This window comes from Trichosurus vulpecula, chromosome 7, assembly GCF_011100635.1.
Source record: "Trichosurus vulpecula isolate mTriVul1 chromosome 7, mTriVul1.pri, whole genome shotgun sequence".
NCBI classification, from domain to species: domain Eukaryota; kingdom Metazoa; phylum Chordata; class Mammalia; order Diprotodontia; family Phalangeridae; genus Trichosurus; species Trichosurus vulpecula.
Genome location: NC_050579.1, coordinates 5954106 through 6026194, shown reverse-complemented (window position 1 = coordinate 6026194; position 72089 = coordinate 5954106). Strand labels below are relative to the sequence as shown.

General features: G+C 39.7%; 1 non-coding gene and 1 pseudogene across 1 annotated transcript; both read left to right on the top strand.

Annotated features, from left to right (window-relative positions):
- Positions 1–22118: 22118 nt before the first annotated feature.
- LOC118858908 lies at positions 22119–22220 on the top strand. Its single transcript, XR_005011023.1, has one exon. It is a non-coding gene; the product is annotated as a U6 spliceosomal RNA (small nuclear RNA).
- A 16883-nt stretch (positions 22221–39103) lies between these two features.
- LOC118858154 lies at positions 39104–39940 on the top strand (annotated as a pseudogene).
- The last annotated feature ends 32149 nt before the right edge of the window (positions 39941–72089 follow it).

Below are 72089 nucleotides of genomic sequence, written 5' to 3'. Positions count from 1 at the left end.
CTCTCTAACCTCCCTGTCTCTGGGATTCTGTCTCTGCTTCTTTCTCTGTCTCATTCTGTCTGTCTCTGTCTCTGTGTGTGTGTGTGTTTATCTCTGTCTCTATCTCTCTGTGGCTCTCCCTATCTGTCTCTCTCTCTCTCTCTCTCTCTCTCTCTCTCTCTCTCTCCCTCTCTCTCTCTCTCTCTCTCTCTCTCTCTCTCTCTCTCTGTCTCTCTCTCTCTCTCTGTCTCTCTCTCTCTCTCTGTCTCTCTCTCTCTCTCTTCTCTCTCTCCTCTCTTTCTCTCTCTCTCTGTCTCTGTCTCTCTCTCTCTGTCTCTCTCACTCTCTGTCTCTCTCTCTCTCTCTCTCTCTCTCTCTCTGTCTCTCTCTCTCTGTCTCTCTCTCTCTGTCTCTCTCTCTCTCTCTCTCTCTCTCTCTCCCTCTCTCTCTCTCTCTCTCTCCCTCTCCCCCTGTCTCTTTCTCTGTCCCTCCCTTCCTCCTCTTCCCCCCTACTCCTCCCCTCTCTTTCCCTCTCTCTTAATTGAATCCCTCAAAATCTTCTTTTCCTAAAATCCCTTCCAGCCAAGTTCTTTAGCTGGAACTCCTCAAAATCCCAGCAGCTTTTTTCACCCTTATTGTTTCCTTTATGATGCAATAGCTCAAATTCATCACCCCATAAAACCTCCCAGCAGCAAGGAGGAGGGTCTAGATGCTTCAGTGGAGGGTGTCAACTGCCCTCAGTGGCAATTGGAGAAGTCCTCTGCCGTGTGCCTGCTAGGGGGCTCAGTGAGAGGCCCAAGGGTGCTGTGGGGAGGTAAGCAGGCCCCCTCCTACTGTGCCTGGCTGCAGATCTGGAGACATCCCATAGGCAGGGCATGTTGGATTTTTACTTCAAGACACCAAGAGGGGTTCAAGGAAGTCATCACAGAGAAGTACATTCCTCAAATGTCAGAGCTCTCCATCCATGATGGGGGATTATGTCCCAATCCTGGGCTTTTCAGGAAAATACCTGATCTCCTTAGAGCTTCCCTCCTCCCTGACAGCTCCTTAGTGCTTCTGACACAGGCCTGTGTGCAAGGAGAGGCTTCAGAATTCTCAAGCAAAAAGAAAATCTCAAAGGAGGAGCCCTTGATCTAGGCTCCCTCCCCCTCACCAGCCCAACTGCCCTTCCTACCATTTCTGAAAAGAGCAAACTCTGCATGATTTTAGACTTGAAGAGAACCCTGGAAAATCAGGGCCAGAAGGGACACTAGGACACAAAACACGAGGTCAAAGCTTGGAGGGAGCCCAGAAAATGGAAGTGCTCAGAGACCCGAGAACCACGAATGTCAGAGAAGGAAGGATGTAGAGCAAAGGGTGGTAGGACATGGAATGTCAAAGGTAGGAAAGTCCTGAGGGTAAAGTGAGTTAGGACTAAGAGGAGCTGAGATCAGAGAATGTCAGAGCTGGAAGGAACCTTAGAACAGAGAATGTCAGATGTACACAGGAACCTGAGAACCAAGAATGCTAGAACAGAGAATGTCAAAAGTAGGGAAAGACCATGAGATAGAGACTGTTGGAACTGAGAGGAGCTTACATCAGAGACTCTCAGAGCCAAGAAGGGACCATAGAACAGAAAATATTAGAATTCAGAATGTCAAAGAAAAGCAGTACCTTAAATTGAAAATGCTAGAAATGGGAAGAGCTTAGATGAGAGAAGGACAGAGCTGGAAGAAATGTTAGAACAGACTTTCAGAGCAGAGAAGAACTTTAGAGATCACCTAGGCCAGGCCTTTGATCTAAATTTTCCTTCTTGGCTGATGCCACAAACATTAAAAAAACTATTGTTGGGGTGCAAAACCTTTCAATTAATACTAATAAATAATGAATTGGCATCTCCTTTAGAAGGTAACCAACCTTTCTCTAGGGGAGTGGGGAATCCTGGAAATAGCTCTCCCTGCATAGGGAAGAAACCAGAACTTGAATCATCTGACGTTAAGTGTAGAACAATGGGAAGTCATTTCAATTACTCCTTTGAAGAATAAGGATACATCACAGGGGCTGTTGGGAGACTCAAAAACAAAAGTGCTTGTGAAACCTTGGGGGGAGGGCTGCCAAAATGGCAGCCATCATCAGAGAGGGGATTTTTAGGAAAGGGAACTTGGTTTCATGTCCATAGTCCTAGACCATGACTCAGATAAGACTCAAGTTCCAGTCCTGCTCTGATACTGACTGGGCCATCCTGGGCAGGTCCCAGTATAGGTGACCTTTAAGATAGAAACAGTCACATATGTAGAGGGATGGTAGTGACATATATGCTTCACATTTCATTAATCCAGAGTTAATCCAATAGATTGGCATGTGGCTAATCTCTCAGATGATGGTAAATGACAACTTATTGTGGAAGGAAAACTGGTACCTTGTGATTTAGTCTTCAGATCTATCAGAGACCACATAGATGCTATAGATGGGGATAAAGTAGAGACAGAGATATATAAGTATAGAGACACCTTCACAAATGTACCCCCCCCTCTCTCTCTCTCTTCCTCTGTATGTATATACACACACATACATATATACATACATATATATATATATATATATATGCATACACACATACATATTTACAGCTAGATGGCCCAGTGAATAAAAGCATTGGGCTTGGAGAGAGGAAGACCTGAGTTCAAATCCTGGCTCTCACATATACTACTTGTGGGACTATGGGTAAGTCACTGAACCTCTCTCAGTTTCATTTCCCTTATCTATAAGATGTTTCATAACATCATTTATTTCCCAGGGTTATTTTGGGATGAAATGAGATAATACTTACTAATCACTTTGCAAACTTTGAAGCACTATATAAATGCTAACTAGACATACATGTTATAGAATGTATATATTAAATACACATTATATAAAATATATGTGATTATATGTGTATAGATGATTGATAGATTAGATAAATAGATAGATAGATAGATAGATGCAAACATGATAGATAAATAGACACATAGATGATAGATGGATAGATGGATGGATGGATGGATGGATAGATAGATAGGTAGATAGATAGATAGATAGGTAGATAGATAGATAGATAGATAGATAGATGCAAAGATGATAGATAAATAGATGATAGATGGATAGATAGATGGATGAATAGATAGATAGAGAGATAGATAGATAGATACAAAATGTCCTTACAAGCACTGCTTCTGGAAGAGAAATTCAGAATGTAGAGTTATCCCTGGCTAATTAAAACACTCCCTCTTCATTTCCTAATGCTCAGAACCAAAGACAAAATCCCCCAGTCTAGATGAAGCAAGGGTTCAGAGTTAGGTAACAGTCTATGATTCAAGAAATAAAAGAACAGTCACTTAGTTTTTGGTACAGCCTGTACAAACATTTTCGTAAAATAATTCAGTCCCTTTTCTGTCATATCTTTTAAGGATTCTCTTTTCCACCTGATCAAATTGGACTCATGAGATGCTTCCACTAACAGAAATAACCAAAGACTGTTCCTTCTCCTAGTTTAAACATTACCCTAGACACTTCAAGGAGGGATTCTTCATGGGATGGTCAATATTGTCCCATTATAAACTGGGTAAGCTTTTGATAAGAATTATGGAAAAAGAATATGGTATAAGGCACTGTTTCAGAAGTCATCAAGAGAGATTGATAATCATTCAAAAGAAGCCAAGGTTTTCAGGCTAAGGTATTCTCTTAATAGAGGTATGTATAGGTATTATAGTTATGGATATTAGCCTTAATAGGGGCAGATAGGTGGTACAGTATATAAAGCACTGACCCTGGAGTCAGGAAGACTCATCTTTATGAGTTCAAGTCTAGCCTCAGACACTTCCTAGCTGTGTGACCCTGTGCAAGTCACTTAACCCTATTTGCTTCAGTTTCCTCATCTGTAAAATGAGTTGGAGACAGAAATGGCAAACCATTCCAGAATATTTTCCAAAAATTCCCAAATGCGGTTATGAAGAGTCAGACAAGACTGAAAAGTGACTCAACAACAACATTATCCTAATATTATTTTATAATATGAAGCCCAAAAAGGCAATGAATGTTGGCAGCATAATATATTTTCTTGCTGCCCATTTTGCCATGTTGTTGGGCATGGGTGTGGCTGACCATTATTTGCCAGGTCTAGAGGCTACAGATGGTCCAGTAATTCTAGTACACTTCTTGCCTTGGTATGCAAAGTTTATCTGACCCTTTAAATTATTTCCAGAATAAGTAACTGTGGTCTGTGAGCACCCTGGTACATTTGAAGATGCTGGAGCCTGAAGAATTGTGGATTCTTACGTTCTGTGTGTATGTGTGTGTGTGTGTGTGTGTGTGCTAGTGCATATATACATGTATGTACCCCATTATAAATGGACGGGTCCAGCCAAAATGGCGGCTGGAAATCAGGGACTGGCCTAAAACTCTCCCCCAGGACCCTACAAACACCTATAAAAATGGCCCTGAACAAATTCTAGAACTGCAGAACCCATGAAATAGCAGAGGGAAGCAGGGCTCCAGTCAAGGACAGCCTGGATGATAGCTGGGTAAGGTCTATCGTGCACGGAGCTGGGAGGGGAGCAGAGCAGAGCCCAGTATGGGCTGTGCCCGGACCAAGCAAACCAGGAGCCAGGCAGAACAGGCCCTAGCACCCTGAATCGGTGAGCTGTAGCAGTTACCAGACTTCTCAACCGACAAACACCAAAGACAACAAAGAAGGTTAGTGGGGAAAAAACTGTAGGGATAGAGTGAAAGGAGTTTGCAGTTTGGCCACAGCCCGGGGGGCAGGGGAGGTGATGCAGCTACAGAACTACAGCTGCAGTTGCTTCTAGCCCCAGGCCCACCTGGTGGGAGGAATTAAGTGGCAGATCAGAACGGGAGTGCAGAGCCTGCTCAGATCTGAGTCATGGTCCAGGGTGGCTGTTCTTGTGTGAGGAGGAGCACTGGGGTGGCAGAGCTTGCTGTGTAGAAATAGCCCTGAAAACAACAGCGCAACCCCTCAAGCTTGGGACAAAGTACTTTATACTCTACAAGCAGTCATACCCCAATGAAAAACTCAAGGGTCAAGTAAGTTGACTGGGAACATGGCCAGGCAGTGAAAATGGACTCAGATTCAGACTTAGACTTTGGAATCTTTCTTTGGTGACAAAGAAGACCAAAATATACAGCCAGAAGAAGTCAACAAAGTCAAAGAGCCTACATTAAAGCCTCCAAGAAAAACATGAATTGGTCCCAGGCCATGGAAGAGCTCAAAAAGGATTTGGAAAAGCAAGTTAGGGAAGTAGAGGAAAAATTGGGAAGAGAAATGAAAGTGATATGGGAAAACATGAAAAACAAGTCAATGACAGGCTAAAGGAGACCCAAGAAATACTGAAGAAAATAACACCTTAAAAAATAGACTAACTCAAATGGCAAAAGAGCTCCAAAAAGCCAATGAGGAGAAGAATGCCTTGAAAGGCAGAATTAGCCAAATGGAAAAAGAGGTTCAAAAGACCACTGAAGAAAATACTAGCTTAAAAATGAAATTGGAGCAGTTAGAAGCTAGTGGCTTTATGAGAAATCAAGATATTATAAAACAGAACCAAAGGAATGAAAAAATGAAAGACAATGTGAAATACCTCATTGGAAAAAACTGACCTGGAAAATGGATCCAGGAGAAATAATTTAAAAACTATTGGACTACCTGAAAGCTGTGATCAAAAAAAAAAAAAAAAACCTAGATAGCATCTTTCAAGAAATTATCAAGGAGAACTGCCCCAATATTCTAGATCCAGAGGGTAAAATAGAAATTGAAAGAATCCACAGATCACCTCCTGAAAAAGATCCCCAAAAGAAAACTCCTAGGAATATTGTTGCCAAATTCTAGAGCTCCCAGATCAAGGAGAAAATACTGCAAGCAGCCAGAAAGAAACAACTTGAGTATTATGGAAACACAATCAGGATAACACAAGATATAGCAGCTTCTACATTAAGGGATCAAAGGGCTTGGAATATGATATTCCGGAGGTAAATTGAGCTAGGATTAAAACCAAGAATCACCTACCCACCAAAACTGAGTATCATGCTCCAAAGCAAAATACAAATTTTCAATAAAATAGAGGACTTTCAAGCTTTCTCAGTGAAAAGACCAGAGCTGAATAGAAAATTTGACTTTCAAACACAAAAATCAAGAGAAGCATGAAAAGGCAAACAAGAAAGAGAAATCATAAGGGATTTACTAAAGTTGAACTATTTTGTTTACATTCCTACTTGGAAAGATCATTTGTATAATTCATGAGACCTCAGTATTAGGGTAGCTGAAGGGTATATATATATATATATATATATATATATATATATATATACACACACAGAGACAGAGAGAGACAGAGAGAGAGAGAGACAGAGAGAGGCAGAAAGACAGAGAGAAAGACAGAGACAGAGACAGAGAGACAGAGAGACAGAGACAGAGAGGCAGTGTGTTGGTAAGCAAAATGGACTCCTTAGCACTTAGTTCAACAAGTGCCCTTGAAGAGTTTGGTTTTTGTTTGCTTTGAGTAATTCAATGTATTTCATTGAGTCTTACTGAGTGCTAAGTCCCAGGCCCAAACCCCTGTTAGGTGTAAAACCTATGTGGGTGTGGATTGGCAACTAAGGTGGGGCCCAAGGTGGAGCTACCTCCAGGGAGGGCCTAGTTTACATGTCTGGGACAGCAGAGACTTTTAGACCACCAATTCTAGGTCATGTGGGTGAGTCGCATGTGTGACTCACCCCTGACGCTGAAAAAGATATAAAACCAAGGGTTTGCCTCCTCTTCCTTGGAGCTCATTCCCGCAGCATTGGTGGCATGCATGACTGTGGGCCAGCCCTTGTTCTGAGCTCCCGGGCTGAACCTAGATGTTGGTAACTATGAATCTGTATTTGGTGTGTCAGTTGATGTTTGTAATTTGTTTGTAATTTGCTCTGAAGTTCAGTGTGCTGGTCTCTTCCCCTGAACTAAGTGAATGATATTTGTATGCTGAATTAAAGTAAGCTTGTCAACCCCTTCACCTTGCGTTCCTTAGTTAAGCAGATCAAAAGAACCTGTGCTGTGGGCAGCTTTCTGGGTGCTGGCTGTGGGTGGATCTCACAACCCCACAGAAGCTGCTAGCTGGATTGTTTAAACAGACAGAGACAGCGGGCACAGGGTGAGTTGAAGATGAAGGGATGATATCTAAAGAAATAAAATCAAATTAATGGATGAGAGAAGAATATATTAAGAGAGCAAGAAAGGGAGAGATAGAATGGGGTAAATTATCTCGCATTAAAGTGGCAAGAAAAAGCAGTTCTGTAGGAAGGGAAGATGGGGCAGATGAGGGGGAATGAGTGAATCTTGCTCTCATTGGACTTGACCTGAGAAGCGAATAACATACACACTCCATTGAGTATCTTACCCTACAGGAAAAAAGGAGGAAGGAGATAAAAAAAGGGGGGATGATAGAAGCGAGGGCAGGTAGGGGGAGGAGGTAATCAAAAGCAAACACTTTTGAAAAGGGACAGGGTCAAGGGAGAAAATTGAACAAAGGAGTATAAGATAGGAAGGAGCAAAATATAGTTAGTATTTCATAACATGAGTATTGTGGAAGGGTTTTACATAATGATACACATGTGGCCTATGTTGAGTTGCTTGACTTCTTAGGGAGGGTGGGTGGGGAGGGAAGGGGAAGTGAATTTGGAACTCAAAGTTTTAAAAGCAGATGTTCAAAAAAAAGTTTTTGCATGCAACTAGGAAATAAGATATATAGGCAATGGGGCATAGAAATCTATCTTGCCCTACAAGAAAATAAGGGAAAAGGGGATGGGGGAGAATGGGGTGACAGAAGGGAAGGCTGACTTGGGAACAGGGCAATCAGAATATATGCCATCTTGGAGATTGGGGGGAGGATAGAAATGGGGAGAAAATTTGTAATTCAAACTCTTGTGAAAATCAATGCTGAAAACTAAAATATTAAATAAAAAAATTTAAAAAAGAAATGGCCAGGGCCTACTAACGTGAAAGTGTTCCATACAGCCCTGGTAGTGGTGGATTTTTGTGCTTATTCATCCACTTTCTCAACTGGTCCTCTTTAAAACCAACAGAGGTGTTCAGAAAATAGCCAGGTGGTATTAGGTATAGATTTTGTGGCTGTAGAGCAGAGGAAAACAATCAGCCCAGAGCTCACGACCTCAGTCTCATTAGCATCATCTACTAGCCAACCAAGCTAATGAGCCACAGACCTGGGGGGCGGGGGCAGGGGTGGGGGCAGGGCTGAGCTTCCCTTGCCTTATTTAACAATATGATGTTGATTGAAAATGTGGAAGGAGATGGAAGGAGATACAGATGAGGCAGCAGTACCAACCTCTGGCCTGCAAAGTGCCTTTTTTTAGAACTCTGTAAACTGAATTCGGGAAGGCTTTTCAGGTGTGGCTGGAAATACATGGCTCTGGACATCCTTCTAACCCTTAAAGACTAATTTTGTGATTAATCCTTCTTTATCTCAGTTCTTGCAGAACAGAAGGAGAGAAGAAGGGAGAACAACTTCTAAACCTGAAATTAAAAGGGTGGAAGAAGTACCCCAGTACTTCCAGCACCCCCTTCATGCCTGGATTCCCCAGGGCCTGCTGGGCTACCCAGAGAGAATCATTCCATCACTTCTAGAGCTATCCTATTGCCTGGATGGTAAATAGGAGTCTGTTATGTAGGTATGCTTTAACTGTATGCAGTAGGGTGGCCCCAAAGGTGCTGCCAAGGTGAGGCAGCATGGGAAGGACTAAGGATACTGGAGATCTATGGCAGAATGACTAATTCAGGTTCAATGTGACCTTGTCCCCTTTGATGTGGCCAAACATGGCAAAATCAGAGTTAGCCAGTGGCAAAAATGGGAGTGAGCAAGGAAGGCTCATCTCAAGCTCTTACCATCCATACAATGCCAGGTCAGGCACTTAACTTCTCACAGCCTCAGTTTCTTTCTCTCTAAAATGCTGATGAAAGTGGCACTCACTTCCTAGGGTTGCTGTGATCACCAAATTCTGCAACCTATAGAAAGCTCTTTGAAAACCTTAAAGTGCTCTATAAATGCAAGTTTTTATGATTAAGTATACAAAGATGGAGGCAGCATACCATCTTCCATCCCATTTCAATCCATGCTTTACAAATGGATACAACGGCCTCTCTCAACGTAAGCCAAATCTGCAGGGATGACTTACTTGTCCAATGGCCACGTTTTCAGAATTTTCCTCTATGTTCACACAACTCTGAGACCCAGGAAAGAAGCCCAAAGTGCTTTCAAGAAACCTTAAGTCCACAAACTAAAGCTCGAGCATTTTGTTCATCAGAGAGCTCCCTAGGCTTCACTCAGATCCTATTTACACTTAGACTAGACTCAATTCTAATAAATAGGTTATCTGCTTTTACAATTCATAGGAGATTAGCAACAGCTGCATCAGAGAAAATTAATTAGTGAATCAGGAAGAGCTGCCTACTCAGCAGACCTTAAAAGGAGTGATTTCACCCTCTGGCACTCTTTCTCTCTTGAAATATATGATGCAGAATACTCTTTTATGACTTTCTATAAGAGCAGGCTGAGGGGAATCCCCCACCCTTGACAGTTAAGCCAGATTCAGATACATGTGGTGTGCACTCAAGTTGGGATCTCAAAACCTTAGCTGCATTCTCTGCTTTTTTTTTTTTTTGGTCTGGGCATAGGTGATTTAATAGCAATCCTGTGGTGGATATTTCCATCCTTCCAGGCATGCTTACGAGTTTAAGAATTTGGGAGCTGCTGAGTCCCTGAGACAGTGAAAAATAGACAGATCCAATAGATAAATTGAGATATCAACAGATATTGATAAATATATTCATAGATAGATATTAACATAGATACATATCTATAGGGGCAAGGATATCTATGGAGATATATGTATCTATAAATAGATATCTACAGAAAGATATAGTGCTGTCCTTCATTCTCAAAGAGGGCAAAAATGAAATCACAATGTTGGGATCAAGGTGTAGAATGTCTGACTGTGGCTGATATGACCTATATGAGCTCTGAAGGCTCTACCACAGGTCAGACACAAATAGTCAACATGAACATATGGACAGAGAAATAGAGATAGAGGTCTATATAAAGATATAGAGATATATACAGATAGATAATTATAGATAGCTGATGGAGATATTGATAGATATTAATAGAGATATCTATAGAGGTGTAGATATTTATAGAGACATAGCTATCTATGGATACGTACAGAAAGATAGATACAGATAGGTGTCTGTAAAGAAATAGATATGATGGCTATCTATAAAGAGATAGATAAATGTAGATAGATACCTACAGAGATATAGATTTAGATATAGAGAAATATAGAGACAAATGTAAATATAGATATAGCTATCTATAGATAGATTATATCTATAGAGAGATAAAGATACAGAGCTCCATAGACATTTACAGAAAGATAGATATCTACAGAAAGATATCAGTAGAGATAGTTATCAATATCTCTAGATAGATTATAGATAAATGCTAAATAGAGCTATTGATAATTAGATTTATAGATAGATATTAATATATATATGGCTATAGAGACATAGCTATTGAGAGAGAGAGAGAGAGAGAGAGAGAGAGAGAGAGGGAGAGGGAGAGAGAGAGGGAGATCTATAGAGAGAAATTTGGGGATGGATAGAGAGGTAGATACAAATATAGCTATATCTATATACAGATAAAGATACAGATAGAAATCCACAGATAGACATCTATAGAGAGATGGAGATAGATTTCTACTGAGAGAGATTTAGATATAGAGAGATAGATATAAATAGAGATACAGAGATAGATATAAATATAGATACCAATATCTATGGACAGATAAAGAAACAAATAGAGATGTATAGATAGATAGATATGTATAGAGGGATGGCAATAGATAGATAGATAGGGGATAGATACATAGATAGATAGACAGACAGACAGATAGACAGACAAGATATCTACTTGTTTTCCCTGATTGGGTGAGATGAACAGTCCCATTCCTCCCCTTTCCTTCCCTAGTGTATCCTTCCACCACCACCACCACCACCACCACCACCACCACAACCACCACCACCACCACCACCATCACTACCTTTCCTCTCTCCTTTTAAGATAATCAAAAGAAAACAAAAATCACTCCCAGGTCATTGTTTTACTTACTCTATGACATTCACTGTCATCGGAATTTTGAGAGGATGCATGTATCACTCTCCCCATTAGAATGCAAACATTTCTTCCTTATTTTTTTCTGATTGTTCGGTTGTTTACCTTTTTTTGTTTTTCTTTACTCCTGTTTGTAACCCCAACTTTCTACTAAACTCTGTTTTGTCCATCCAGAATGCTTAGAAGTCCTCTACTTCATTAAAGATCCATTCCTACCTACCCCCCACCAATGCCCCTAATTATATTCAGTTTTGCTCGATAATTTACTCTTCATTGTAAACCTATATCTTTTCCATTTGGAAATCTGTTTTGAGCTTTCTGATCCTTTATTTTGGTAGCTCTAAATCTTTTGTGATTCTGACTGTGTTTCCACAGAACTTAAGTTCTTTTTTTGCTGACTGTTTGCAGGATTTTTTTTTCTTTGACCTGAATGCTCTGCATTTCAGCTGTGATGTTCGAAGGAGTTTTCATGTTGACATTCCTTTCAGTAAGTGACTTGTGGATTCTTTCTATTTTCAATTTGATTTCTGGTTCTAAGAGATCTGAACAGTTTTCTTTGATGATTTATTGAAATATTATATTCAGTCACTTTTTTAATCATGTTATTCAGGTAGTCTAGGTATTCTTAAACTATCTCTCTTTGATCTGTTTTCCAGGTTCGTTGTTTCTTACATGAGAAACTTTGCATGTTATTATTTTTCCAATTTTTGTATTTATTTTACTATCTCTCATTATCTCAAGGAATCATTAAATTCTATTTGGACTAGTCTCGTTTTCAAGGAGTTTGTATTTGCTTTATGTGCTGTACATTTTGTGCCAAAATGTTAATTCTCTTTCCAATTCTTTTTCTTCATTGTTCTTGTTTATTTTTCAATTTTTCCTCCGTTGCTCTAATTGCAGTTTGAAATATCATTTTAAACTATTTTTCAGACTCTTGCATCATTTCTTCTTGTGATTCTTGTTAGCCTTATGACCAAACTATTTTTTTTTCTTTGAGGTTTTGCTTGTAGCTATTTTAACATCATTTTCCTCTTCTGGGTTTGCACTGGGCATCCCTGGCCTCATAATAGGCTTTTATTTATAATTTTTGTTGTTTAGTCATTCTTCCAGTGATCTGCCTTGTACTAACCAGCATTGCTGGCTTAGCTGGAAATCTTCAGAGAGATCTGTGATCCTGGTCAGACCTCTAGGCACTGAATCACTACTGAGTCCCTCGACCATGGGCTGAATCCATGATCAGTTCCAGATGTCACCAACTGCTACCCTGGCTCAGAGCTTCAGAAAATTGGTCTATGATCCAAGCCCAGGCTTTTTACACAGCTCCTGTGCTGGTCACTTGGCTGCAAATCAAATCTGTGATCTTGGACTGGAAAGATGATGCATTCTGCTTTAGTCCTCAATTTCCTCTCCAGTGTTCTTAGATTATTTTTGTAGTTGGGTGGCGGTGGGGAGTTTGGGGGGGTTGAGGTGGGGATGGTACTAGCTTGTGTAATGGTATTTCTGCCTTGTTTAGTGGGATTTCTTTAGCTTGGCTGGTTTCCTGCTTACAACTAAATTCAACTCTCCTTCTATCATACATACTTGTTGTTCAGTCATTTCAGTTATATCTGACTCTTCATGACCTCATTTGGCTTTTGCCAAGTTCTTCTCCAGCTCATTTTATAGATGAGGAAACTGAGGCAAAAAGGGGTTAAGCAATCAATGTCACACAGCTAGTAAGTGTCTGAGGCTGGATTTGAACTCAGGTCTTCCTGACTCTGGGCCTGGCCTGCTGTCTACTTACTACCTAACTGCCCAGAAAGAGCTGTCAAGAAAACCCTGGAGATAAATATGTGCAACCTAATTTTTTTCTGCATGAAAAGGCTGTTCCTCATTTATTCTGAGCATAAGGTTTGGGCAATTATTCTGAATACAACATCCAATTGACTGACCATCTGCTCTCTCTTCCGATGACCCCTGTGGTCAAAGCCCTAACAGCATTTTAGGGCTAAAAATGATGGCCATTGACTGACATTCCTCAGCTGACTCTCCAGCTCTGTAATACTGAGGTCCTTCCCTCTAGAAGGAAGTGTGAATGTCTGAATGCTTTCTTTAGAAAACTGACCAAGCCGTGCTGAATCAGCTGAGTCTGGTATGTGTCATAGATTAATATTCCCAGGAACTTGACAATAAGGATACAACCAGCTTCCTTCGATCATGAATGAACAAGTAAGAAATAATTTCTTCAGCACCAACTATATGTCAGGTACATTCAAGGTGCTAGGGAAACATAAGCAGGCAGAAGAAAGGATGCTTCTCTGACCATTGCCAATAGTTTGTAAGCAATATTGCCAGGCCAGAGTATCATTTCCATCATTAAAGGTGGTGTAAGCAAGAAGGGCACGTAGTGGGTATTTAAAAGGCTTCTAGGAGCAGGCAGAGCTCATCAGTCAAATTAAAATCACTACAGTATGTTTACAAGTTTGGAACCTGCTAGTAAAACACTTGAGGATAAATTTATTTTATAGTTTTTTTCCCCTCCAGGAGATTTTGTTAAAAGGCTGCCTAAATAAATGATTTACAAGAGTAGTAAAACATTAAGGGAAATGCTCACATGGAAATTCAGAGCATCAAAAATCCAGTAATTTATAGTTGGGAGCAAATATAAATAGTTTATGGCCCTTTTAAAATTCAGCTGGGTGTGCCAGGCTTCCTTTTATCTCTAAAGTCTAGCAGGCATTGTTCTCTTCCCCCTTGGGGATTGATAATTATCTCCCCAAGAAACTTTCAAATAAAGGAATCATCAGTGAGAGAAGATAAGCTCTGTGAAAGCAGGGAATGTTTCATTCTTTGTTTTGGTATCCAGAATACCTATCATGTACCTAGCACATAGTAGGTATTTAATAAATGCTTGTCGATTGCACGTATTAGCAAAAATTAATGTCATATATGTAAGTCTGCTTCACTTCATATAATAGGAAGGTCACCCCCAAAAAAGTTCTGTTCAAACTGTCCCTGATTCTGCATAACAGTATTTCAAAAGAGCCTTGTCATCAGTCATAGGCACTGCATTTGGAGCCTGGCTCTGCAACCCACTATGTGACCTTAAGCAAGTCGGAACCTCTCTGGCCCTAAGGTTTCTCATGTGTAAAATGAGCTGGTTGGGTCCAATGGCTTTGAAGTCCTTTCCAGCTTTATAGGTAGGATCTTATTGTCCTAAGTTCCCCTTCAGCTAGAAATTTATTATTGCATGGGAAAGGTGCCTTTAGTTTGCTGCCTTTTCATATTACACAGTTCGGTGCTGAAAAGGTAGGAAAATATTTTTGGATAAACAAAATCAATCAGTGGGTAAAGTATGTAATACATTGTCTTCTGTGCAGGTGACTGGTTGGATATTCTAAAGGAGTAGGAGGAAAAATAAGTGTTTTCTGTCATTGTTCAGTGGTTTCAGTCATGTCCAGCTCTCCATGGCCCCATTTTGGGGTTCTCTTGGCAAAGATACTGGAGTGCTTTGCTTTTACAAATGAGGAACTCAGGTAAACAGGATTTGATGGTTTGCCTAGGATTACACAGCTAGTGAGTGTCTGAGGCCAGATTCAAACTCACAAAAATGAGTTTTCCTGCCTCCAGGCCTGGTGCTCTATCTACCATGCCACTTACCTGCCTAGCTATTTAATAAAAAGTGTTAAATGTGTGGATAAAGAAATCACTTTCAGATGGGATTTGAATAGTTTAGGACAGAAAATGAATTATGGCACAAATATAAAAAATATACCTTCCAAGGGTATAGAGTGGTAACATATTTGTATAGGGATAGTTTGATGATGTAAAAGGAGTAAAGAACTTTTATTATTTCAAAGCATGCTATTTTGAAGAAACAGTTTCGAAAGCACACATTGAGAAAGAAGACCACTGTGAAACCTTAGAGTTATGGGTACATGGTCCCTCAACTCATCTACAGGTAACTGTTTTGAGATTAAGAGCATGAAACTCAAAAAATAGAAAATGGAAAAAATGGAAAAGTCGTATAACTTGCTTGCAAATGAGAGTTAATTAAATAACTGTACTTCACAGAGGAAACTTAGTAAGTTGTTTCCCGACAATCAAAAGGTGAGTCATTGGTTTGGAGAGTCTGATTTCAACCACTGAAATAGACTAGAGAGGCTGAGGCAGGAGTTGTCAAGAAGTGGCTGGAGAAGAAGACTTAGATAGTTTAAAAGTCACTTTCTTGGAGCTTCTGGAGAAACCAACAGCAGGAACAGTTAGCTGACAAGGCAGCTTCAATTGCTTATTTCTCACACAATACGCATTATAATATCATTATATGAATATTGTTGTTTATTTCTAAATTTATTTTCACCTGCTAACACCTCTCCACATTTCAGCTTTACACCTATATGTCATTGTGGTCACTATGAGAGGGCCAATCTTGGCAATGCCAATTGTGTGCCCTTCACTTCCCCTCTGAGCCTCAGAGTGCTTCTTATCAATAAGATGGGAGCTCAGGATGGAGTGATCTCAAAAGTGCTTCTATGCTCTCACTCCTGTGGCTCTGTGATCAGACATAAAATCTGGAAATGGGACTAGCTGACTTCTCTGATGCTTTCCAGTACTGAAAGTCATGTCCCCTTAAAATAAGCCAGGGAAGATCTATTGACCTAAGTATGTCCATGAGCAGCAGACAAAGTCAGGGGACCTGGGTTGGAGTTTCAGCTCTCTCACTATCTGGGACATTTTGAATATTTCCCAAAAGAGATACAAACTGTCATATGAACTCTAAAGTCCCATCAAACTGGAGAATTATATTTAGAGAAATGCAACTTCTCTTGCTTCTATGGATTTGCAAAGGTTCCCCATTCCCTCCTCCCCCCAAAATGTTCCTAGAATGCCTGCAGTTATGTCTTTCTTCAGTTCTCAACACAGATCCCACTTCCTCTATGAATCTTTCCTGAATCCCATGAGCTAAGAGTGTTCTCTCCCTCCCTCTCCAAGGTTACCTTGGACTCTATTTGCACATTGGAGAATCTGTTGGTAGCAGAATATTAAGCTCCTTAGGACTGCTTCATTCTTTTTGTCTGTATATCCACATCACCTGTGACAGCACCTTTTACAAAAATACTAAATAAATTCATGTTGAGTTGAACCAAATAAAGAAGCTTTTTGTAATGGCACATTTGCTCTAATTTGTGTGTGTGTGTGTGTTTAGATATTCGCATCTTTAAAAATGTCTTCTTATTATGAATTTAATCATCAACAAACACATAAATGAAAAACATTAAAAAAGAAGATTGAATATGAATCCATGCATTTCTGTTACATGTTCTTTGGTAGGGATTGTTTTGATTGTATATTAAATTAGGAAAATACTAATGAAATTTCAATTTGTTTTATCTTTTAAATTTCTGTTTCTCCCTTGTCCTTTTCATTCATTCTTTATTTTTCTTCCGTTCTTTTCTTTTCTTCCTTCCTTCCCTTCTCCCTTCATCCCCTCCTCCCCTCCTCCCTTCATCCCTCCCTTCCTCCTTCCCTCCCTCCCTTCCTTCCTTCCTCTTCCTTCCTTCCTTTCTTTCTTTCTTTCTCTTTCTTTCTTTCTTTCTTTTTTTCTTTCTTTCTTTCTTTCTTTCCAACTTGCTCACTTCTCCAAAACAGCCCCTCTTTATGACAAATGATTTTTGGCAAAAAAAAAGTATTGGCCACATCTGAAAATATATGCCTCATTCTGCATATTTCTTTTCAAAGAGGGGAAACCATCAGTCTTCTGAGTTCATAATTGGTCATTGACTGTGATGAGAGGCAATCATTTTGAGCCCACATAGTCTGGGTCCAATCTGAAGACATGGCTAGACAGTCACTTTCTTTCTTTGGATCATTGCCTTTGCTCTGGAGTTTTATTCTGGAGAAATCTCCAAAATAATTCAATAAACATTTATTAAACACCTACTAAATATGCCTGGCACTATGCTAGAAGGTATGGATACAATACAACAGCAAAACAGTCCCTGCCCTCACTCTAAGTGAAGGAGACAGTATGCGTGTATGTTGGTATATACCAGACACATATAAAACTTCTATAAGATACTGTTGAGGGGAAGCTTGTGTTGCTTGAGCTGATTCTTGAAGGCAAACACCCATCCCAAGAGGAAGAAGTGAGAAGGGACTTATGGATATATAGTTCATGTCTAGATTTCTCTAATTGTGAGTGACAGAGACCCTAAGTTCCACACAGTCACCTAGTGTGCTAGATACACTTTGGGTAGGAGAGAATTTTTATTCCATCCTGTTGAGGACAGGAACTGTTTTAATTATGGGAATGTATCCCCAGTACCTGGCTCAGTGCCAGGTACATAGTGGACAATTAATAATTACTTATTGATTAGTTGATACAATACTATGTTAATGTAAGGGATAGTGAGGATGATTGTATGAGTTATGGATATTGCATTCAGAAAGAATGACAGAGAGAGAGGGCAGGAAAGGTAAAGAAAGAGAGAGGGGAGGAGGGAGGGAGGAAGAGGGAGAGGGGACAGAAGGAAAGGGGGAGAGAGAGAGAGAGAGAGAGAGAGAGAGAGAGAGAGAGAGAGAGAGAGAGAGAGAGAGAGTGAGGGAGAGGAGAGGAGAGAAGAGGAGAGGAGAGGAGAGGAGAGGAGAGGAGAGGAGAGAAGAGGAGAGGAGAGGAGAGACAGAGACAGAAAGACAAGATCTGTGATTTCAGGGAACTCTCAAGTGAGGGAAATCCCTTTACTGGTGCAGGTTGGCCCTTGCTATGTGATTTATAATTTTAGAGAGTTTCCTTCCTTGGTGACTTCAGGGTGACACAGCCACTATTGTTAGGCCTAAGACTTGAACCCAGGTCTTCCTGGCTTGGAGGCCAGCTCTTTATGCCCTACAGCACACTGTCATATCTATGGCTAGATTTACCTCTACATCCACATCCATAAATGTGCACAATTCATAAGCATGGAGACATTGATGCTATGACAGGTTGGAAAAGTATTCAATGTCAGAAGATCTGAGCAATTCTTTCCCTTTCCAAAACTCAGTTTCTTCATCTGTAAACTCAAGTTAATGATATCTTCGCTGCTAACCTCAAAAGGTCCCTTCAATTAGCCCATGAAATGAGATCTGGCACATTGTGAGCCTTAAAACCCTGTTATCAGTGCCAGCTGGGCTGAGGTCTGCATTCCCCATTGCATCACTGTACTCTGACTTGGCACAATATTGATGTTAGATAGAATTTATGGAATCAAGTAGCCTAGTTGGGGGAGGAGGGGCAGAAGAAAAGAAGAATGAGGAGGGTTGCACTGGTAAAGTGCTAACATCTTGTCCTCCAGCCTTCCTTTGAAGGTGGGGAGGGCAGCATGCCTTCTAGCCTTCACTAAGCAGTGGGGGTGGGCAGATGTGAAGTCAGATCCTAGGAAGATCTCATTAACTCCAACAAACCAAGAGCCATCATGAAAAGATGCTGCTGCCTCTTCCCAAATGAGAAGTCAAGCCAAACTGAAAGGAGCAGTTCCTCTGGTCTCCCTTTGGCATCCCATTGACTTCTTGCTCCTTCATTAGCCTTCCTTGGACTTTCTTCAACAAGTACACTTGCCTGTCTCTGAGAGAGCTTCTGTGACATGAACAAAATCATGGGAACTGGAGAGCTAGAATGAAAGGACCTTAGACGTGATTTAATCCAACATCAAATGGTAGATGAGAAAGTTAAGTGTATCACACAGAGGTGATGCCACTTTCCTAAAACAGAATAGCTAGTTGGTGGTCCAGCTACAACTTGAACCCAAGTGTTAGGATTCAAAGTCCAGCACTTTAACTTTTGACCTGAAAAGACATTAGAAATAATAAGGCACAGAATCATACAAGTTGAGACTTGGAGCTGAAAGCAACTTTCTTTTTTCCCCCACTTGAAAGTATTTTATTTTTTCCAATTATATGTAAAGATAGTTTTCAACATTCACTTTTATAAGATTTTGAATTCCAAGTATTTTTCTCCCTCATAACCTCGCTCCCTTTCCCCCAAGACTGAAAGTGACTTTCAACACCCTAATTTACAGATGAGGAAACTGAGGGCAAAAGGAAGATTTGCTACAGTCACGCAGGTTCTAAGTTGGAACTATGGGGCATGAGCAAAAACCAGATCAAAGATTTAGAGATGGAAGAGACCTCAAAGGTCCTCAATTCAAAATCCCTCATTTTACAGATAAATGAGCTGAAGCACATAGAAATGAAGTGGCTTCCCTGAGCCATACAGCTAGTAAATGTCCAAGGTGGGATTTGAAGCCAAGTCCTTCTGACCCTGTGTCTGGGGCCCTATCCATTATCGAATGCTGTCTCACACTCCACATATGTTGTTCTCTTTACTCTGTCACCTGCTTCATCGACAGCAAAGAGGCATAAAGAAAAAAGAATGGTTTTAGAGAGAGATTAGGGGAAGGAGAGGGAGGGGAGGATGGAGAGGAGTGAAAGAGAAAGAACTGCAACTTAAATACTTTATCCACTCATATGAAGTATTGCTATAGAATCTTGGTTCAGCATCGCCGTAACTTCTAAATCACTTGGTATTTTCATTTGCAGTAATGGACGCCAATATCCCTCTCTCAAGCAAGCCTAATATACCTGCAGAGTAACAAATAGAGAAAATCCCAAACCAGAGCATATTTTTACAAGATGTAGAGGGAAAAATCACACATATCCCCTGAAATGACTTTGATAGTTGTAATACACTAGTCCTCAGCTAATTCAAAGCTTGTCAACTGCCCTGTGGACCAAACAACAGCTAAGCATACATTTCAAATGCATATTTCTTAAGATAAATATAGAGCATTTTCCAATTGAGTTTCCCTTTCAGCACAATCCTTTGATTCTGAAGCAGTGGGAGTTACATACAATTTCACTGTTATGCAAACACCCTCATCGTGTGTCTGATAGTAAGGAGAAAAAATGCAAGTGAGGCAATGAAGTTTCCGTGATCTAACTTCAGCTCTGACCTTAAAGGACAAACACTGGTATATTCAAGAGCTAGAAAATGAACAAAGGGGTAAAGGAAAGTTAGGAATGGAATGCCACCATGCAGACCTGCAGAGAGGTAGCAGAGCATGGAGCTGGAGCTAGAAGAGACAGTAAAGGTCATCTGATCAAATTCACTCCTTTGATAGATGAGGATCTGAATCAGTTATATACTGGACAAACACTCCTGGGTTTGCTCCTCCCATTCTTACTTCCCTATCTGGATGAAAAGTGGACTGGATTTTAATAGCAATGAGAAGTCTCAGAGGGTGGGGGTCTCATGGGAAGAACAATTCAGATCCAAGCCAGCTTAGTTTTTGAGGTAGTTTAGCATTACCCCTGAGGTGGGGCAGGGGGCAGTATGAATGAATGCTCCACAAAGTCATCTTGAGGTGACCTATCCCTGGTCCTGCTCAGACCATCTCCCTGGGCAGACAGGGCTTTTGGTGCAGAGATTTGCACATGTAAATGATTCCACATAGGCATGTTTATTTCCCTCAGATCACAATAATGGGGAAGTGATTCATGTTCACAGCCACAGGAGGAAGACGTGCTCAGCATTGATCTCCACAATGTCCTGTATTTTATTTCCAGCTCTGGGAAACTAGGTTGATATTGCATGGTTCTTAACACTAAAACAGAATACTGCCCTACTCAAGGATCTATAAAGAGGAAACTGCATCATTTCATTGAATAAATCCACTGGTTACATTGTGTTAAATCCACCAGATTTGGATACATTGTATTAAAGAGACCATTACATACATTTCTTTTCTCAACGGATGCCACTGTGTACACTGTCGTTATCTGTTCTATTATACACGTTGAATTACTTTGCTTAAGCAAAATGCGCTCCTTAGCACTTAGTTCAACAAATGCCCTTGAAGAGTTTGGTTTGTTTCCTTTGAGTAATTCATTGTATTTCATTGAGCCTTACTAGGTGCTAAGCCCCAGGCCCAAAACCCTATTAGGTGGGGAACCTATGTGGGTATGGATTGGTGAGTGGGGTGGGGCCCAAGGTGGGGCTGGCTAAGGGGAGTTGATAACTCCAGATGATCTATTTTCTCTGTATCTACCAGGCTCCAGATAACAGTTTAGGGCATATCATCCTGCTGCCTGCACTCTGGCCATCATCCTCATGCCCAGCCCCTTCCCCCAACTGCCACCTGGGTTCCTGATCCTCCTTTACCGAGCTCTGCTGTGGGAAGGCATGCCGAATCTTACCTTGCAGACTGGCCTCTGCTCCTCTTCCTGCCCTTAGCCATTTCCAAAGAGTACCTCCCTTTCTGCAGAGTTATCCTCCATTTGAATGTAAGCTCCTTGAGGGCAAAAAGTACAGTTATTCCCTGTATGTGTAGCTGCAGCCCTTAGCACTGTGTCTGGCACACAGGAAATGCTTCATACATTGGCTGTCTCCCAAACACCTTAGTGCACTTTTAAGTTTTAATAACTTCAGAAGTATAAATGTTACAAATAAACTCAAAAAATATTTGAAAGCTTAATTAGTGAAAATTTTAAAACATTGCTGTTTCTCATTAAAATTCCACATAACCACAGCCTCGTGCTGCACATCATTCCAGCTAATTTTTTAACTTTGAAAATATTTCTATCAGCTACTGGTGAGTGACTGAAGAGATTGTATTTGAAATCTTAGCCTGCAGACCATTTCATGAGCAACATTGCGCTGCATCATAACAATTTTCACATGACCCCACAAGAAAAAGTCTGAGATGGATCAGGGGTCAGAGGTGGCCAAGCAACAGGCCCCACTGTGCTAACCCACCAGGATGAGGATGGCAATCCTGACCAGAACTCGACACATGCAGGGAATAGCACAGGGCCCTTGAGGGATAAGATTTTAACTACATTATTAAACATTCCCAAAAGTAGTATAAAAATTCATCAAATGTTCAAATGATGTTTCTGTAAGTTTGTTCTTTTATATTTCTCATATTATTAAAGACTCGGCAGCAAATATACTAAAAAATTGGAATGATATAGAGAAGATTAGCATGCCCCTTGCACAACGATGACATGCAAATTCTTGAAGCGTTCCATATTTTATGAAGTGTGAATGCAGATTGAGGCACACTGTTTGCTCTCCTTTTTTCCCTTTTTTTCTCTTTTATTTGTTTTTTTTTTATTTTGTTTCTTCTTTCTCCTGATTTATTCCATTGGTCATAATTCTTCTTTACAACTTGACTATTGGATAAATAAGTTCAATGCGAAGTTATATGTAGAAGATATATCGGATTCCTTGCCATCTTGGGAAGGGAGGAGGGGGGAAGAAAATCTGGAACTGAAAATTACATGGAACAGAGCATTGCAAACTAAAAATAAAAAATCTTAATTACAATAAAAAAGATTAAAAGTACATTAAGACTTAGGAGACAGGATGGCAGCTGGAAAGCAGGGACTTGCCTAGGGCTCTCCCTCAGGTCCCTCCAGAAACCTATAAAAATGGCTCTGAACAAATTCTAGAGCTGAAGAACCCATGAAATAGCAGAGAGAAGCAGGGCTCCAGCCCAGGACAGCCTGGTCTATCGCGCACGGAGCTGGGAGCGGAGCAGAGCCCAGCATGGGCTATGCCCAGACAAACCAGACTGGGAGCTGGGCAGAACAGGCCCTAGCACCCTGAATCAGTGAGCTGTGGCAGTTACCAGACTTCTCAACTGACAAACACCAAAGACAAGAGAGACGGATAGTGGGAAAAGCTGAGGGGACAGAGTAAAAGGAGTTCACGGTCTGGCCACTGCCCCGGAGGTGGAGGAGGTGGTGCAGCTCTGAGGACAGAACTACAGGTGCAGTTGCTTCCAGCCCCAGGCCCACCTGGTGGGAGGAATTAAGTGGCAGATCAGAAGGGGAGTGCAGAAACTGCTTAAGATCTGAATCACTGTCCAGGTTGGTGGCTCTTGTGTGAGGAGGAGCACCGGTGTGGCAGAGTTCTGAAACCAACAGCACAACCCCTCAAGCTTGGGACAAAGTACTCTCTACTCTACAAGCAGTATCCCTATGAAAAACTCAAGGGTCAAGTAGTTCACTGGAAACATGGCCAGGCAGCAAAAACGGACTCAGATTCAGACTCAGACATTGGAATCTTTCTTTGGTGACAAAGAAGACCAAAATATACAGCCAGAAGAAGTCAGCAAAGTTAAAAAGCCTACACCAAAAGCCTCCAAGAAAAACATGAACAGGCCTCAGGCCATGGAAGAGCTCGAAAAGGGTTTGGAAAAGCAAGTTAGAGAAGTAGAGGAAAAATTGGGAAGAGAAATGAAAGTGATATGGGAAAACCATGAAAAAAAAGTCAATGACTTGCTAAAAGAGACCCAAAAAATACTGAAGAAAATAATACCTTAAAAAATAGACTAACTCAAATGGCAAAAGAGCTCCCAAAGGACAATGAGGAGAAGAATGCCTTGAAAGGCAGGATTAATGAAATGGAAAAAGAGGTCCAAAAGACCACTGAAGAAAATACTGCCTTAAAATTAGACTGGAGCAAGTGGAAACTAGTGACTTTATGAGAAATCAAGATATTATAAAACAGAACCAAAGGAACAAAAAAATGGAAGACAATGTGAAATATCTCATTGGAAAAACCACTGACCTGGAAAATGGATCCAGTAGAGATAATTTAAAAATTATTGGGATACCTAAAAGCCATGATCAAAAAAAAAGAGGCTGGATATCATCTTTCAAGAAATTATCAAGGAGAACTGTCCTGATATTCTAGATCCAGAAGGTAAAATAGAAATTGAAAGAATCCACAGATCACCTCCTGAAAAAGATCCCCAAAACAAAACTCCTAGGAATATTGTCACCAAATTCCAGAGCTCCCAGATCAAGGAGAAAATACTGCAAGAAGGCAGAAAGAAATAATTTGAGTATTGTGGAAACACACAATCAGAATAACATAACACAAGATCTAGCACCTTCTACATTAAGGGACTGAAGGGCTTGGAATATGATATTCCAGAAGTCAATGGAGCTAGGATTGAAATCAAGAATCACCTACGCAGCAAAACAGAGTATCATGCTCCAAGGCAAAATATGGATTTTCAACAAAATAGAGGACTTTTAAGCTTTCTCAGTGAAAAGACCAGAGCTGAATAGAAAGATTGACTTTCAAACACAAGAATCAAGAGAAGCATGAAAAGGTAATCAAGAAAGAGAAATCACAAGGGACCTACTAAAGTTGAACTGTTTTGTTTACATTCCAACATGGAAAGATGATGTGTATAATTCATGAGACCTCAGTATTAGGGTAGCTGAAGGGAATATACATATATACATGCATATATATATATATATATATATATATATATAGACAGAGGGTACAGGGTGAGTTGAATATGAAGGGATGATATCTTAACAAATAAAATCAAATTAAAGGATGAGAGAGGAATATATTGAGAGAGGGAGAAAGGGAGAGATAGAATGGGGTAAATTATCTCACATAAAAATGGCAAGAAAAAGCAGTTCCATTGGGAGGGAAGAGGGGGAAAGTGAGGGGGAATGAGTGAATCTTGCTCTCATTGGATTTGACCTGAGGAAGGAATAACATGCACACTCAATTGGTTATCTTACCCAACAGGAAAGTAGGCAGAAGGAGATAAAAAAGGGGGGACAGTAGAAGGGAGGGTAGATGGGGGAGGAGGTAATCAAAAGCAAACACCTTTGAAAAGGGACAGGGTCAAGGGAGAAAACTGGATAAAGAGGGATAGCATAGGAAGGATCAAAATATATTTAGTCTTTCACATCATGAGTATTGTGGAAGGTTTTTGCATAATGATACATATGCGGCCTATGTTGAATTGCTTGCCTTCTTAGGGAGGGTAGGTGGGGAGGGAAGAGGGAAGAGAATTTGGAACTCAAAGCTTTATAAACAGATGTTAAAATAAAAAAGTTTTTGCATGCAACTAGGAAATAAGATATACAGGCAATGGGGCATAAAAATGTATCTTGTCCTACAAGAAAGTAAGGGAGAAGGGGATGGGGGCAGGGAGTGGGGTGACAGAAGGGAGGGTTGACTGGGGAAAGGGGCAATCAGAATATATGCCATCTTGGAGTGGTGGGGGAGGGTAGAAATGGGGAGAAAATTTGTAATTCAAACTCTTGTGAAAATTAATGCTGAAAAATAAAAAAAATATTAAATAAATAAATAATGATTTTTAAAAATGACTTGGCAGACTGAAAACTCACATTTTATCTCTGTATCTCTGTCTCTGTCTGTGTCTCTCTCATATATATATATATATATATATATATATATATATATATATATATATATATATATATATATATAAACTCACTTTAGTAGTAACGTAAGTAAATTGTTTTTCTGCTTGCTCTAGAACCCTAGTCTCTTGACTTAATACACTGTTTTGGAACTGGGACCCTAAGACTATGGCTTTGTTTACCGATTAGATGAACAGAACAAATGCACATGATTCACTCCACCTGGCAGGCCCTGTGCCCTCTAACTATCCTTTCACTGTGCCCCTCTTTCCTTCTGAACATCCAGTTAGCCAGCTTCCCTGGCAGTTTTCTGTATCTTTTTTCTCAGAACAGTTCTGAGAATACTATTACCACAATCATAGCTTCTGGAAAAGGCAGGCTAATTTACTCCCCTGGGGCTCCTCTCACCATCATTTGACTTCTCTAACTCTTCAAAACACCGTTCCCTGGCTATCATTCCCTTACCTGTGCAATCCTCTCCTCCCCTCCCACTAGAATATAAGACCCTAGAGAACAGGGACTACCTTTTGTATTTGTATAAATACTTGAGTGTTTGGCACATGATAAGCTCTTACTAAACAATCTCATGCACTCGTGTGCTTTTGGGATTGGACACACAAACACATACATAAGAAAATAAACCTCACATAGTCATTTATTTTTTCATTTTTATTTATTTAGTCTTTAATTTTTTGAAACAAAACAAGCCTTTCCATAACATAGTATAATAAAAAAGATTGAGCAGAAATTGCAAATCTATTATGTACAACTTGCTATTCTTTTTAAATATATAATAAAGTTATCATATATATTTCTTTTTTCCCTCCATCCCCCATAGCTACCTTTGCATACAAATATGGACACAAATAGCTGTGTGTATATACATACATATATACATGCATACATACATGTAAAATCATTCTATATATACTTCTATTTAGCAGTTCTTTCTCTGGAAGCAGATAGCATCTTTCATATGTCTTTTGTAATTAATTTGGGTATTTACAATAGTTGCCATCTCATTATCTGCATAATAATGTGACCAAGATGTTACAAACATTTGTGTAGCACAAATGTGGAGTTGTTGGAAAATCATAATCTCTTGGCATGCACATTACTAGTAATCTTGAAACCATAATAGACCATCCTTAATGTTTTCAAAAAAGAAACCATATACTACTTCTCCTTGAAGCATTAAGGCTATTTTCCAATTTGAATGTATCCTTTACCTAGGTTACTCTTCTTTCTCTGGTAGATGTTCAAATTAACTGGTTGGCAACCGTGGTCAGTCATTCAATAGAGATTTTGTGCAAATGTAGCTGCTGTGCCAATGCTAGAAGAGAAGAAAGTCATTCCTGAAGAAATTCTTTCCTTATAAAACATTTATATATATATATATATACTGATTAAAATGAAGCAATTTATACAATTGAAATTTAAGTACATTTAACATTTAATACAGCACACATCATTTGCCAGAAGAAAAGTTAATGTTTTCAGATCAAATTAGCCACTCATTTTTATTTATTAGTTAGGTAACTAAAAACTCTTTTAAAAATGAATTTCCATTTTTCAGCCAGAAAGCTTATGAAATCTTCCTTCCATTTTCACATCTGTGTGAGCATACATTTTGAATATATTTTGTTTTAAATCAAAATATGGAAATAAACTCAATGAAGAACCACTTTTAAGACTATTTTCAGGTTTTGAGACAAATATTGCAAAATATTTTAACGAAAAAAGTCCAGCATTGAAAGCAAGTTTTCATATTATTATGCTATAATATATATTTTCAACTTGTAACTTAAGCTATTAAAATGTTATTTGTATTAAACAATTTATAAGATAAATTTAATAGAATGTCTTCTAAATAATGTCAAACATGAGCTCTTGTTGGATTACTTCTTTAAATTTCTACATAGTTTTGCACATAAAATATCCTTAATTATCTTCTAGTTAAAATTTTATAGCTATATATTTTAGAATTTTCATAATCATAAGTGAAATGCAATTTTATTTTTTTGTAATTCTAGAATTCAATTTAAATTTGGAGCTTTGGAAGGCAAATTTTTTTGTAATTGTTGTAAGAACTTATTGGACAAATTTAAAATATTAGGAATAGTAATTTAAAATCCCCTGGGGACTCACAAACATTTTGATTTTTGTTGTTCTTGAAAGGCATTCAACGAACAACACTCATTGTGCACCCCTGCACTGCACTGAGCCCAGCTGCTTCTCAACCCCTCTGCTGGCAACAGTGCCCTTGAAATGCCCTGACAGCAAATTTCACCTTTTCTTAGTACTTCTCCTGAAGCATCCAACACTGTTCGCCACCTTCCCTTAGTTCCAGTGACACAGCATTTTCCTGTTTCCCCTCCTGCCTCTTTCTCCCCTTGTTTTCTTCCTAGCTTCTTTTCATCACTCCAGTCCATTAATGCTTGTCTTCTGCCAGAGTCTGTCCTTGTATCTCTTGCTTTGATTTATGTACTCTCTCCTTTAATAATTAATCTTCTCCAATCCTGTGACTTCAACTCTAACCTCTACGTAAATAACTTTCAATTCACTCTCCCTCCCCTGACTTCTCTCTATAGTTCCAACCTCAAGTTTTCAACTGACTATCTGGTACCTCTCCTTAACTCATGACCACCCACCTTGGCTATTGGAAAAGGGGACAATCATTCTCTCATTTTTAAGTTTCTCCTCACTCTGACCCTTTTCTATAATAACGTCAGATAATTTTCTTCCTAGTCTGTCTAGCATTCAAGGATCTCGACAATCTCTACAAATTTAGTTCACACTAAAATTATTCACATTTCTGATACTCTGTAATTTAGCCGTGTTGAACCACTGGTGCTCTGCATCTTCCTTTTGCCCTTTTGTTTCCGTGATTTTGCTCACTGTATGCCAAATGTTTTTCTTCACCATCAATATCTCCACCATCTCTGCCAACTAACTATCCTTCAGTATTTGATTCAAATTCCATCTTTTCCTGGAAGCCCTCCTTGATACCCTAGCCAGAAGGTATCTACTTTTCTGTGAAAACTCATCATACTTTTTTATGTTCCTCTTATGAACTTGTCATCTCATTATGTATTTATAATACCCATTCCCCTTCCCCAGGCTTACTCATCCAATGTGCACAGGCACTGGCAAGTTGAGTCTCCAGAGAGGTTGTTGCTACTACTTTAAATTATCTCAGGGGAACCCTGTAGGTACTGTGGGCACTTCTTGAGGACTGTTAGTGGCAGACACGGTAGCAATTTGCTTTAGTGGAGGGGCCTCCTCACTGGAAGCTTCTTATACCAAGAAACCAAAGATCCAGTCTAGAGAGATAGATGGATAGATAGGAAGATGGAAATAGAGTTAGAGATGATAGAGCTAGAGATGTGTGCTTACATATACATATGTGCATATGGGTGTATACATGTATATAAGTGTGTTTTATATATACATTTGTGTGTGTATATGTGCTGAGCTCTGAGAGTATATCCACACACATACTCTCCATGGCTTCTTTATTGTTTGTTTCTGTGTTCTCAGAATTCAGCACAGTATCTGACACATAGTAAGCCTTGATAAGTGTTTGTTGAATTAATGAATGAATGAACATTGGAATGGAACTGCTTTACATATACATGTACATGTAAATATATATATATATGTATATATATATATGCACACACAAACATTTTATCTCCCCAAGTACCTAGCACATTTTTCTATGCATAATAGGCTCTCTGAAATATTTGATCTAATTGAATTGAGAGTAAGAGGACAGAAGGAGGTATGTTTGGCTATGTGGATCAGTGAATAAAGTGCTGCATCTGGAGTCAGGAAGACCTAAGTGCCTTAGACACTAAATAGCTCTGTGACACCAGGCAAGTCACTTAATCTCTGTTTGCCTTAATCTACTGAAGCAGGAAATAGCAAACCATCTTTGCCAAGAAAACCCCGTGGACAGTTTGGTCCATGAGGTCATGAAGAGTCAGATATGACTGAATGACTCAATAACAGCACAGGGTTGTAATGGTAGAATAGTGCTAGACTATAAAAGACTATGGATTCCAAGCTAGAATACCATGGGTTCTTTGTTCCCTCTAAGCAATGAGGAGCCCCTGCAGCCTTTTAGGAAGGGAAATTCAATGAGGAAAATGGATAGAAAATGTAATGTTGATTTTTACCACAAAACAGAAACTGTCCAAAGACTAAATCATGTATTATGCATAGATCACATATTATCTTTTCCCTGGTTCCTCACAATAGTTGCAGAGCATCTCCTAGCTACATGAGCAGAATAGAAGACAGGCTTTAGCAATAGCAGCCAAATCTTTTCTCCTACCTGCCTCTACCCTAGCAGACATTAGCATTTTCCCTTACTCTGGAAGGCTAGTGCTGTCTTTCCCCCATCCTTGTCTCTCATGGTTCAGTTCTTTCAGGTACATAGACGATCTCCCTCAGACCAGTGCTCAAGGGCCAAAGAAAGCGACCTTCCTACCACTGCTGAGATAATAAGTAGCCAGATCAGGATATGAACCTTAGTCCTCTGACTCTTAATCCAGTTTTTAAATAATATTCCATGCTGCCTATTTTCATTCATTGGAGTTAAAATAAAAAGCTATTGGGGACTCTTGATCTATTGTGATGGCCCCTCCACCACTTCCCTCAAGCTGTATTCCTGGATTTGATTCCACCATCGTCATGCTTCCCCAAAAGCTTAATCACTAGGAAACTCATCATCTCTCACAGATTTCATCAGCTTTGATTGATATTTCATCACTTCCCTCAGTAGCCTTCGATCCTCAGTTTGGAGGGCTGGAGGTTAGAGCAAAAATTTGTCCCAAGGTCCCCATTTAAAGAGGGTTCAGAGGACCCACAGCCCAACCAGTTCCCATCAACTGAAAGTCTAGATTTGCTCCATCATTATCATGCCCTCATACTGGGTACACCCTGCGCCATGCACTTTTAAACTTCCTTTTTTGTATTATCTTCTCCCACAGATTGCAAGGTCCTTGAGGGTAGGATTCATCTTTCTTTTTCCAATTTGGATCCACATAGTTTAGCACAGTGCCTGGCACATAGTAGAACCTTAAATAAATGTTTATTGAATTAAATAGTCTAGAGATAGGTGCACAAATACACTGGAAGATAACTTGGGACAGAATATTGAACATAAGAAGGCTGGAGTTCCTTAGGATATCCATCTATCATAGGTCCACAGACATGACTACACATTCACATACCAGCTTTTGGGGATGAGGAACTGTGGGATGGCATATAGATCATCAGGGTTAAAGCTGTCCTTGATCCTGGTAAATAACCATAATCTAACTGGTTTGGGATGGAGGAGGATGACAGTAAATGAAGACATAAACATGTCTCTAGCTCATTAACATATTGCTTTTGGACTGTCATGTATCTGTATTCTCTCAATCCCCTTCCTTCTACTATCCATGATGGCCTCAATAGGCATCCTAGACCAGTAGTTAGAATTCTGGACCTAGAGTCAGGAGATCTAACATTCATGGGAATTCTGTAAATGGACCCCGGAAGACATGGGTTTGAATCTTGCCTCAGATACATTTGGCATTACCCAGGGCAATTAATTTTTCTGTGTCTGAGTTTCTCCTTCCATAAAACCTAGATAATGACAGCAGTTTTCTTGTGAGGATCCAGTGAGATCATATATGTAAAATCCTTTGCAGTCCTTACAGTGCTGTATAAATGTGAGCTCCCTGCCAGGTCCTTCCAAAAACCTATAAAAATAGCTCTGAACAAATTCTAGAGCTGCAGACCCCATGGAATAGCAAAGGGAAGCAGGGCTCCAGCCCAGGACAGCCTGGATAGGTGCTGGGTAGAGTCTATCATGCGCGGAGCTGGGAGTGGAGTGGAGCAGAGCCCAGCGTGGCTGCGCCCGGATAAACCAGACTGAGAGCCTGGTGGAACAGGCCCTAGCACCCTGAATCAGTAAGCTGTAGCAGTTACCAGACTTCTCAGCCCACAAACACCAAAGACAACAGAGAATGTTGGTGGGAAAACCTGAGGGGACAGAGTAAAAGGAGTTCATGGCTCAGCCATGGCCCCGGGGGCAGCAGAGGTGGTGCAGCTCTGAGGACAGAACTACAGGTGCAGTTGCTTCCAGCCCCAGGCCCACCTGGTGGGAGGAATTAAGTGGCAGATCAGAACGGGACAGCAGAAACTGCTTAAGATCTCAGTCACTGTCTGGGTTGGCGGTTCTTGGGGGAGGAGAAGTGCTGGTGTGGCAGAGCTTGCAGTGTAGAAATAGCTCGGAAAACAACAGCACAACCCCTCAAGCTCGGGACAAAGTACACTCTACTCTACAAGCAGTCATATCCCTATGAAAAACTCAAGGGTCAAGTAGTTGGCTGGAAACATAGCCAGGCAGCAAAAACGGACTCAGATTCAGACTCAGATGTTGGAATCTTTCTTTGGTGACAAAGAAGACCAAAACATATGGCCAGAAGAAGTCAACAAAGTCAAAGACCCTACATCAAAAGCCTCTGAGAAAAACATGAACTGGCCTCAGGCCATGGAAGAGCTCAAAAAAGATTTGGAAAAGCAAGTCAGAGAAGTAGAGGAAAAATTGGGAATAGAAGTGAAAGTGATGCAAGAAAACCATGAAAAACAAGTTAATGACTTGCTAAAGGAGATCCAAAAAATACTGAAGAAAATAACACCTTTAAAAATAGACTAACTCAAATGGCAGAAGAGCTCCAAAAAGACGATGAGGAGAAGAATGCCTTGAAAGGCAGAATTAGCCAAATAGAAAAGGAGGTCCAAAAGACCACTGAAGAAAATACTACCTTAAAAATTAGATTGGAGCAAGTAGAAGCTAGTGACTTTATGAGAAATCAAGATATTATAAAACAGAACCAAAGGAATGAAAAAATAGAAGACAATGTGAACTATCTCATTGGAAAAACCACTGACCTGGAAAATAGATCCAGGAGAGATAATTTAAAAATTATTGGACTACCTGTAAGCCATGATCAAAAAAGAGGCTAGATATCATCTTTCAAGAAATTATCAGGTGTGCAGCCAAGATGGCCACATGGAAACAGCATCTTATCGGAGCTCTCTCACAACTTCTGTCAGATTCCTATTAAAAAGTGAATTTGAGCAGATTTGAGAGAGTTAGAAACTGTGAGCAGTCTGAGTGGGGCAAATTTCCCAGCTAGGAGAGTCTGAAAGGGCGAAGGCATGAATCTGTAGGCTTGGAGAATGCTGGCATGCGGAGCTGCTCCAGACCAAAGCAGAAGCAGCTGGCCAGGAAGTGGGAGACAGACTGGGAGAAAGGCAGGTGCCCAAAACCGGCGGAGATCGCTAGGCCTCCCAACACAGGACAGCAGTCTGTGGAAGGGACGAGAGGCAGCACAACACCACCGGCCAAGAGACATCAACTCCTGAGGCTTGCACCCCAAAGGTATGAAACTCGGCTTTTTGAACTTCTGGGAGACATAATGGCCAAGTAAACGGCTCTAATCCCTCCCCTCCCCACCCAGAGAATTCCTCAGGAAAAAAAAAAAAACGCTGGAATAGAGAAGACAGAAGTGGGGCTTCAGTGGCCGAGTAGTGGGAGTACCTGAGTCCCAGAGGGACAGAGCCAGCAGGGGTCAACACCAGGAGCCCAGACGTACTCTTGCTTGCCCAGGGGAAGTGCCAGATACCCAGCTCAAACAACAAAGAGCTGAGACCATTGTGAAGAGCAACAGTCCTGGAGAACAACCCCAGGGGAAGAGGAGATTTCGGGCAGCCAGACCCCCTCACCCACACCTCAGGAACTGAAGGTTATAAATCAAGAAGCCAACAACTAGACTCACAATCCCCAGAATAAGAAAGCTGGGACAGAAAGCCGTGAGCCCCAAAAGCAGAAACTTATTTTAAAGCCAGGAAAAGGCTAATCAACATGAAGAACACAAAAAAACCGAGGACCACTGATTCTTTTCATGGAGACAGGCATGATCAAAATACCAATTGGAAGAGGATAACAATGACACTATACCCACATCTGATACCTCAAAAGGTAGTGTGAACTGGTCTCAAGCCCAAAAAGCATTACTGGAAGAGCTAAAGGAGGATTTTAAAAACCAAATTAGGGAGGTAAAAGAAAAAATGGAAAAAAATGGAAAAAAATGCACTGATGAAATCAAGTCCCTAAAGAAGAAGATTGGCGAAATAGCTATGGAGATTCGGAATCTAAATAGAGAAAATGACACCCTGAGAGGTAAAATCAACCAATTGGAAAAGGAGACTCAAAAGCAAAATGAAGACAGTAACTCATTAAAAACTAGAGTTGAGCAAGTGGAAGCTAATGACTATAAGGCATCAAGAAGTAGTAAAACAAAATGTAAAGAATGAAAAAATAGAAAAAAATGTGAAATATCTGATTAGGAAAACAACTGACCTGGAAAATAGATCCAGGACAGACAATTTTAGAGTTATTGGTCTACCAGAAATCCACGATGAAAAAAAGAGCCTTGAGAGTATCTTCGAAGAAATTATCAAAGATAACTGCCTAGAGGTCCTAGAACCAGAGGTCAAAATAGTCATTGAAAGAATTCACTGATCAGCCCATCAAATAGATCCCAAGCTGAAAACACCAAGAAATATTATAGCCAAATTTCAGAATTACAAAGTCAAGGAGAAAATACTGCAAGCAGCCAAAGAGAAACAATTCAAATATCATGGAAGTACGGTCAGGATGACATGGATCTTTCGGTTTCCACTTTAAAAGACAGGAGAAACTGGAATATGATATTCTGAAGGGCAAAGGAGCTGGCACTACAACCAAGGATCAACTACCCAGCAAAATTAAGCATAATTTTTCAGGGAAGGAGATAGACGTTGAACGAAATAAGGGAATTCCAGACATTCCTGATGAAAAGGCCAGAACTCAATGGAAAATTTGATCTCCAAATACAAAACTCAAGAGAGACATAAAAAAATACACAGGGGGAAAAACCCCCACAAACCTTATTAATCAATAAACACAAATTATTTGCATCCTTATATAGAATTATATAGTCTTACGTATGTTTTATGTGTATACATATATATGTCAATCTTGAGAATAGTACACCTATTATGACAATTGAAAGGGATACACATAGACTATGAATGTCTGTAAAAATAATGGATATAAGGATAAAAAACATAATTAAGAGATGTAAAGTGGGGACTTTGAGAGAAAAGGTAAGGAGGTAGTAGAAAAGGCACAATGAACAAATGAAAAGGCACAAAAACACATTTTATTAGAGGGAAAGAAGGGAGGGAGAAGAGCAGTATTTGACCTTTACTGTCATCTGATCTGGTTTAAGAAGGGAATAACATACCATGATAAGTATAGAAACCTAACTCGTCCTACAGGAAGTAGGAAGGGAAAGGGGGAGAAAAGGGAGGGGGTGGTTAGAAGGGAGGGGAGAAGTAGCAAATTGGAAATGGTAAGACATAGGAGAGGAATAAAGAGGGAGGGTAAAATGAGGAAGGAGGCAGTCAAAAGCAAAACTTTGTTGAGGAGTGGAAGGGGAAAGGGAGAAATAAAAGCATAAACAAGGGGAAATAGAATGGAGAAAAAGACACAGATAGAAATCATAACTGTGAATGTGAATGGGATGAACTCTCCCATAAAACGGAAGCAGATAGCGGAATGGATTAAAAACCATAATCCTACAATATGCTGTTTACAAGAAACACATTTGAAACAGGGGGATACACACAGGGTGAATGTAAAAGGCTGGAGTAAAATATATTGTGCCTCAGCCAAAGCAAAAAAAAAAAACAAAAAAAAAACAGGTGTAGCAATCCTAATCTCAGACAAAGCAAAAGTAAAGATAGATTTAATTAAAAGAGATAAGGAAGGACACTATATCCTGCTAAAAGGCACCATAAACAATGAAGCAATATCATTGATAAACATTTATGGACCCAGTGGTATGGCATGCAGATTCTTAGAGGAGAGGTTAAGGGAGTTACAGGAAGAAAAAGACAGTAAAACTATGATATTGGGAGACATCAAGCTTCCCCTTTCTGAACTTGATAAATCTAACCTCAAAATAAATAAGAAAGGAGTCAAGGAAGTGAACAGAATTTTAGGAAAGGCAGATATGATAGACCTCTGGAGAAAACTGAATGGGGATAAAAAGGAATATACTTTCTACTCAGCAGTACATGGCACATACTCAAAAATCGACCATGTACTAGGGCATTAAAAACCTCACAATCCAGTGCAGAAAGGCAGAAGTAGTCAAAGCATACTTTTCAGATCACGATGCAATAAGAATTATTTGTAACAAAGAACCATGGAAAAATAAGCTAAAAATTAATTGGAATCTAAATAATCTAATTCTAAAGAATGAGTGGGCCAAAGAACAAATCAGAGAAACCATTAATAATTTCATTCAAGAGAATGACAATAATGAGACAACATACCAAAACTTATGGGATGCAGCAAAAGCAGTTCTTAGGGGAAGTTTTATATCTCTAAATGCCTACATGAATAAAATAGGGAAAGAGGAGATCAATGATCTGGGCATACAGCTGAAAAAACTAGAAAAAGAGCAAATTGAAAATCCTCAATTAAATACCAAATTAGAAATACTGAAAATCTAAGGAGAAATTAATAAAACTGAAACCAAGAAAACTATTGAACTAATAAATAAAACAAAGAGCTGGTTTTATGAAAAAATCAGTAAAACTGGTAAACCTTTGGTCAATTTGATTAAAAAAAAGAAAAAAAATCAAATTAAATTATCAGTATCAAAAATGAAAAGGGTGAATTCACTTCTAATGAAGAGGAAATCAAAACAATAATTAGGAATTATTTTGCCCAATTGTATGCCCATAAATTTGACAACCTTAGAGATATGGATGAATACCTATAAAAACCTAAATTGCCCAGGTTAACATAACAGGAATAAAATTTCTAAATAACCCCATCTCAGAAAAAGAAATTGAGCAAGACATCAATGAACTCCCTAGGAAAAAATCTCCAGGGCCAGATGGTTTTACATGTGAATTCTATCAAACATTTAAAATTAAAGAACAATTAATTCCTATACTTTGTAGACTATTTGGGAAAATAGGTGAAGAAGGAGTCCTACCAAATTCTTTTTATGACACAAATATGGTACTAATACCCAAACCAGGTAGAGTCAAAACAGAGAAAGAAAATCATAGACTAATTTCCCTAATGAATATTGATGCAAAAATTTTAAATAAAATATTAGCAAAAAGATTGCAGCAACTTATCACCAGAATAATACACTATGGCCAGGCAGGATTTATTTCAGGAATGCAAGGCTGGTTCAATATTAGGAAAACGATTAGCATAATTGACCATATCAACAACAAAACTAGCAGAAACCATATGATCATCTCAATAGATGCAGAAAAAGCCTTTGACAAAATACAACATCTATTCCTGTTAAAAACACTAGAAAGCATAGGAATAAATGGACTCTTCCTTAAAATAATAAATGGTATCTACTTAAAACCATCAACAAGCATTATTTGTAACGGGGATAAACTACATGCATTCCCAATAAGATCAGGGGTGAAAGAACGATGTCCATTTTCACCCCTACTATTCAATTTGGTACTAGAAACTTTAGCTGTAGCAATAAGAGAAGAAAAAGAAATTAAAGGAATTAGATTAGGCAAAGAAGAAGCTAAATGATCCCTTTTTGCAGATGATATGATGATTTACTTAGAGAATCCTAGAGAGTCAAGTAAAAAACTACTTGAAATAATAAACAACTTTAGCAAAGTTGCAGGATATAAAATTAACCCACATAAATCCTCAGCATTTCTATACATTACTAACAAAGCCCAACAGCAAGAGAAATTCCATTCAAAGTTACTGTAGACAGTATAAAATATTTGGGAGTTTATCTACCAAGACAAACCCAGGGCCTATATGAACATAATTATGAAACACTTTCCATGTGAATAAAGTCAGATCTAAATAAATGGAAAAATATCAGTTGCTCATGGTTAGGCCAAGCTAATATAATAAAAATGACAATTTTACCTAAATTAATCTATCTATTCAGTGCCATACTAATTGAACTACCAAAAAATTATTTTACAGAGCTGGATAAAATAATAACAAAATGCATCTGGAAGAACAAGAGGTCTAGAATATCTAGGGTATTGATGAAAAGAAATGCTAGAGAAGGTGGCCTAGCCATACCAGATATTAAACTGTACTATAGAGCAGCAGTCACCAAAACTACCAGGTACTGGCTAAGAAACAGAGTTGTGGATCAGTGGAATATGATAGGTAAACAAGATCGAGAAGTCAACGACTACAGCAATCTACTCTTTGATAAACTCAAAGAGGCCAGCTTCTGGGCTAAGAATTCACTATTTCACAAAAACTGCTGGGAAAATTGGAAAATGGCAGGGCAGAGACTGGGCATAGACCAATATCTTACACCATATACCAAAATAAAGTCAAAATGGGTTCATGATTTAGGAATAAAGGCTGAAACTATAAGCAATTTGGGAGAGCAAGGAATAGTTTACCTATCAGATTTATGGAAAAGAAAAGAATTCATGACCCAACAAGAGATAGAGAGCATTACAAAATGCAAAATGGATAATTTTGATTATGTTAAATTGAAATGTTTTTGTACAAAAAAGCCAATGCAACAAAGATTAGGAGGGAAGCAGAAAATTGGGACAAAGTGTTTACAACTAGTGTCACTGATAAAGGCCTCATTTCCAAAATACACAGGGAACTGAACCAAATGTACAGGAATACAAGTCATTCCCCAATTGAGAAATGGTCAAAGGATATGAACAGACAGTTTTCAGAGGAAGAAATTAAAGCTATCTATAGGCATATGAAAAAATGCTCGAAATCACTACTGATTAGAGAAATGCAAATCAGAACAACTCTTAGATACCATCTCTCTCCTGTCAGATTGGCTAAAATAACAAAACAGGAAAATGAAAAATGCTGGAGAGGATGTGGGAAAATTGGAACATTGTTACATTGCTCATGGAGTTGTGAACTGATCCAACCATTTTGGAGAGCAATTTAGAACTATACCCAACGGGCTATAAAAGTGTTCATACACTCTGACCCAGCAATACCACTTCTAGGATTATATCTCAAAGAGATCACACAAGTGGGAAAGGGACCCATATTTACAAAAATATTTATAGTGGCTCTTTTTGTGGTAGCTCAGAATTGAAAATCAAAGGGATATCCATCAATTTGGGAATGGCTGAACAAGCTGTGGTATATGAAGGTAATGGAATACTATTGTGCTATAAGAAATGGGGATGATACGGACTTCATAACAACCTGGAAAACCTTACATGACATAATGCTGAGTGAGCCGAGCAGAGCCAGGAGAACATTATACACAACCACAGATATATGGATTCTGTGAGGACTAACCCTGACAGACTTTGCTCTTCTTGGCAACACAAGGTGCAAAGACAACTCCAAAGGACTCACGATGGAGAATGCTATCTACATCCACGGAAAGAACTATGAAGTATTAATGCAGATTGAGTTGCACTTCATGCTCGCCTTTTTCTCCCTCTTTTTTTTTCTCTCTTTTGTGTTTGTTTTTGAGTTGTGTTTTTATTTTGGTTCTGTTTCTTCTTTCTCATGATTCATTCCATTGGTCATAATTCTTCTCCATAACTTGACTAGTGTGTAAATTAATTCAATGCGAAAAATGGCAGCTTCGGGGGAAAGTGGGGCCTCGGGCAGCGGCGGCGGCAGCACCAAAGAGGCGTTTATGACCTTCTACAGCGAGGTGAAACAAATAGAAAAAAGAGATTCTGTTTTAACATCAAAAAATCAGATTGAAAGACTGACCCGGCCTGGATCATCTTATTTTAACTTGAACCCATTTGAGGTTCTCCAGATAGACCCTGAAGTGACAGATGAATAAATCAAGAAGCGATTCAGGCAGTTATCCATATTGGTGCATCCTGACAAGAACCAAGATGACACAGAGAGAGCACAGAAGGCTTTTGAAGCTGTTGACAAAGCCTATAAGCTCTTCCTGGATCAGGAGCAGAAGAAGAGAACCCTAGATGTCATTCAAGCAGGAAAAGAGTACGTGGAGCATACCATAAAAGAGCGAAAGAAACAGCTAAAGAAAGAGGGGAAGCCTACAAATATGGAAGAAGATGACCCCGAATTGTTCAAACAGGCAGTTTACAAACAGACAATGAAGCTTTTCGCTGAATTGGAGATTAAGAGGAAAGAAAGAGAAGCAAAAGAAATGCAGGAAAGGAAGCGGCAAAGAGAAGAAGAGATTGAAGCACAAGAAAAAGCAAAGAGAGAAAGAGAGTGGCAGAAAAACTTTGAGGAAAGTCGAGATGGGCATGTGGACAGTTGGTGAAATTTCCAGGCAAACACAAAGGGAAAAAAGGAGAAGAAAAATCGGACCTTCCTGAGGCCACCCAAAGTAAAAATGGAGCAGCGCAAGTGATGTCTGGGGCTGCAGCAACAGAACCTTTCCCTCCCTCTGCTCTCCTCCCCTTTCTGCTTTGAAGGACTCATCCCCCACATAGAATAGTATTGGCTTTTTAGTCCATTGGTTTTCAGCATAATTTAATATTGATCAGAGTAATTCTTTTGTACATGGAAACAAAGGGCCTGGTTTAATAGCAGCTTGGCCCAGTCCCCACCACCAACACCACTGTCGAAGGCATGAGAGGGGGAGGGCACCGCCCACCTCTGTTGCTGTTTGTAATTTAATGTTTTGTACTTCACTGAATTGTGACCTTTATGAACTTCATGTAGAGTGTATGGAAATCATCTCATTAAACCAATTGTTTAAAGTGGAAAAAAATTAATTCAATGCGAAGTTATACATGGAAGTTACATGGGATTCCATGCCGTCTTGTGGGGGGGGGGTGAGGGAGGGAAGAAAATCTGGAACCCAAAATTATGTAGAACCATGTGTTGCAAGCTAAAAATAAAAAGAAATTTAAAAAAAGAAATTATCAAGGATAACTGCCCTGATATTCTAGATCCAGAGGGTAAAATAGAAATTGAAATAATCTACCAATCATCTCCTGAGAAAGATCCCCAAAATGAAACTCCTAGGAATATTGTCACCAAATTCCAGAGCTTCCAGATCAAGGAGAAAATACTGCAAGCAGCCACAAAGAAACAATTTGACTATTGTGGAAATACAATCAGGATAATACAAGATCTTGCAGCTTCTACGTTAAGGGACTGAAGAGCTTGGAATATGATAATCCAGAGGTCAAAGAAGCTAGGATTAAAACCAAGAATCACCTACCCAGCAAAACTGAGTATCATGCTCCAAGGCAAAAGATGGATTTTCAATAAAATAGAAGACTTTCAAGCTTTCTCAGTGAAAAGACCAGAGCTGAATAGAAAAATTGACTTTCAAACACAAGAATCCAGAGAAGCATGAAAAGGCAAACAAGAAAGAGAAATCACAAGGGACTTACTAAAGTTGAACTGTTTTGTTTACATTCCTACATGGAAAGATGATGTGTATAATTCATGAGACTTCAGTGTTAAGGTAGCTGAAGAGAATATATGCATATATATATATATATATATATATGTATATATATATATATATATATATAGAAACAGAGGGCAGAGGGTGAGTTGAATATGAAGGAATGATATCTAAAAGAAATAAAGTCAAATTAGGGGATGAGAGGGGAATATATTGAGAGAGGGAGAAAGGGAGAGATATAATGGGGTAAATTATCTCACATAAAAGTGGCAAGAAAAAGCTGTTCTGTTGGGAGGGAAGAGGGGGCAGGTGAGGGGGAATGAGTGAATCTTGCTTTCATAGGATTCGACCTGAGGAAGGAATAACATACACACTCAATTGGTTATCTTACCCCACAGGAAAGATGGTGGAAGGGGATAAAAAAGGGGTAATGATAGAAGGGAGGACAGATAGAGGGAGGAGGCAATCAAAAGCAAACACCTTTGAAAAGGGACAGGGTCAATGGAGAAAATTGGACAAAGAGGGATAGGATAGGAAGGAGTAAAATATAGTTAGTCTTTCACAACATGAGTATTGTGGAAGGTTTTTGCATAATGATACACATGTGGCCTATGTTGAATTGCTTGCCTTCTTAGGGAGGGTGGATGGGGAGGGAAGAGGGGAGAGAATTTGGAACTCAAAGTTTTAAAAGCAGATGTTAGAAAAAAAAGTTTTTGCATGCAACTAGGAAGTAACATATACAGGTGATGGGGCATAAAAATCTATCTTGCCCTACAAGAAAGTAAGGGAAAAGGGGATGGGGCAGGGAGTGGGGTGACAGAAGGGAGGGTTGACTAGGGAATGGGGCAATCAGAATATATGCCATCTTGGAGTGGGAGGAGGGTAGAAATGGGGAGAAAATTTGTAATTCAAACTCTTGTCAAAATTAATGCTGAAAACTAAAGATATTAAATAAATAAATAAATAACAAAAAAAAATAATAATTCAGCCCTTGCCTAACCAGGGTAGAGTACAGCACAACTATTAAACTGCACACTATACTTCTGTTGAAAAAAAATTTCCAAGGAATACTGCTTATCTATGCATAATAAGGATTGTACATAAATCAAGCAACCAACTATTCCAATAACATTTATTAAGAAATTCCTATATACCATGCCCTTTACCAAATACAGAGGTATTTTTTTTTATTTTTAAAACAAAATATTTTAATATGTGAGTTACTGCCCTCAGGAAGCTTACATTCAAATGTAGAATTCAATGTGTATATTCAGAAGGCACATATAAATTAGATACCACATAACCTTGGGGAGCGAGAGGAGGAGACATTATCATTGGAAGGGGGAGCTGGAGCAGGAAAGACTTCGTGCAGAAAGTGTCTTGGATGAAGCCAGGGATTCTGAGAGGCAGAAGCAAAGAAAGTGCATTCCAAACTAGAGGGATGGTTAGTGCAAATGTGTAGAAATATGATAACCTGGGTTCTGTATGGGAACAGTAAGTGAGCGCATTTAGCTGAATTGTAAAGTATGATGAGGAAAGTAATGACACAGTAAGGCTATACATATCACAAAAGGTTATGCATTTTAAGTCATCCCAGATTAATAATATGCTACTTGCCTGTCTATCCCTCCCAAGCACTTTGCTGCCTTTGTTAGTCGCTAGAAGTCAAGTCTCAAGATATTTGCTCTTGGACAGGAACTTAGGAATGGATGAGCCTGTGCACTAACTTGTGTCCTGGCCCACCAGCCTTCTAGGTAGCTAAGTAGCTCAGTGGATAGAGCTCTGGGCCTGGAGTCAGGAAGGCTCGAGTCCAGATCTGGTCTCAGACATTTACTAGCTGTGTGACCCTGAGATAATCACTTAAATCTGTCTGCCTCAGTTCCCTTAACTATGAAATGAAGAAAAGATAAGAGCATCTACTTTGTTGAGGATCAGATGAGAGAAGCTTTGTAAAGCATTTAGCATAGTAGCTAGCATGTAGTAGGTGCTATATAAATGTCTATGCTCTTCTTGTTCCTTCTTCTAACAATCCAACCAATCCTGGGCCAAGATCTCAATGCATTCAATAACCAATGGAGGCATAGAAGGGATTTCCTCCTTTTGATAACAATAAAAAGCATGAAGTGGGTGCCCTGCAACATTGGTATCAATCCGTGGACAATAGCAGAAAACACACATCTCAAAACTGAGAATTAGGGGCCATCCCACCAGACTTTGTAAGTATAGCATTCCTCAGAGGGCTAAGGTGGATAAAACCTTGCTCCTGCACAAGACACTTGAGTCTTCAAGGCTCCAAAGAAATCCTCAGCATGCTCAAGACAAAGAGGGACCTAATCTAGATCTCTGAGGCTAACTATAGACTTGTAGATTAAAACTTCCCTGTCTCCCCTTCCTGATTCACAAGCTTCTACCAAGGTCAATGATCAAACAATATTTGGGAACCAGCATTAATGTTTGGATGAGTTAATACCTTAAGTACATATGGGTAATAGCTCTTATGCAAAAACCTACTGACCCCATAGAAACACTCTATTCTATGTTCTAGCTGTCGCTTCTCCTGCCTATGGCTTGTGACATGTACAGAATAAAGCATTTGACTAAGTTATATTCTAAATTGAAACAAAATGGACTCTCTTTACATGTCCTCTCGCAGCAACAAATTGATAGGGAAGCGGGTTCATTATCCTCTTTATCATCTGATATGTAATGTAAGCATGTAAGCTCCTTTAAAGCAGGGAGTTTGTCATTCTGTCCCCAGTACTTTAGCATAGGGACTAGAACACAGCAGTCATTTAATAAATCCTTATTGTTGATTGACTGCTGCAGTCAGTAATGGAAATTTCTAAGGAATTGTCTGTTTCAGCACCATGGCCAGCAGACACCATGCCTACATACAGCAAACTGGTGGTGATAATGAAGAAAATGAATTTGAATTTAAATTGTGTTTCCAAGTTCTGATCATTTTCCTGCTTTCCTCTTAAGGCAGCAGCTCCCAGAGTGTAAACCTCACTATTCAAAAGGCATCTTCAACTTCCCAAATCTCTTTTGAATTAAAAGAATGTAGTCAAAGCAATGTACCACAAAGAAAAAAGATAATAAATTACAGGCCTAGATCAAAGCCCAAAAGGAGAATGGCATGGTGGTCTTGTGGGGCTGTAAATAATCAGAGGAAGATGCATACAGCCACATGATGGACAAAAACATCTTTTTTTGAGAGAGTGATGTCTGAAAAGAATATAGTTTGACCTGTCCTCCATTCAAATTGAGATCTCAGTATTTGAGTTGATTCCCTGGTCCAACCTATAATTGCCAGCTGACCTGATGGCCCAATAGCCTGGAAATAATGAAGTCACTAAGATTCATTCTGTCAAGTAGTTTCTCTTCATTCGGGAGATAAAAGTCACAATTTCAAATGTCCAGGACGAAATGTATTCCATTCACCGGGGTCCATTATCCTGTGGCACATGTCCAAGGCTTCTCCAACCTTCAACCTGTTATTCCTTCTGGCAACAACCCTCCTCTCTCCTACCTTCTCTTGACTTTGTGAGTGATTTAAAGTAGATGACAGTCAAGATACGTTTTGAGATTTACAAAGACCTTTTCTTTTTTATGTCCATAGTGGTGGTGGTGGTGGTGGTGGTGGTGGTGATTGCTTTAATAATCTAGACTGACAATGTAGCTTCCTTCAGTAACTCAATGTTTCTGCATATATTGTATGCTTGCTTATTGTTGAGAGTTTGGAAGCAAGGTGAATTCAATATTTGGGGACGATTTAGGAATGGTAGCTTACTTCCAGAAAAAATCCCCACCCCCTTTGGAGATGCTAAGGCTTGTGAGTATTCATGGAAATCACTTTCATATTATGAGTCCAGAGTTGATGGTGAGATTTTATTTTGTCCTTTCCATGTTTAATAGTTTCCTATGGTACATTAAGCACATTTTGAGGGGCTACCAAAGTTCTCTAGCCATAACTTCATCCCTACTTTCCTTTGCCTACACTTCCTATTTCTTATTAACCTAATTCTCCCCATGTTTCTCTGCGTGGTCACTTACGAGGTGTGTACATTTTTTAGCTTAAGTTGTTTTTTGTTGTTTGCTGATTTTTCCAATCTATTTCTTGACTTTGGACATTATATTAAAATTGTCCTCTGCTCACTATTGTTGTTCAGGGGGAACTCAAAATGTTGGGGTGCAAGGTCATCTCAAAAGAACTTGCTCAGGCTGTCTCCATATCAAGTAAAGGCATTTATTGAAGATAACACACACACCAGGAAGGCTGCTCCACCCCTTGAGGGAGACCCCAGCTTAAGGGGGGCAGTTCATTAATGGAGACAGTAGCTCCTTAAGAGAGATAGCCCCAGGGAAAGGGGGTGGCCCCTTCTCAAGGGAGACGGCCACTTCAGGGAGATGCTCACTTAAGGGGGACACCTGATAAAGGGAGATGCCCAAGTAAGGGGGATGCCCCCCACTTACAGGGGATGCCCCCTAGTCAGGAGAGGCTAGGGATTCTTTTGACTTTTAAAATCCTTCTTGAGCTCTTCCAAAAAGGTTTTTTGGGATTGAGTCCAGTTCATATTCCCATTTGTGGTTTTGGATGTGGATATACAGACAATATTGTCCTGTACTGAATTGCCTTGATCTTCCCTGTCCCCAGAATAAGAATCTATGGTCTTTGTCCATTTCTACTTTTTGCTGATGATTTTTGCTTATTTCCTGGCTTTTAAAGTTAAACTCTCCTCCTGTAGTGAATTGACCAAAGCTTGTTGTACTGGGAGCTGGGGACCTGGTCACTGGTTTTGTATGCTGGGGCCTCAGGTGCTGGAAGCTGATGGCTGTAGGGGTCTGGCAGCTTACCTGGTGCTGAACTGGGGTCAGCAACACTGGAACTCTTGTGGTGGGGGTGGAATCTGGCCCCTGGGGGATGCCTGCTCACCCAGGCTTTGCACTCAAATGTTTGGCTGCTGGAGGATGTCTGTCAACCTGGAGTTGTGCCACCTGAAGTTGTGCTTCCTGGAGTTGTGTTGAAGCACTGAGAGATTTGGCTGCTAGAGAATGCTGGTGCATATGGTGGGTTTCTGAGTTGGTATCTACTGGTTGCCCTGCCTGTGCTGAAGTACTGGGGGGTCCTGGTGTTGGTACTTGCCTGTTATGCCACCCTGAAGCTCAGGATCTCCCCCTGGTTTGCTGAGGTAGGGCTAGGCACTGGCTTGCTGGGACACCTCCCATCCTGTACTGTTCCCCTTCCCCCAGAGCAAGAGGGGCCTTTTCTGTAATCCTCCAAGGTTCTTGGGCTACAAGACTGCTGTGCTCCATATTTCTGCTGGCTCAGCTGTTCCAGGGGTTTTCCTGGGGTGATATTTTCTGGGCTTTCAAAGGTCAATAAGGGAGGGTGAGGGCAAATTACTTCTTACTCTGCCATCTTGAGTCCCAGAAGTAGAACTCCGAGGCTAGGGATTCTTTTAGAGGAAAATCCACTATGTTCATGGAGATGAGGTAACCGGAGGCAATAGTTCAAAGTTTTGAGCTTCGGGGGCACATCCTTATTCTATTGTTCAGCCCAGGATAAAGGGGCAGAGGGGCCCCTGTTAGTTTTGGTATTTCATTGACCAGTGTGTGTGTGTGTGTGTGTGTGTGTGTGTGTGTGTGTGTGTGTGTGTAAGGGGTGAGGATGACTGGTCTGGCTTGAGATTCTGTCCTTTGTATTCTTCTTCTACTTTCACAGATTAGTGGTGGCCTGTAAGTTTGCAGTGCTTCCAATATGCCGTGATCCAGGGAGAGGTCTGGTCACTGCCCTCCTGCTTTACTCTCTGGTCCTTATCCATGTAAGGCCCCTACTCCCTCATGACCACAATCATTTCTCTATTCATTCTAGAACTGTGATCCAGAACTGGGTGATAGAACTGCCAGATGGCACCCATTTTTGTTTTCAGTGCTAATAAAGGGTTCCATGGGATTTCTTTCTGACCAGGTGTTCAGTACACTTATTGATCCTGGGCATTGAACTGCTCCCCACTCCAATTACCACTGCCACAGCCCAGGGTTGCCTGAACCACTGGTGCCACATCTGCCCAACTATGCTCCTCGCCAGCCCTAACTCCTGTGTCCAGAGACCTCTCTTTCTGTGTTCATGACCTTTGCTGAGCTAGAAAAATGATTCTCTGACTCTTAATTGGATTTCTTGCCCTAAATTTAATCTGATATATTTTATTAAGTTGTTTTGGAGAGGGTGTGTTGGGAGAGTTAGGCAAAATGCTGTCTTTACTTCACCATCTTGATTCCACCCCCTCCATGTCATTCTCAATGAGTAGCCACCCAGCCTGTGCTGGAATAGCAGCCAGAGCTGCAGAAACTCATTTCTTAATTTCTGAAATGATTGGGCCAATTCCCAAAATGAATCCTTGACTAATTGTTAGAAGGCAGTGTGCTTTAGCAAAGAAAATGCTGGCACTGGGGACATAGGACCTGGGCAAAAGTCTCCTCATTCTCAACCCCCTCCACACACCACACACCCCCCAGCATCTACTAATGGCAGGAACCTGGCCACACAGCAAAGAAAAGGAAGAAGACCAGTGCCTTCATGGATGGTCTCTCAAGGTTGTCAACAGCCTGAGAGTGTTACATCAATAAGTCAGACAAAGTCTTTAATAAAATAGAACACATTGCTAAACAGAAGTACCAAAGTCGCCATTTAGCTAGATACCAGGGTTACGCACCTTGAGACTAAGGTGGCTGTGACGTTGGCAAATTGCATCTCTCGTGCCTTCCTTTCCTTATATGTCAAGTGAAATGATTAAACTAGATCAGGGGTTCTGAAGCTTATTTAGCCTACCACCCCCTTTTCAGCAAAATATTACTTAGCAACCCCCACTCCAAAATCTACTTTGTTTAATATTTGTGAAATTTATACAATTTCAAAACTATGGTTTTTAGATGTGTCTTAAAATTAATAATTTATTGTACATTTTTGGGGGGTTCTGTACTGAAATTCTGATGATGCAATATTATATCATGTAAGTGTATTGTGTCACATCGTAAACAAGTCATTGCACACACATATTCCTGCATGCTGGATTTCCCAACAATGCATGGCATTGCTCACACTTGCTTGTAGGCAAACTTGACCACCCATAGGTTATAACTTGCATTTTATGTGTTTATTTGGAAAATTACATAATCACTATGACTTTAACTCTGTTACACAACAAATGACACATGTATCAATGGTTTTTCAAAATTTTTCTCCTCTTCTTTCTTTATGCTTCTATTACCCCATTATTTTTGTTCAACACCCTCTAGTTGCACCCAAGGCTATTACTTCCCTGCATTATTCCAGCACCCCTGGGGAGTGGTATCACCCACATTGGGAGCCTCTGAAACTCTACAAATTCCTAATTGGGAATCCGCAGACCATTTACCCACAAGGGATCCATGGATTGACTTGAGAGGGGCTATGATCCTGGATGGGCAAAAAATCTTTATTTTCATTAACCTTTGATGTTTTTGTAATTATATTCTATTTTATGCATCTAAAACCATGATTTTGAGAAGGGAGGGATCCATAGATTTCACCAGACCCCTAAAGGGTACTTTGACACAAAAACAGATTTAAAAAGAATCCTTGACCCAGACCATATTTGGGAGCAATTCCAGCTCTCAATCCAAAAAGTCTCTGTCTTTTTCTAGTCTTGCCACTGATAACTTTGGTGACTTGATGTCATTTGCCAGATGACTTTTAAAAGGTGATCCACATTCAAAGTGATTACAAAAGACAAAGCTATCCCTTGTCTATCCTCCACACCTTGTTCTATCTTGAAAGTCTGCTGTATACCCATTATCATCTTTCCTTTTCACTTTTAATGTATCTCCTCCATTCCAGGAGCAATGCTGTCCTGGATGAGACGTCTCTAGCCAGCACAGTTGAATGCTAAGGAAGCGATGGCAGGAACAAAAGGAGTGAATCTCTCAATTCCATTTACCAGGTCAACTTCACAAAGAAAAACTCTGAAAGACTTAAGAATTTTGATCAATTCAATGAGCAACCGTATGTGCAGTGGAGTGGTAATGAGGCTTATTACCCGCCTCCTGACAGAGCGGTGACACATGGTTCAGAGGGAGACGTGCATTTTTGGACACAGTCATTGCATGAATTGGTTTTTCTTGCCTGCTTATATGTTTCTGGAGTGGATTTATTCTGCATTTTAATAGGGGGGATTTCAGGGGACAGAGGAGAGACTAGCAATAGTGATGCTAAAAGAAAGAGGCTGATTGAAATATTTTTAAATGCACAGAAAAGAACAGGAGAAAGTTCAAAAGAAGTACAGGCAAATGGGACATAAAACATCAAATAGTGCAAATTTGAAAAATGTAAAAACTTAATGAGGATTTGTTTTCACATTAATTGAGACTTATCTGCACACTGAAATTAGGAGGGGGGCATATAAATTAGGGTAGATGATAGAATACACAAAAGTATAATGGCTCTTTGATTCATAAGTGATAAGAAATCTCAGGGTAACCAAGCAGAGAAGGATCTCACCCCAGTAGTCCTTTCTTGAGAGCCTCTAAAGGTCCAGATATTGGGAATCTAGAGATACATTGCAAAGCTGAATTTCACCACATCCCTGTGGCTCTGCAGGCTCTCCCATTCACCATTCAAGGTTCTTGTCTTGGCTTTTACATTCTCTCTCTCCATCTTTGCTTCTTCTTTTCTCTACAATCACTCTGAAGTCTCTGTACCAGTCAAGATCCCCATCTCATTCATTTATGCCACACACATCGTGAAGGTCTTCAGAAATCTCTAAGCCAAGTAGGAAACCCAGATCCTTACATGTACCCTTCAGGGAAGTAAGTTCACAAGCCCATCTGGGTTGGGCTCATTACAGCTCCCATATACATTGTCTTCTTCCAATGGAATGTGACCTCCTTGGGGGACTATCATCCTAGTGATAGCACCCTATCCCCATGACAGTGCAGTGCCTGGCACAGAACAAACACTTAATAATGTTTTCATGTGTAGTGGGTATTCAGTAAATGCTTATTAATGAATAAATCCCATGAGACCCATAGTGTTTAGTTCAATTTACTTCTCAAATTATCTTATATTCATTTGTCTATGTACGTGTTTTCATTTCTGGTTTTGTTGTGAATTATTTTCGTTATTCCGTGCACCTAGGACAGTACCTATAAACTAGTAAGCCCCATGAATATTTGTTGGATTGACCTTTATTGCATAAAAAAGGACAGGTAAGGATGGATATAAGAACTGTCTGATCAAAAGGTCTCTTAGTAGGGATGATAAAATAAAAAGAATATAAAAACTCACCAGGCAACCACCTTAGAGATGCCTTCCCTTTCCCTCCCCCCATACAACTTTTCAGTCCTAAATGGACCAAATGAAATAGCCATTGAGCTCAGTTTCAGTTATTTCAATGAAGTAGGTCAACAGTTTTCCTTCCCCTAAACCATGGAACGGAGGAGAATGTAGACACAGTGAAGATCACCTAGATGGAATGGAATGGAGCACAATGAACTCAGAGCTAGGGTTTGGAGGTCTAGCTCTGCCATTTAATAAATGTGTGACTTTGGGCAAGTCATTTCATCTATTGAATTATCTGGAATAAGGGGATCATAGGGCCATATCTCTAGAGGTGGAAGGGAACTTAGGGATCATCTCATCCAAGCCCCTCATTTTACTGAGGGTTGTCATCCTCTCAACAGAAGTCCCTTGGGGAAAGGGGCTGTTTTACTAGTATTTGTGTCCTTGGTCCCTGGCACATAGTAGACCCTTAATTATGTTAAGTACAATTGTATGGTCTTGTAGATCCCTTTCCAGCTCTGAAATCTCATTGCTTCATTGCTCTATGTGATCCCCAGGTAATTTACGCCGTGTCCTCCAGAAAGATTCACTAGTGGATCATTTCAGTGCCAGGTAGAAAAGCTCAGGGAGACTTACCATCTTTCCATCTCTCGGTGTGTCCTGGATATGAAATACTTTGTCAAATGTTTTTGGCTTCCCATAAAAGAGCCGTCACACATAAAACTTTGGCCTTTTCATATGAAAGATATTGTCTGTTTGAAATTGAAAAAAATAAAAAGGAAACAGGGGATGGAGATATTCCCACAAAGTTAAAACAGTCCATTAATATGGAAATTACATCGTGTATAGTACAGTAATTAGGAATTCAGATAACCTCAATGGCATTAAAATATCCAAAACAACTATTTAAAAATCAGTATTTCCTTTTATCCCTGCATAATTTTTACAACTTTCTTTTTTTGTAATTCAGGATTGTAAGGGAGGCAGAGGCAACTTGGCACAGTGGAAGGAGTACTGTCCTGGAAATCAGGAGCTCCGAGTTCAAATCCTTAGCTGGAAGATGAGGAGCAAGTGATTTCTCCTCTCAGAACATGGATGTTCTCATATGTAAATATCACAAGGGATCTCAGCAATTAGCTACCTTGGAGCTCTTAAACTGGGATCCAGGAATTTATTTTGTTCTTTAGTATTTCGACAATTGTACCAGTAGAAACCATTTCTTGCATAATTACATATATTTTATCTCATGCATTTAGAAACATTCTGAGGAGTCCACAGGCTTCACTAGTCTGCCCATGGGGCCCAAACCCAAGGGGCTAAGAACCCCAGGTCTAGACCAATGTATACCCTAAGGAATTCCTGCTGTTTGCAGTGAGCAGCATTTGTCAAGGGCTCATTATTTCCTGAGCTAAAAGATGCCCTTCCAACCCTCCAACCTATAACTTGAGCAGTTCTAGAAAGTTGCCTGCCTAGCCTAGGGTCACAGAGCTAGGAAATGCCAAAGGCTGAACTTGAAACCAGGACTTCCTGAGGCCAGGCCTCTGCCCGCCCACCCACTGCTGTCTTCTTGTTTTTAAAACACTTTTGTTTGTTTCATTAAACCATCCTCCATAAGATATGAGAGGGATAATCATTAAAACCATTTAACTGATGGGGTGGTTGTGAGGGAAGTGATTTTTAGACATTAAAAATCTCCAAAAATGAAAATAATTATTCACTTAGTCATAGATAGTGACATTATGTCCACAGAGAGCCCTTTCTAAATTAATTAAATATATTAAGGTAGAGTGGAAGCTCCCTGAGGCTTCTGGCTCACTTCTGTGTCTCTTGCTCAAACTTCTGATGCCTGAGCCAAAAGCATCGATCAATCACCAACCCTTAGCAGGTGCAGGGTTACAGATACAAAGAATGAAATAAGCCTTACCCTCAAGCAGGCACTTCAAGGTTGGTTTGATTGGGGGGGAGTGACCACAGGTGGTTAGGGACATACAGCAGGCAGAGCCTCTTAATAATACAATATATAATACAATACAATAATACAAATATTATTCCCCACCTAAACAGAAAAGGCTAAGATGAGAAAGAACTCGAGTGTATTCCTCAATATTTCTAACTTTCACTGCCTATTGTTACCTGATTACTACTATGCATTTTTGGTGACAGGGTCTCTCCACAACATTTATAAGTAGAAATCGATTAAGTGGAAAGCTTTTCTTAAAAATGGAATCAATGGGTATGAATCTTAAAAGCTAAATGTTCAAATATCAACACTGTATCAGTGAGCCAACATGCTTCCTCCAACATTATTTAGCTTTAATGTGTTTCTTTAAGTATCATATACTTTGAAAAATAAAAAAAAATCACATACATATGTATATATGTATCTACATAGATATACACACAAATAATTATATGTATATATTGTGTGCAAATCTATATTATATATACACACATATATATACATACATGTGTGCATAAAATGTATGTGTGTGTGTCCAAGTGTGTGTGTGTATTCACACACAGTTTTGTATTTAGAGACTATGTATTGGCATAGTGGATAGAAAGCTGGTCTGAGCCAGGAAGAAGTGTTCAAGATCTTCCTCTGACACATATTGGCTGTGTGACCCGAACCAGGTCACTTAAGCTTTGAGATCTCTAGGCAACCCTTTAAATTGCAGAGTTGGTACCAAACTTGGAACCCTTGATTTCCTTCAAATCTCAGACTCTCTTTAACTGTGAAAGAAAATTCTATAATCTGGGTTCTAGGCATAGGCTTGTCAGAAACACTTTTTAAAAAAACGAATTTATACTAATTCTAAGCATCTCTGATTAGAGAAAGAACACAAAATGGTAGAAATTCATTCAACTTTTAAAAATCTCTCTGTTCACAAATCATTTTGGAGTTATGATTTATAAAATTCTTAAAGAATAGAGAGATTTCTTCAGTCAAGACAAAGTTAGGTGACAGTTTCCGATCAATAGTAACTTAAAGATTCATACATACTAGAGAAGCATTTTCTAAAACTCCTCAGTTATTCTTTATCAAGGACTGTCCTTTACACCTCGTTTAGGGTGAATTTAATATAAATGTTATTAACTGAATTAATCAAAGACTTTTTCCTTCTCTTAGTCTAATCACTACCTTTATCACTTCAGGGATGAGTCCTTACTGAAGTGACCAGGATAGAGAGGGGCCTGGGAGTTGTTTAGGATCTAATTAGGCTTTTTATGATGTAAGAAAGATTTCAGCAAAAAAAAAATACTGCCCCCCGCCAAAATCCATAGTAAAAGACTCATAAGTTTTCTCATTTAGTCCAAATGCTTTAGATTAGGATATTGATAAAAATGCTTTTCTTCATGTTTCTAAAAGGGAGGGCAGCTCAATCTGTTTCTGTCTATAAATACATGTATAGAATATATATATATATGTATGTGTACATATATATGTGTATGTATGTGTATATATAGACATATTCTTATACGTGTATGTATAACATGTAGAGAGGCATGTATGTCTATATGTGTGTATGTGCACACACGTGAGTAGCATAGTAGATTGTCACAGGAATATACTTACAAAGATGTTGATGAATCTAATGAACTAGAAATATATTAATCAAAAGAAATTTATTCCACTTCTGAGTTCAATTGGGAAAAACTCCAGAAGTGTAATGAATTCTGCAGATGAAAAGGAAGCTCTCAAGACAAGGGAAAGAAGCTAGGCATGTGAGCTAATAGATGGGAAGGAGAACAACAACTCCCTCCCCCCAGATCATGCTGTTACCACAGAATTCTTCAGTGTCAGTGGATGATGGAAGGAACTAATCAGAACAGTGAAGGGCTAGTGATCTTCCCTCTGCTTACTATGGAGAACAGAGGAAATTATGTGTTCATTCATTCAAATAGTATTTACTTAGGAGTGCTCATATGTCAGACTCTGGATAGGAAGCAAAGATACAACCTCAACAATCCTCAACCTCATGGAGCTTACAATCCATGGATAGCTCATATTGTGATCTGTATGAGCATGAAGAAAACAAAGGCCCACTGCCACTCCTCAGTTCGCAAGATTTGTTGTGCAGAATTAAAATAGTGAACATGAGGACAGTGGGCTGGGTTACCTTTGGGAAATTTCCTAGTTAATGACTTCAAATTTTCCCCCAAAGCAAAACATGCATCTTTTTAGTACCAATGCTTTCTCAATGTACTTGTGTGTGTGTCTCCAGTGCTTAACAACATGTCAGGCACATTTTCTCTTTGTACCAGATGTGAGATGTCCCTGGTATAGGGAATTCCCAATGAAGAAACTCTCTCTGCCAATATAGGTAAGTACCAGCTCTGTAACTTCTAGCCAGAGTAAGTTTCCTGGGGGGACTTAAAGGTGAAGTAACTTGCTTGTCACACAGGCAAGGGGCAATGGAGAAGCATGTGGTGTGTGTGAGGAGCTGCAAAACATTGCAAATAACGTATTCTGTTGGAGAAGTGGAATGGAAGAACTCATCAGATAAACGTGACCGAAAAAATGATGCCAGTCATACAGTGACAAAACAAGCATCCTTTGTCTTCTACTAGTATCCTTGTATTTGTAAAGAGAAATCAAAGAGGGCCCCTGGCATATTAGATGAACCCCTGGCAATGAGGATCTAGGCATGTGTTGCACAGGACAGCAGGTTTGGACACGTTACAATCTGCGCCACTGGAAATAGAACACACATTGAGGAGGCCACTGATTCACTGTTGTTGTGCAGTCATTTCAGTCACATCTGATCCATTTAGTGTTTTCTTAGAAGAAATACTGAAGTGATTTGCCATTTCCTTCTCTTACTCATTTGACAGTTGAGGAAACTGAGGCAAAGAGAGTTAAGTGACTTTCCCAGGGTCAAACAGCTAGTGCCTGAGGCCAGATTTGAACTCATTAAGATGACTCTTCCTGACTTCTAGTTGCCCTACATATCCACTTTAGTAGCCCAGTGGTACAGGATTTGTACTTCTTGCTATCAGCATTCCAAAATTTCCATGAGAGATGAACTTCTTACATGGATATATGACTCTGTGAGAATTGAGAAAAGGGGACAGATTTGAGGAAAGCAAGCTACTCAGATTGCTAAATGAAGATTGTTTCTTACTCCTCTGTGCTGAGCCTGAATGCCTTTTTGCCCCTTCACTTTCTTTTTTTCATATTTTATTATTTAATATTTTTAGTTTTCAACATTGATTTCCACAAGATTTTGAGTTACAAATTTTCCCATTTCTATCCTCCCCCCCACTCCAAGATGGCATATATTCTGATTGCCCCATTCTCAGCCCTCCTTTCTGTCACCCCACTCCCCCCCTTATCCCCTTTCCCCTTACTTTCTTGTAGAGCAAAATAGATTTCTATACCCCATTGCCTGTATATCTTATTTCCCAGTTGCATGCAAAAGCAACTTTTTGAGCATCTGCTTTTAGAACTTTGAGTTCCACATTCTCTCCCCCTTCCCTCTCCACCTACCCTCCCTATGAAGGCAAGCAATTCAACATAGGCCACACATGTATCAATATGCAAAACACTTCCACAGTAATCATGTTGTGAAAGACCATACTTTCCTCCATCCTATCCTGTCCCCCTTTATTCAATTTTCTCCCTTGATCCTGTCCCTTTTCAAAAGTGTTGGCTTTTGATTACCTCCTCCCCCAATCTGCCCTCCCTTCTGTCATCACCCCCTTTCTTATCCCCTTCCCCCTACCTTCCTGTGGGGTAAGATACCCAATTGAGTGTGTATGTTATTCCCTCCTCAAAACAAATACAATGAGAGTAAGATTTACTCATTACCCCTCACCAGCCCCTTCTTCCCTTCGAACAGAACTGCTTTTCCTTGCCACTTTTATGTGAGATAATTCACCCCATTTTACCTCTCCCTTTCTCCCTCTCTCATTATATTCCTCTCTCACACCTTAACTTTTATTTTTTAGATATCATCCCTTCATATTGAGCTCACCCTGTGCCCTCTGTCTATATATATGAGAAAGGTCTCATGAATTACTAACATCATCTTTCTTTGTAGGAATGTAAACAACAGTTCAACTTTAGTAAGTCCCTTATGATTTCTCTTTCTTGTTTACCTTTTCATGCTTCTCTTGATTCTTGTATTCGAAAATCAAATTTTCTATTCAGTTGTGGTCTTTTCATTGAGAATGATGGAAAGTCCTCTATTTTATTGAAAATCCATATTTTACCTTGGAGCATTATACTCAGTTTTGCTGGGTAGGTGGTTCTTGGTTTTAATTCTAGCTCCTTTGACCTATGGAATATCATATTCCAAGCCCTTCAATTCTTTAATGTAGAAGTTGCTAGATCTTGTGTTATCCTGATTGTGTTTCCACAATACTCAAATTGTTTCTTTCTGGCTGCTCGGAATATTTTCTCCTTGATCTGGGAACTCTGGGATTTAACAACAATATTCCTAAGAGTTTTCTTTTTGGGATCTTTTTAAAGTGGTGGTCAGTGGATTCTTTCAATTTCTATTTTACCCTCTGTTTCTAGAATGTTAGGGCAGTTTTTCTTGATAATTTCTTAAAAGATGATGTCTGGGCTCTTTTTTTGATCCTGGCTTTCACGTAGTCCAATAATTTTTAAATTCTCTCTCCTGGATTTATTTTCCAGGTCAGTGGTTTTTCCAATGAGATATTTCACATTGTCTTCCATTTTTTCATCCTTTGGTTCTGTTTTATAATATCTTGATTTCTCATAAAGTCACTAGCTTCCACTTGCTCCAATCTAATTTTTAAGGTGGTATTTTCTACAGTGGTCTTTTGGACCTCCTTTTCCATTTGGCTAATTCTGCCTTTCAAGGCATTCTTCTCCTCATTGCCTTTTTGGAGCTCTTTTGCCACTTGGGTTAGTCTATTTTTTAAGGTGTTATTTCCTTCAGTATTTTTTTGAGTCTCCTTTAGCAAGCTGTTGACTTGTTTTTGATTGTCTTGCATCACTCTCATTTATCTTCCCAGTTTTTCATCTACTTCTCTAACTTGCTTTGCCCAATGCTTTTTGAGCTCTTCCATGACCTCATACCAATTCATATTTTTCTTGGAGGCTTTTGATGTAGGCTCTTTGACTTTGTTGACTTCTTCTGGCTGTATGTTTTGATCTTCTTTGTCACCAAAAAAAAAAAATTCTATAGTCTGAGCCTGAGTCCTTTTTTGCTGCCTGGTCATGTTCCCAGCCAACTACTTGACCTTTGAGCTTTTTGTCAGGGTATGACTGCTTGTAGAGTAGAGAGTACTTTGTCCCAAGCTTTAGGGGCTGCGCTGATGTTTTCAGAGCTACTTCTACTCCGCCATCACCAAAAGCTCTGCCAGCAGTACTTCTCCTCCCCCAAGAACAGCCAAGCAGGCCTGCAACCCAGATCCAAGTAGTGTTAAGCAAGAGAACCCTGCCTCTGTGCCAGAAAAGTGCTCCCTGCACTCTGGCTCTGATCTGGTGCTTGATTCCACCCACCAGGTGGGCCAGTGACTCCTGAAGCAGCTGAAGCTGGAGCTCTAGAAGCAGCTGCAGGAGCTTCCTGCTGCTGCTGCTGCTGCTGCTGCTGCTACTGTTACCACTTCTGTGCCACCTCTGCCACCCCCAAGGCTGGGGCTGGACCTCTCTCACCCCGATGCAGCAGTTTTCCCACTAACCTGGTCCATGGTCTTTGGAGTTTGTGGGCTGAGAAGTCTGGTAACTGCTACAGCTCAGTGGTTCATGGCCCTAAGGTCTGCTCTGGCTGACTCCTGGTCTGGTCTATCCTGGCATGGCCCATGCTAGGCTGCACTCCGCTCCCAGCATGGTGTGATAGACCCTTTCCAGCGACCATCCAGGCTGTCCTGGGCTGGAGACCTGCTTCCCTTTGCTATTCTGTGGGTTCTGCAGCTCTAGAATTTGTTCAGAGCCATTTTTGGAGGTATTTGGGGGAGAGCTTAAATGAGTCCTTGCTTTCCAGCCACCATCTTGGCTCCACCCACCCCCCACACCTCCACTTTCAATCAATGAACCAACATTTATTAAGCTTCTATCATATTCTCAGAACTATGGCTAGGCATTTGGGATACATACTAAAAAGGGCCAGTGCATGAGCTCAATAAGCTTATATTCTGTTGTGATACTTAAGTGATCTCATATTTCTCCAGAAAATTGAGGGTTAGGAACTCCCTCCAATTGGGCAAATCATGCCCCACTTTTGAGGCCAGGAATCTCAGAGTAATGGAAGGAAAGAAGCCAACCCTGGATGTCTCAGTATACATATCATATTGCCCCTTTTCCTATCATGTAACATCTGGTTGATAGATCACAGACATGCCTAGTGAAGGAGGAGGGACAATCATTTAATGGTGACCATAGCTCTGACCACCTAATCAGGGCCCAAAACATGCTTATTAAATTGAGTTGAACAATGACTTCATAGATTGCAAACAAGAAAAAATGACCTGTACGTGTCAGCCTAAACAAGACTGTCTAACCTGTACAAGATGGCCAATCAGCATACTAATTATAAGTCAGCTTTTAGTAGCTCACAAAAGTGTGTTTCCTTAAAAGTTATTGACAAGGATAAATCTACCATGGATAAAAGATTTATTGTTAGGGCAAATTTCATTGATTTTTGGAGTCTGGCTGTTGTTTTAGGCAAATTGATTGTGTCTGGTTTAGATACCCATGTAAGACTTTGGCTTCATGACTTATTTAAATAATTGATCATGATTTCTATTTGTTAATAGTGTTTAATCCTCCACTAACCTGTGGTGGCCCACAAAGATCTGTGTTTAGGGTGAGCTTTACCTTTTTGTATTTGTTTGTTTGTTCCTAACTTCTCACAAAGCCTGGTGCCAGACCCACCTTTGGTGCAGGTTTCATTCAGAAAGCCAAGATTATGGGTTCTCTTTGTAAACACAAGTTGAATGGAAATGGAGATAAACCTCCATGGCCACTAGCAGAGTGATTGAGTGTAGAGATTTATATTTATCTGTTGTATCCTTTGCTTTATTATTGTATTTTAATTAACTTGAGAAACTTTTCATCAAGTGTCTGGTATGTTCTTGACACTGTGATGCCCATGGGGATACCAAGACAAAAACAATTTCTTCCTTCAAGAAGTTTACATTCTACTAAAGAGAGACTACATACGCAAAAAAGTAATTGCACAACATATGCAAAGTAAACACAAAGGGATTTCTGAGGTTATTTTGGGGGGGGCGCAAATCAATCAATCAACATTTATTAAGCAACTCTTATGTTCCAACCTCTGTGCCTGTAAATGGGAGTATCAGGAAAGGCTTCTTAGTGGAGGTTACACTTGAGCTGAGCCTTGGAATGAACAAAGGATTACCAGAGACAGACGAGGGGAGGGAAAGCATTCTCCGTATGGGTCACAGTCTATACAAAGACATGGAGACAGGAAAGAAAATGTCACCTGCTGGAGATGGGATATTTTGTGTGGGGAACAAGTAGGTCATTTTGGTTGGAACTTAGTGAACATGAAGACGAAGTAATGGGACAGAAAACTGGAAAGACAGTTTGGAATCAAATCAAGCTGAGATGTAAAGCATTATCACTACTATCAATACAAAAACTAAAATATATAGGGATTTATTAATTTTGAAGGAATATTTATATGATTTTCTCCCATATCTGCTTTTGTTTTTATTGGGTTATTTCTTTAATTCTTAAGTAATCTTCATTGGGCACATAATGAGTATACATTTTTTTAAGTATGTAAGAATAAAACCACAAAAGTAAAATCATTCCCCCAAGGGAGCAAGAGATGGAGTATCACAGAAGATTTTTCAAGAAAGTAGTGGCAGCATCCTGCCACCAGAAGGTCAGGGAATAGGTATTTCTGGAGAATAGATACATTTGAATGCCATTACTTAAGTTATTAACTCACAATATTCAGCCACAGTATCTAGTTAACTGATTAGGATTGAATATCATTATGTTACAGGCCATCTAGTCCAATCCTCTTAGTGACAGATGAGTAAACTGAGACCTGGAGAGGGGAGATGAATTGCCCAAGGTAATACATATAGAGAATGGGAATCATAGGATTAGAATCCAAGTCCAGGATTCTTTCCATGAGTCTTAGAATTTCAAAGTCTAAAGAGATCTGAGAGTTTTTCTTCTGGACCCAGGTATATTTAAGCAGAAATTCCTTCTATAAGTGACATCCATTCTTTGCTTGAAGGTCTATATCAAAAAGGAACTCCCTTCTCTTCTAGGCAGCCCAGTTCAGTTTTGTCCAACAGCCTTATTAGAAGCTTATTAGAAGGCCTGTTAGAAATCTTTTTTTCAAGTAAGCTGAAATCTGCCTTCAAAGTTCCCTTATTTTCTGTTCTTTCCTCTCAGGACACATGGACCAAGTCTATTCCTTTTTTCACATGCTAACCTTTCAAATATTTGAAGACAATGAAGTGTGACCTGTGCTCCCAAGTTTTCTTTTCCAGGCTGAACAATTTGATTTCCTTTGACTGATCTTCTATATCTTAGTCACTAATCTCCTAACTATTCCTTCCTAACTATAACCCGGAAGTGGTGGGAAGGGCATAAAGGATTGACAAGTCACTATGTTATACAGAGACATAGGGAATAAACTGAAGGGAGAAAGAGGTCATCGGGTGAAGGTCCCTGATTTTCCTGGAATGGGGTATTACCATGGTGGTCCTAGAGAGCTTATGAACAGACAACCATTCCCACCTAGTAACAGCCGACTTTTCTTGCTTCGATGGTAGACAAACTGTTAAAAGTATTGGGGGATTAGCGAGAGAAGGCCTGAGCTCAAGACAACCCATGTTCTTTATCTCTTGTGAAAAGTGTTGTCCAAAATTTATGGAAGAGAGAATTGGGTGAAAAGAGCTATGAACTAGGCTGATTACTGATACCGAGAGCTCCAGTAAGCATGGTATCATGAAAATAGACCTAGATTTGAAGCCTGAAGACAGATTTAAATCCAAGATCTAGTTTATGGCCTGTGTGAACAGGTCAATTCAGAAGAGTCCCTTTAAGCTGTACATGTGGTCCATTCAAGCTTTCATTAATGGCTCGTGAGCTGCCCGTGAGCTTAGAAAAACAAACCCATTCTGCAGATAGCCTCAGCTCTCCTCTGTGAACCCATTTCTTTGTAGGACTAGGAAAAAAATGGAGAATCTCTTGATAAACCAATTTACTCTCCCAGATTTAGTGTTCAATTCAGATATTTTCATTCACTGAAAATAGCAATGAATTCAGTTTGACCAGCTTCAATTTGTGAAATCACTATAGTATTTGTTTCTGTGACTTTCTGAGCTTAGTGCCACTTTGTCCTGGATAGATGTCCACTAGCTCTATTTTCCTAAAAGAAATTATCTGCTGTAGGCCAGTTACTTCTTACAGCTGATATGTATAAATACATATGGAAGAAAAAGGTACATGATCTATTCTAAGAAATATGTAAATTAAACATTGGACCAAGACTGTGTAACATTATAACACAAAAAGGTAATGAATCCTAAAATACATCTCTAATTACTAAAAATGACATTTTAAAGAGTTGGGAAGTACTAAAAAGTAGAGAGTCCCAAAGATAAATTTATATGTATATAAAAGAATATGTTTATGTACTCAACACATATACACAAAGTTAGATCTCAGGGGATTCTAAGAAATAATAGCACAGAATATAAAAATATGAACTCCTTCATTAATTAGAATAATAAATGAAGATTATTATAGGCTTCAATCAGTCCTGGCAATATCAAATGATGAGAAAATGTTAAATGACTTTTTATCTTCATAATTAATAATAATATATGTTCTCCTATGAATGAAATTAACTGATAAAGAAGCAAAAGCCATTAATATTTTGCTTATAGAAAACATACCTAGATTGCAGTTAAGAGGTTCATTATGACAGCACGCAGCTGAATGTTTTTTAAAGCAAGAATGGCAGTAAGGCAACCCACTAAAAATGAAATTGCAATTAGAAAGTATTGGGAGTGACACAACATTACAGAATGATAAAAGGAAAAAATGAACAAAAAATATTAAAAATTCTCATTTTTATATCCCTCTAAAATCATGTTAAATTTATAAAAAGAAAAGTTAAAAGTAACATGTGAGAAAAGAGAAAATTTGTTACTAGATTATTTCTACTCCGTTATAAAAATACATGAAATAAAATACATAGAGGATTGATCTGTGAGCCTAATCAACTTGCTCACATCACAGGGACATGAACCTTCACTTGTGACTTCGATGTTGTGGGTATGTTTATTGGTACCTCACTGAGTTGAACCATTAATAGTATCCTTAGAGTGGCCAGGGCTGAAATCATTCAGTCACAAACATTTGAAATCATATCAGGTGCTACACTACACTCTAGAGATACATAGAAAGGCAAAAATACAGTTCATGCCTTCAAAGAGGTCACAGTCTAATGGAGGAAGACAGCACATAAACAGCAGCTGAAAAGCAGGGTAGGGTGGAGTATATGAAATCCAGGAGTGGAGCCTAGTTGGAAATCAGAAATAATTGCCCTGTGTATCCTTAAATGGATGATGTGGAAGGGGGTTTCCACGGTCCACCCTCTACCCAATCACTTAGAGGAAAATGGATGGAGGAAAGGGGTACTGAGTATGTGTGAAATTCAGGGTTGATGTGGTCATACAGGATGGTTATATTCCAGAAGGCATGAAGAGATCCAGGAATGCAGCCAAGTGGGAAGCGATGAAGCCCATTATAGTTGCATATGTTCTCCCCTACATGTCTCAAGGGATGGCTATTTGATTATGGAAAGTCCTCTAGCTTGTAGCTTCAGGAGTCAATAGAGTGATACCATCCAGCTTCCTGGAGAGAGGACAAGGTAATTCATGGAAAATTGGAATTTCTGGAAAGTTCTATCTTCCAATTTTTTTAAGAGAAGAGAAGTAGCCCTTGAAAGGATTAAGCATGTGCCTCCCACCAAAAAAAGGGAGCTTAGCCTAGAAGAAAAAAATCTTGAACTTAAAAAATATATATGACACTAAATATTAATTGAGTGAAGTCTCCTATTAAATAAAACTGAATTAAGAAATAAAACTCATTAATATTTTGCCTATAGAAAACACAACATAGATGATATAGGCAGATTACAGTTAAGAGACTGGACAGAAAATATGCATCTGACAGCTTTTTTTTTTCTTTTTTAAAGAGTGTTGTCAATAAAACTGTGTAATAAAGTAAATTTGAAAGTAAAAAATGTTGAAAGAGACTGACAAAAATATTAAAGAAAAACAAATGACATTCCCCTACTCAATCAATGCTACTGGTTCTAGGATCAAATAAAACCTTCTATTTTTAGTTTATCAAAGCTTTTGCCATCTTGCTCCAAGCTATATTTCCACACTAACTATACATAATTCCCCTTCTTACTCACTGACATCAAGCTGAACACCTATTTTGAGAACATACTACATGCCCCATCTCCAGATCTTTGCACTGGCCATTCCCCATGCCTGTCATGCACTCCCTCTCTATGGTCACCTAAGAGTGCCCCTCTTCCTTCAAGAAGCTGCTCAAGAATCACTTTACACATAAATCCTTTTCCAATCTTCCCAAATGCTGGTGCCCCCTCCAACTCCCACACATTAACTAGTTTGTGTACATTTGTATTTATTCTCTGTAAAGTATAATATAATATATTATGTTTATATTAGTGTAGTATATATTGAATTAAAACATGGTCAAATATTATCATTATTCATACAGTACATAGTGGATAATCCATCTGTATTTATAAGCTTATATGCATCTTGTCTTCATCATTAAGCTTCTTTCAGGTAGAGATTTTCCTCCTTTGTGTTTGTATCCCATAGGAACACGTAATGAATATCAGTTGATTGACTGATTGCCTGGACCCAGGAAGCAGAATCAGGAATAATGGAAAAAGTCCCAAAGAGGTTAATTTAGGCTTGATTTCATTAAAGCAAAGAAAAACAAACAACAACTTCTTAACACCTAGCATTAGCCCAAAATTGAATGTACTACCTGTTTCAACAATCTGGCTAGCAGCTGCTGTGGGGGTGAAGAACCAACACAAGCCCAACAACAAGAATGCTGCCAGCATAGGTTCTTTTGACCTGCTTTACTAAGGAAAGCAATGTTAAGGGGTTAACAAGCTTATTTTAATCAAACATACATATATCATTTATTTAGTTCAGGGGAAAAGCCAGTACCCTGAACTTCAGAGCAAAATACAAACAAAGTTACCAACATCTAGGTTCAGCCCAGGGGCTCATAACAAGGGCTGGCCCAGAGTCACACACACCACCATGGCTGTGGGTAAGAGCTCTGAAAAGAAGAAAGCCAACCCCTGGTTTTATATCTTTTTCAGGGTCAAGGGTGAGTCACACATGTGACTCACTCACATCATCTAAAATTGTCACAAAGAGGCAACTTAAACCCACATGGTCTCAAAGCCTCTGATGTCCCAAACATGTCACTCAAACTCATGTGTAAACTAGGCCCTCCCCTGAGGCAAGGAGGTCACCACGACTCCCAATCTCATCAAGGAAACAAAGGTCAAACTCTTCAAAGGCACTTGGTTGAACTGAGTACTAAGAGCCAACACACTACCTTGGGAAATAATGGGTCCCCACAAATGCCATCTGTAATAAAGGTAAGTTGGGATCCTTTTGCTAGGTTGTATAGAGACAGTTTTTGAGATCTTTCTCAACTCTGAGATACTACTGGGGGGAAAATCTGCAAGCAAGGTTGCTGCTCTGTGTTTTAAGCCTCAGCCTCAATGCCTGTTGATCCTACTATAAAATATGAATGACGAGAAATGCTGTGTTAGAAGACATAAGGAGACAGATCGGCCTTGCCTAAGAAAATGATCACTTCTTCAGACAATGGAGAAACTGAGAAGACAATGTGGCTAAATTGTGAGCAATGGAGTATAGAAATGAGCAAACTCACAGCATGTGGTGTCCATTTTCTCTGTCAAAGTAGGAGTATAGCTAACCTGCTGAGAACTGGGAGTCATTGTGGGTAGCAGCAAATTTCAGAGACATTCAAGGTTTTGGAACAGCTGGCCACGCATGATCCGTTAAGTCTCCAATGATTCCCATGCAGCAGCCCTGACAACCTAACACAGCAGCCCCTCTAGGGCTACTTCCCCAGCCCCCACTTTCATTGACAAACTGATCTCCCAGAGCATGGCTGACCAAACAGGGTTGCAGGAGCATGACCATGTTGGGCTGGGGGTTTCTACTGCTATGGTTCATGAGCCTCCACTGCAGTGCTTTCCTTTGATTTCTTATAGTTGCCTCAGTTAGCTTTTTTCAAAAGTATTTACTAAGGTGTTTTGGTAAGAACGATTAGCACAATGTCTCTCCCCCAAATTCTGGGTCACATTCCCCCATATATTCATGCAGATCCAAGGGAAAAGTTGGATTTAAAATTAAAGTTGTGAACTAGGTGGATAGTGAGTTCAAGAGGATATCAAGATGGAGATTAAATTCCACAGACAACTACTCAATGAATTGGAAAATGTGAGAGAATCATTTGGAGGACAGAAGATATCTCCGTGGGTCACATAGTCAAATGACTCTGAGTGAATCTCAAAGGAGGAGAGATGGTTTCATGATAGTATTAAAAGGAAAGTCCCAGAATAGCAGTAGGATAGAGCAGCAGGGCATTTCCTCCCTCTAGCATGGAGCTCTGAGCATGTGAGAGGAGTCACCACCAATGGAGAAGGTAGCTAGGGAAGTGCTGTCCTCCAGAGAATGGGTGGTTTCTGTGAACAAAAGAAGAAGGTGAATGAGGAGATTTGAAGGAGGAGGAGGAGGATGGTGATGATGGTGATGATGGTGATGGTGATTATGATGAAGATGGTGATGATGATGAAGATGGTGATGATGGTGATGAATATGGTGATGATGATGATGATGATGGTGATGATGATGGTGATGGTGATGGTAGTGATGATGAAGATGGTGATGATGATGAAGATGATGATGATGATGATGATGATGGTGATGATTATGATGATGAAGATTGTGATGATGGTGATGATGATGATGAAGATGGTGATTATGATGATGATGGTGATGATGGTGATTATGATGATGATGATGGTGGTGATAATGATGATGGTGATGATGGTGATGATGATGAAGATGGTCATGATGATGATGATGAAGATGGTGATGGTGGTGATGATGATGGTGATGATGGTGATGATGATAAAGATGGTGATGATGATGGTGATGATGTAGATGATGATGAAGATGGTGATGATGATGGTGATGATGGTGATGAAGATGGTGATGATGGTGATGATGATATAATAATAATAATAATAGCCATTTAAATGGTGCTTTCGGGTTTCCAGAGTGCTTTATAAATAATCTCATTTGATCCTCACAAGAACCTTGGGAGGTAGATGCCATTAATATCCAAATTTTATAGGTGAGGAAACAGGAAGGTAGAAGATAAGTGACTTGTCCATGGTCACACAGCTAGTAAGTGTCTAAGGCCAGATTTAAGATCAGATTTGCCTGACTCCAGGTCCAGGCTCTATCCCCTCTAAATTATAGCTGGCTGGATGAAAACGTTATTTCCTGTCACTGTGGCAGGGGCCTCAGAAGGAACAGCAGAAGGTTAGGGTAGAAAGAGACAAGATTTGGTGAAGGGAGTGAGTTGAACTAGAAAGCATTACGAACATGAGAAGCAGTAGAAGGGGGAGAGGCATTCACCTTTCCTCCCCATCCTCCTTTCTCCCTCCCTTCTCAGTAAGTTGAGTACCAAGCTTTTTCTCTCTTCTCCAACCCTTGTCTTCATATCTGGGGATTTAAAATGCATATTGATGTCCCCTTAAACACACAACTTCCCAATTCTCCCACTTTCCCAGATCCTGTGTCCTTAAACTAATCATAAGGTGGGCACACCTAACATTTTATCTTTATCATGTTTCACTTTCCTGCTTGTGGCCTTTGGAATTTCTTTCTCTGATCACAATCTCCTTGTACATCTATCTTTGCCTTTTCCTAAGAGTATGCTTTGTTCCCACTGTGGCCTCCAGTCTCTCCAAATCACCCTGGACTCCAAGTCTCATACTCCTCATCTGGCCTCATTTCTTTCCCCTCAGCTTTGACCCTGTAGTCAGTCAGGTCAAAAATAGCCTGTCTATGAGACTTGTCTCTCATAATCTTTGTACTACCACCATTCAGGCCCACCTAATTTTCAACTCTAAATCATTCCCTTCTGTTCCCACTCTCATGTTTCTGAACATCTCTGGAGTAAGTCTAGATAATTGGGCAGACCCGTTCTCTCCTCAGAGCAGTGGGATCAAAGATTTTCTTCTCTATTCACCTTCAAGTCCTACTTCCTTCTTCTGTATCCATAGAAAACCAAGGGTCCTGCTATGACTGCTCTCATTCTCCCTACTCAACCAACAAAGACCCTTAGACATCTTTATGCATGTATTTATTTTCCCAAGACACTGGCACCAAGGTGATTATTCTCCCTGCCAAAGTTAACCCCTCTTCTTGGGATATGAATCACATCCTTTCCTCTAGCAATCCCCGGGACAAGTTACAACCCCATTTGTCTCAGTTCCTTATCTGTAAAACGAGCTAGAAAAGGAAATGGCAAACCCCTCCAGGATCTTTACCCCAAAGAGTCAGAGATGACTGGAATGACTGACCAACAACCCAACAATGATAGCAACCTCCTAATTAATTCCAGTACCTCTCCTTTCCAGTCTATCTTACAGCTGCCAAAATAATCGTCCAAAGGCACAAGTCTGACTATATCACTTCTGTGCCCTCAAACCATTAGTCATTTCTTTTTTTGTCCAGGACAAAGCACAGATTCCTCAGACTGACGAATATGATAGAACCAATCTATCTTACTGGCCTTATAGCCTATAACTTCCCTTCAACCACTCCTCATTATGGCCAAACTGACCTGTGAGCTCTATACTGAAAAAGTCATTCAATCCATGGCTTTGGATGAGATTGTAAAGGGAGGGAGGATAGAGAGCTCTCCTCCAAACTTGGCATTTCACTTCCCACCTTCCTGCATTTGCCATGGTTCTTCCCCATGCTTAGAATATGCTCCTTCCTTATCTGCAACTCCTTGAAGCCTTGATTTTTTTCAAGATTCATCTTGGCTGTCATCCCCAGCCAAGATGCTTTGTCTAACCCACTCTCCCCTCCTCCTGCCTCCAGTACTCTGTTCCTCTTCAAATGACCTTTTCTTTATTTATCTGTATCTATGTTATATCGATAAGCACAGAAAATGCTTTGTTTTTGTCTTTGCAACCATGGTGTAGCGTGATGCCATGTGGAGGTAGGGAAGAAATTAAGAGATGCTTGTGGAATTATATAGAATTGATCTTGATTTTGAAAGGAACAGTTAGAATCTTTCTTCCCTTTTAGTTTTAAACTATACAATAACACCACTTGGAAAGTCAATGATTGCTATAATTCAGTCAGCAGCCATTCAGGGTGTTTCTTTAGGATGAATTTATGCTTTCAAAAACATCAATGCAGACAAAAGATACCAAGGTTTGGTGAGGGCATTTGGCTTACAAAAGCAACAATTGTTGGCAGAAGAAAAATTACAATTAATTGAGATTCATTAGAAAGGGCCCTTCCGGAGCATGTTTGTTTGCAGGAGCCCTCTCAGTAGAATGGACATTTAGCAGCAGCAGTGAGCAGTGCTTTCTGGGATGGAAAGAATGGCCAGTTAGAAGTAACTTTAGACTTTGAAAAAGACACAGTGAGGCACTGGGAACTGGGAATGGGAATGCAGCATTGGGAAATGCTCTGGACTGAAGGATCAGAGTTCACATGCCTCCTCTGCTGCTCAGTGCTTGGAAAATCACTTCATCTCTCATGCTCACTTTCACGTTCTGAAAAATGAAATGACTTGAACAAATAAAGATGTCTTAGGGTCTTAGTTTGTTGAGCAGGGAAAATGAGAGCAGTTGAACTCGGAGCCTTGGCACAGTTCTAGGTCCTATGAATATATAGATTTAAAAAGGTGATGGAATTACCAACAACTTCAACATCTAATTATGCCTGAATATGCACAATCAACTCAAATTAAACAAAAAATACAAAAGGATAGAACTATTAATTTATTTAGTCCGCCAATACCAAAGGACTCCTGATAAAAAATGCTATCTGCTTCAGATAATGTAGACTGAAGCATATTATTTTTTTCCTTCCTTCTTCCTTCCTTCTTTCCTTCCTTCCTTTCTTCCTTCTTTCCTTCCATCCTTTTCAAATCTTCCTCCATGAAATAAGTAACATAAAAATACTTTACATGATTGCACACATATATCTTATATCAGATTGCTTACCATCTCAAGGAGTGGGGAAAGGAGGGAGGGAGGGATAGAATTTAGAGCTCAAAACTCAAAAAAAAAATCAAATGTTAAAAATTGCTTTTACATGTAATTGGGGAAACATAATATTTTTTTTAAAAAATCATTTGGTCCTCACAATAACCATGTTAGAAATTACTACAGCAAATATCAAAGCCACTTTATAGATTAAAAATATCTGAAGTCCAGAGAGGATATGCAATTTATTCCTGAGCAGAAATGTCAGAGATGACATGTGGGCCCAAGAGGCTTCTCTTGAATTTCCTTCTTCGTAAAATGAGAGGATCGAGGTAAATGGTTTGTGGTGTCTCTTCCAGCTCTGTATCTACGATGCAAGTATTTTCCCTGTCTCAGTCTTAATTTACCTATTTATAAAATGAAAGCTTTGGACTAAACAGCTTCTGATAGCTCTTCTAACACTCAACCTATCACACCATCATGTTGTGATCCTTCCTCTCAGCCAGACAAGTGCTTACTGCCCTTCACCATAGGGTCACTGCATCTAGAGTTAACAGAGCTTGCTACTTACAGCCTGTGTGACCCAGAGCAAAACACATTTTTATTTCTGAGACTTATTTTTATTAGATTAAAAATGACACCTTGAAAAAAGATTCACTTTATCATGGAAACTGCATGAAATGGCAGACAGAGTGCTTCGGCTGGACACAGAGAACTTAGGTTCAAGTCCAACTCCGATGCTTGTTACTTGTCAAATTCAAAAAACCCTTTAATATCCTCAGGCTTCAGTTTAAACTTGAATAAAATGAGCTTGGGCTGGCTGGCCTCTGGAGTCCCTTTTAGCTCTTGTTCTCTGATCCTTTGTAATACTTCTGTGGCATATAAAAAGTTCCAGAGACATCATTTTGGGGTAATTAATCATTTTATCAATAATGCTAGAAGTAATTAATAAAAAGGATCCATGCACTCTCAAATGCAAAAGACCCCTCATGAAACCCACTCAATGCTTATGTACCCTTTGAAGAGTGAGTGTTCCTCAGGGTGGAAATCAACTCGGACTGTTTAACAAATAATGAGCGAATGCATATTATAATGTGAGGTGGGCTTATTCCAATGAGGATCTGGGGGATGTGACTTGGTCAGAGAGATATCTATATCCACATCACCCCTTCTAGGGTAATCTCGACAAAAGAGGGAAATCCACTTTAGCTCAGAACTGTCTGAGTAACCTCGATGGGCCAGAATCCGTCACTTCACCTAAACTGAAATCTCTTTACCTTTTGATTTGATCTGAACTTTCACTCTCATCATCAGCCCTGAACTTCAAAGGCTGCCTGAATAAGCTAGAGGGGCTGATTTCTGAATGAGGAGGTAGAAAAGGGGAAAAACCTTGGTCCTAATTCAGTAATTGGTTACGAATATAAGAGAGAAATAACTATTTCTCTCACTGCAAATAAGAATTCTCTGTTTATTTCTGACCCTTCCATTCCGTTCTGTGCCCCATGAGAACAAGGACTGGATAACTTGAACTTTGCATTTCCTTAGCCCCTACTCCTGAAATGAGGAAGTCTTTGGGGATCTGCCCAGCCACTCCGCTTCCCACTTGTCGTCTGTGAACCTACAGTTACCCACTTGTTTCCAAGGAATCCAAGAGGCTAGCTAAAAGGTCCTTCTCCTTATGATCAAGACTTACATACTTCCTTCAAAGCCGGAATGCATTTTTTCTCTTCCAAAGAATGACAAAGGTGGCTAGGAAGCTAACTGGAAGCTATATTATAATAGACGTCACACGCAAACAGACACATATGCATACACACACACATACATACATATATATATATATATATATATATATATATATATATATATATATATGTACCTACACTCATACCACACACACATATTACACTCCTGCCACACATACACAGGTGGATTAATTGTCCTGGGGAGGTTCAAAAAGCTTTATAATCTTTTAATCAGGGATATTAGCACTTAACTATCTCCTCATTGTCTTCAGTTTAAATGGAGTCTGCAAGTGATTAGGGTTATTTCTTGCTATCTATAACTTGTCTCTTCCCAATCACAGAAAAGCCATGGGGGAAAAAAGTGATATTTTTTGTTCTGTGGTGTAGAAATGTCACTAAAGTAGATTCTAGCTTTTGCAGTGAGAGTTGTGTGCTCTATTTATAATTCTCCCATTTACATATCACTGAAAGTTGATAATCAGCATAAATGCTGCCTTCAGAATTCAGTACTGATTCAAGTAAATGCTCATCACCCCCCCCCCACCCCCCTACTCCCCCCCCCCCCCTCCCCGCAACCAAAGAAATCAAACTAATAAAGAACCTGAGCTCAGCCTGCACTCAGACAACAAAAATGAAGTTGACAAGACTTCCAAGGTCATGGTTTAGATGACCGGGTAGGTCATCTCACATACACCCCTCATTTTTAGAGATGAGGAAACTGAGGCCCATGAGTGGTGAATACAGTGAGATCTTTGACACTTTGGGGAAAAAATCTATCCATTAGGTTTCGTGAATCCTCCATTCAACAACATGGATCCATAACCTGCCTAAAA